Source organism: Malaclemys terrapin, chromosome 23 (assembly GCF_027887155.1).
Source record: "Malaclemys terrapin pileata isolate rMalTer1 chromosome 23, rMalTer1.hap1, whole genome shotgun sequence".
NCBI lineage: Eukaryota > Metazoa > Chordata > Testudines > Emydidae > Malaclemys > Malaclemys terrapin.
This window is the reverse complement of record NC_071527.1, coordinates 14,889,062-14,940,585: the sequence shown is the minus strand read 5'-3', so window position 1 is coordinate 14,940,585 and position 51,524 is coordinate 14,889,062. Positions and strand designations below refer to the sequence as shown.

At 61.1% G+C, this 51,524-nt stretch overlaps 2 protein-coding genes across 4 annotated transcripts; one reads left to right on the top strand and one right to left on the bottom strand.

Moving 5' to 3' along the window:
• Positions 1 to 8,187: 8,187 nt before the first annotated feature.
• On the top strand, positions 8,188 to 27,607 carry PTGER1 (prostaglandin E receptor 1). Of its 3 annotated transcripts, none has more exons than XM_054012488.1 (3): positions 8,188 to 8,214; positions 23,842 to 24,727; positions 26,190 to 27,607. In XM_054012488.1, exons 2-3 carry the CDS (start codon positions 23,855 to 23,857, stop codon positions 26,439 to 26,441), a joined length of 1,125 nt encoding a protein of 374 aa, XP_053868463.1. In that variant the 5' UTR covers positions 8,188 to 8,214; positions 23,842 to 23,854; the 3' UTR covers positions 26,442 to 27,607. The 3 variants fall into 3 exon arrangements, with proteins under 3 accessions (XP_053868463.1, XP_053868462.1, XP_053868461.1); XM_054012487.1 differs by lacking the exon at positions 8,188 to 8,214 and adding an exon at positions 18,103 to 18,527; XM_054012486.1 differs by lacking the exon at positions 8,188 to 8,214 and adding an exon at positions 22,801 to 23,077.
• Positions 27,608 to 28,712: 1,105 nt separating this feature from the next.
• On the bottom strand, positions 28,713 to 51,274 carry LOC128828102 (transitional endoplasmic reticulum ATPase-like). Its single transcript, XM_054012471.1, has 18 exons — positions 51,184 to 51,274; positions 49,878 to 49,989; positions 47,828 to 48,000; positions 44,953 to 45,095; positions 44,578 to 44,708; positions 44,093 to 44,224; positions 43,393 to 43,495; positions 42,689 to 42,822; positions 39,798 to 39,933; positions 39,263 to 39,375; positions 38,653 to 38,817; positions 38,446 to 38,568; positions 37,990 to 38,202; positions 37,278 to 37,456; positions 36,228 to 36,357; positions 30,972 to 31,130; positions 30,534 to 30,685; positions 28,713 to 29,745 (listed from the first exon to the last, which is right to left on the bottom strand). Exons 1-18 carry the CDS (start codon positions 51,201 to 51,203, stop codon positions 29,625 to 29,627), a joined length of 2,439 nt encoding a protein of 812 aa, XP_053868446.1. The 5' UTR covers positions 51,204 to 51,274; the 3' UTR covers positions 28,713 to 29,624.
• Between the last annotated feature and the right edge of the window lie 250 nt (positions 51,275 to 51,524).

Sequence of the window (51,524 nt, the reverse complement as noted above, 5' to 3'; positions counted from 1 at the left end):
CCAGTGAGTCAGGCGCGAAATAATCTAGCCTGGCCCCGAAATAACGGCGATGTCAGAGGCGGGAAGGAATCCAGGGGCCGAAGCCCCACCCAGCCTGTGCCTATTTGGGACACTGGCTCTTTGTCCCTCCCCCGGCACCTCTGGTGGCCTCCCTCCATCCATCGCCCTGCAGTGGGGAGGACGGGGGTGGGGGTGGGGGGCTGTCAAAACAACCCAGTGCAGCTACATAGCTGGGTCGTGGAGGAGCCACCCCCGGTCGCCGAGCTGTTCTAGTCGATTTCATTCCTAGGCGTGGGTGGGGAGTATGTCCGCTCCCCGGGAAACTCCTGCTGCTTCTGGGCAAAGACGGGACCAAGAGGGGAGGGATCTCCACTCTACCCCCTCCATTCACGCCTCTCCCAGGACACGGGGCCTAAAGGGACGTCCTGGGTCTCTGAGTCCAGCCGCTGCTGCCCCGGCCTGTCTCCCCGTTCAGAAATGTACCACGCTCCAGCTTCGAGCCAGGCAGGTCCCTCACAGCCTGCCCCAGGCCCACCCTCTGATGGCTGGAAACCTGCTTGGAATCTCCAGCCCCTGTTTATTCCAGGCCAGTTTATCCCCATCTGGGCTCGTGCCAACGTTGTTCTTCAGCTTCAATCGCTCTGATCCCACCCTGGTGTTTAGGCCCCCCCCCGCAATGTGTTCACAGCGCTCAGCTCAGCGTGCATTTTCTGCTAACCGAGCCCAGCCGTGTGCGTCTCCTCCTTTTGGATCCGCCCGCCGGTCCCCGGAGCACCTGGCCCTTCTCTGCCTTCCTGCCCTGTTGGTCGGGGTTTGTCCAGCACCTGGCACGACTGCTGGCACTCCCAGGCACCAGTCCTATGCCTGATACATCCCACTAACGGGCTGTGAGTCCATCAGTCCCCATACACCTAGACACTCAGCCAGCCACCTCTGCCCCTTGGCCACCTATCAGCATACGTGCCCCTCTGCTTCCCGGCCTGTCTCTATATGTAGCGCTCTCTCCTGCAGCCTGATCTACTTCTCCAACTTGATATCCTTCAGTCCACCCAATTGTAGCTCAGAACCCTCCAGTCCCACCGAACCGGTTCTTTCTGGGCCCCCTGGGTGCCCCGCGCCCTGCCCAGCCTTGTGCAGCGAATCCTGATTCACTCGGATTCTAAGTCTAAAACGCCCACCGGGGCTCCAGGCTCCAGCACCCAGGGGTGGTCCCCTTTAACCCTGATGGGGCAGCCCCGGAAGGGCTGAGCCCCACACATGCAGTGAAGGTCGGGGCAGGTTGGAAAATGGGGGGTGCAGCCCAGCCACCCTGGATTGTGACTTTGCAAAGAAAAAAACCAACCACTGCGGCTTTGTTTGTGTCTAAAGCCCCGGCCACTGATCCAACCCCTCGCCCACTGAGCCTTCATCCAAACTGTTCTGACCGGTGTTTCCTGAGTTGGTCCAGCCCAGCTGAGCGTGGAAACCCGTCCCCCGCCATCTACACCTCTGTGTTTGTGCAGCGCCTGGCACAAAGGGCCTGATCCTGGCTGGCCCCTTGGCACTACTGAAATAAACGTGATTCGTAATCAGCCTGATGCAGTGACCGGACTCTGTTCCTGCTGGAACGCCCGGCAAGGTTTGACCCGGTTGCTTCCGAGCGCATCTAATGCCCACAGATCTAATGTGGCCCCACTCAGAGCCAACCCCAAGATCAAGGGATTATTACTGTTTATATGATATTAGCATGAAGACAATGAGTGACAGAGCCCCATTGGGCCCGGCTGCACAGACACAGAGAGAGACAGTTCCTGTCCCAGCTGAGATCAAGGCCCCGTTGTGCCGGGTGCTGCACAGACACACAGCAAGAGACAGTCCCTGCCCCAGCTGAGATCAGGGCCCCCGGGGCCAGGCGTTGCACAGACACACAGTGAGAGACAGTCCCTGCCCCAGCTGAGATCAGGGACCCCGGGGCCGGGCGCTGCACAGACACAGCGAGAGACGGTCCCTGTCCCAGCTGAGATCAGGGCCCATTGTGCCGGGTGCTGCACAAACACACAGCGAGAGACAGTCCCTGCCCCAGCTGAGATCAGGGACCCCGGGGCCAAGCACTGCACAGACACAGCGAGAGACAGTCCCAATTTTCCGGTTCAAAGTCACTTTTCTCTTTGAAATTGAAGCTAATTAGCTTAAGACAATTTCTTTAAATCAAACACCATGAAACGTTTGACCTGACCCAGTCTTTGTTCCCAGATTTTCGTTGCCCCCAAATGTTCAAAAGTTCAACTTTCTGTCCTGATCCTGGATGGGAAAACGTTGCAAGATCTCGAAAAATGTGGGATGGGAAACCCGTTTCTCCCAGCCCTGCTCCGTATGGGCGTCAGCAATAAACCTGCCCTTCTCCAGTCTAACCACCCTGCACTCCAACCCCGACCCGATGGGGCCCACAGCAACCCACTGCAATGACCGTGACATAGCGCAGCTAAGACGGCGAATCAGTTCCAAGATTTGACCCGCCAGATCCTCTGAAAAGGTGTTACAGCAGCGTGGCCTTGTGGGTTGGGGGCTGACCTAGATCTAGCCCCAGCTCGGCCATTGGGTGACTGCAGGCACATCACTGCCCTGCTTTATGCCTCAGTTTCCCCTGTTGACCTTTGCCTGTTTAGGCTGTGATTCAGTGGCCCGGGGGTTGTGTGTCTGTTCAGAGACCAGGCTGTGCTGTCATGTTAAGGAGTGGCGATCTGACCAGAATCACACAGGCAGGTGAGAACCTGGTTTGTCCCTCTCCCTGGCTGTTAGTCTGCCTTTATAAACCCGTACGGCTTCGGCAACAGCGCTGGCGTGACTGGAGACGCGGCTAGTGCAGCCTCACCCAGCCGAGACCGGAGCTGGGAGCCCCAGAGAGCTGGCCAGGGACTTTTTGCCGAAAAACGCTGATTTGTCAACTGATTTCCCGACGTGCTGGGTTTGAAAGGCCTTTTAGTTTCCAGGTTTAACTTCGGGCCCACCCAACGCCAGGCTGAAAGTAGGACAAAGCGGTTGGACTTGGGGTGGAACCTGTCCCCTTCGCGTTACGATCGCCCCCGGCGGAACCGCTTTTTGCAGATTTTTGCCTGGAAATTTCCACCCTTTGGATTTTTCGTGCCGACTCCAGACAGAAACCTCTGGACTTCTCACGGGATGGCAGACCGGGGACAGACCGGGGGTTATTCCAGGCCAAGCTGTCACAGGAGGGCGCCCAAGCCGAGTCGCCCCATGTGTTTCGGGCACTGGACTGGGGGGCATGGCCTGGAGAACTGGGTCTGCTACTGCCTGACCATGAGGAGTTTTCCTTCCCTTCCTGCCCGCCCCCAGTTTCTGTGCCTCAGTTTTCCTTGTCTGTGATGGGGCGCGACCCTGACCCGCCTTCAGCAGGGCTTGGAAGGTGAAAGGGATAGAGGGGACACGCAGGATACCCCCCCACAAGGGCTGTGCCCCCCCCCAGAATCCCCTCTCCTGTGCTCCCCCCCACGCAATCCCCCAACCCCGTCAATCTCTTGCATTCCCCGCCCCCCCCAATCTCCTGTGTTCCCCCCAGCCCCTGTCCCAAGACCATTTTTCCTTAGCAACTCAAACAAGCTGCTCCAAGAAGATAGTTGGGCTCAGGGGAGTGGAGTCCCAGCAGCTCCTTCCCCCGGGGACGTCTGGGCTGCTCAGAGGAGGTCTGGGCTGACACACTCATCCAGAGAACATGCAACATCCCAGGAGAAAACAAGCCATAAAATATGGTTATTGGATGGCCAGCATCAGCCAGGGCAGGGATCCGCTCAGGGAGGGTCCCAGCAGCAGGAACTGCCGGCGAGCGAGCGAGGTCTCCCCTGTCCATGTGGGTACGTGTACGCAGAGCTGGGCATGCAGGTTTTCACTGGGGCCTGTGCATGTTCGCATGTGTGCGCCCGAGTGGTCGCGTGTGTCCATGCATGTTTGCATGCGTGCATGTAGAGCATTGTGCCTGCCTGCAGATGCATGCATGTGTGCGTTTGCGTGTGTTCGACGCCGATGTGTGCGCCTAAGAGCACACGTGCGCATTTGCTTGTGTACCTGTTTGCGCACGTTCACGTTTGTGTGTGCACAGGCACGTTTTTGTGTGTGCCGCTGTGTGTGCATCACATTTCTGTGTGCTCGTGTCTATGCATATTTGCGTGCATGCATGTCTGGGGGGGGGGAGTGCACAGGTGGGTCCATGCGCAGTTGCGTGCGTGGCGGTCTCTGGGCAGGTGCACGTGCTTCTGTGTCCCTTAAGGGTCCTGTGGAAACTGGTGACCAAGGTGCTGCAGCGTCACTGCCCAACCTGGCACTCTCGGGGCACTGGTCTGCCCCGTGTGGGCACGAGAGAGGCCCTGACAGGCGGCAAATTCAAAGCTGATCTAAGGAAATTCTGCTTCACACAGCGCGCGAGTAGCCTGTGGAACTCCCTGCCACGGGAAACTGCTGAGGCCCAGAATTTGGCACGATGCAAAGCAGGACTGGACATTTATAGGGATGGGAGATAAAACTGCCTGCTTCAGGGCTCGAGACCTTGGGGCAGGGGAGATTAGCCCCCATCAGCTACCACAGGGCTCTGACAAGATCCTGGGCGGAGCCTGGAGCCTGGCTTAGCTGGACATCCGGGCTCAGCCAGCCTGTCAGCTCCCGTGTTCCTAAGAGAAAGACAGAAAATGAATTGGGGCTCTTCCAATAAATGTCGCCGGGTGGGTCCAACCGAGATCAGGCCCCCCTTGTGCCGGGCGCTGCACAGACCCCGACCGAGATCAGGCCCCCGATGTGCCGGGCGCTGCCCAGACCCCGACCGAGCTCAGGCCCCCGATGTGCCGGGCGCTGCACAGACCCCGACCGAGATCAGGCCCCCGATGTGCCGGGCACTGCATAGACCCCGACCGAGATCAGGCCCCCGTTATGCCGGGCTCTGCAAGGACACAGAGTGGGAGCCAGTCCCTGCCCCAAGGAGCTCACAGTCTAACAAGACAAAGGATGGGAGGGGAAACTGAGGTTGCCCAGCAGGTCAGTGGCAGGAAGAGATCCCAGGCATCCAAGGCCCCAGGCCAGCACCCAGCCACTAGGCCACACAGCCTCTCTAAGGCTCTGACTGTACAAACCCTGCCTGCTCTCTGGCTGCACGAGGGGACGTGAGGGTCGCTCTGCCCTGTGACCCCCACTGGCCCCATGCTGGTCACCTGCTTCCCCCTCCCCTCCCCAAATACCCCCCAGCTCCGGAACCGCTCCCCTGGGCTCTCCCAGTGCTGCCAAGGAGATCGTGGGCCAGGCCCCCCAGGTGACGCCCCTTCCCAGACACGAGCCGTGCCGGTGACGTGGCCTCTGTTACATAGAACAGCCTGGCCTGACAGGGCTAATCTCAGCCGGATACAGGCCCGGCACCAGGAATTCCTGCCCACGGGGAGGGGACATGAATCAGCCACGCAGCTCGGCCGACAGACACCCCTCTGTTGTCCAGCCCCAGCCCTCTCGCCCGCTGCTATCCAGCCATCTCTGAGCACGTCATCCCGTCGAGGAGTCCGGACTCCTGGGTTCCATGCCTGGTTTGGAAAGGAGAGCGGGGGCTGGAGGGTTAGAGCGGGGGAGTTCTGGGAGGTCAGTCAGTAGCCGAAACAACAAGGAGTCCGGTGGCACCTTAAAGACTAACCGATTTATTTGGGCCTAAGCTTTCGTGGGTAAAACACCCACTTCTTCAGATGCAGTCAGTAGCAGAGCTAGGAATACAGTCCAAGAGGCCTGGCCCCCAGCTGCCCCACCCCACTCTAACCACTCAACCCCACTTCCCTCCTGGCTCCCAGCCCCTCTGCTCTAACCACTCAACCCCACTTCCCTCCCAGAGCTGGGGATAGAACCCTGGTGTCCTGGCTCCCAGCCCCTCTGCTCTAACCACTCAACCCCACTTCCCTCCGAGAGCTGGGACGGAACCCTGGTGTCCTGGCTCCCAGCCCCTCCGCTCTAACCACTCAACCCCACTCCATATGGACGCTGACTGATGGTCCAGCCAGTCCAGGCATCTCACCTCTGAGGCCAGATACCCCAGGAGGCACTCGCTGCCCCTCCCCCTCATGGAAGGGTTTTTCCCCTCCCCACGCTCCAGGAGCTACCTGGGGGGGAGGGGAGGGGTTCTCCGAGCCTGGGGCCTGGAGTGTGTCTCACACACACACACACACACACACACACACACACACACACGCATCCCCTTGATGAGATCCAGAGGCGTTGGCTGATCCTGCTGGGGAATCTCACACCAGGCGGCTGGCGCCTGGCCAGGTACCAACACATCCGCTGGGCCTGGCACCGTCACCAAGGGGTAGCCCCTGCTCCCACCCCCACAGGCTCAGGACGTGGGGTAACTGCTGGCACAGCAGGGAGGGGGCTGGGACTCCCCTCTGGGCGGGGCGGGGGGGGGAGAGGGGAGCCTTGTTGCCAGAGAGGATGTGGGGAGGCACCCAGACAAATCTGCCTCTCAGAGCTTCCAGCCCCCCTCCTTCCTATCTGCCCCCCCTCGCAGCTTCCCAGCAGGCCCTGCCCTGGCAGGAGTTACCCAAGAGCCTGGGGCAACTTCCTGTCCCGCTCGGGTGGTGAAATGTATGCGGGACATGACCCCGCCCAGCCCAGGGACACCCCCTCCCCCTTTGGCCAGCCTAGCTACCCTCGCCCCCACCCCTCTCCGGTCAGCCCAGGGACTCCCACCCCTGCTCCTCTCTGGTCAGCCCAGGGACCCCTCCCCAGCCTCCACCCCTCTCTGGTCAGCCCAGGGACCTCCACCCCCCGCTCCTCTCCAGTCAGCCCAGGGACTCCCCCCCCAGCCTCCACCCCTCTCCGGTCAGCCCAGGGACCCCCACCCCCCGCTCCTCTCCAGTCAGCCCAGGGACCTCCACTCCCCACCCCTCCCCATCTGGCCCATCTACCTCCATCCCCTGACCCTCTCTGCCCAGCCCAGGTAACCCCACCCTCCCTGGATCTCAGCCCCCTGTCCTACCTCCTCCCCACCTGGCCCAAATCTTCCCCATCCCTGCTGCTGGCACAAGAGCCTCCTCCTATGCAGCCCTGCCCCGCCCCCACATGCTGCTCGGCTCCAGTCCCCCCGCTCTCTCTACCCCCTGTTTGTAACCAAGGCCCCCCCATGTCTGCACCCCCCAGCAAAGATACCTGCAGCTGGGTCAGCCACCTCCCCCCATTCCCTCCCCCCTCCATTACAGGGTGTCAAAGCCTGAGTTCCCCCCCTGCTCTTGGGGGGACCCTCTGGATTGACGCTTCCGTCGCTGAATGCAGGATTCGGCCCCTGGGCATCCTGCCAGCCAGACCACGCGGCAGCTTCCTTTGATCCGTCTGGGTGGGGTCTGATGTAACGGTGATGGGCGCAGCCGGAAGTTAGTTGGGGGCTCCCCAGCCCGCACATCCAAGTCACAGGAGTTGCTGCCCCATGGGCCCATCTAGCCTGGTATCCCGTCTCCTCCCTGACCCCCGAATCACTACCTAGCCTGGTGAACCCCTAGTGATGGGATGATGGGATAACCCACCTCTAGGGGAAGTTGCTGCCTGACCCCAGGCGGTCAGTGGCACGCCCTGAAGCATTGGAGCGCCTTTCCCCAGTACATGGTATCCCGCCCAGGCCCAGACAACACTTCTGCCATCCATCCCCGTGTCTAAGCCCCCGGTGCCCTGGCCTCGCTGACACCCAGTGGCAGGGAGTCCCGCAGGCTAGTTATCTGGGGTGAGGCTTGGTTTGAAATCAGTTCCTGTCCCGGGTTGCTGTTTGTTCCAGGCCTGTGCCTGGCTGCTGGGCTTTGAAGGAAGAGTTTGTTGTCAGAGCATCAGTGTAAATGCAGCGCTAGATCTGCAGCTGGGGACCCCATCGGTGGTACGCTCCAGGACGCAGGACCGGCAAGAGATTTTTAGTGGGTTCGGGGTACCAGAAAGACTTGGGGAGGCTGCCCCCCCCCTTAAAGGAGCAGAACGGGGCTAAGGAGGGCATTCATTCTTTATGTGGGTTTCACAGCACAATACACATGCTAACAAATGTAAACAAAGGCTCGGTTTAAGTTTGTTAACATATGCATTGGGCTGTTAAGTTGGCCAGGAGTCCTCACGAGGGGAGGGGTGGGGGGACCGGAAGGTGGTTTTGATTCCTGCTCCAGTCTCTGGACTATGAACATATACTGATGGGAGCATTCTCACCAAGGGACCGAGGACTTTAAGGTAATTTGGAGCCTTCATATTTCCTTGATCCTTTGCAGATGGACTTAGGAGTTGGATACGGTACAGAGACTGTTCTAGCCTCGTTGATCGCTGATTTCTCCCTTGCACTAGGCCAAGATCAGATGGCTGCTGACTTTCTCCCAGGAGTGAAGACATACCCTTAGAGAAAGGCGAGCTGGCAGAAGCCTAGTTTGGACATAAGGGAAACACTGATAGTGTGTTAAGGGAAAGTGGGGTGATCCCTTCCTATCTTTCTTTCATTTAAGAAGTTTTCAATTTGGGTGCTGCTGGATCCCCAGTGACACCCAAAACATCATTTGACAACTGCATCTGGCGGAGGGGACGGGGAGAGTGTGGGGGCCCCGGGCTGGGGGCAGGGTGGGGAGGAGTCACATGGAGGGTCCTGTGGGGAGGTCACGGGCCGCCCCCTTGTGTCCCTCCCATGAGTGCAGTACTGTTAACGGCAAGAAATGATTTCTACTTGCACCACTGGCTCCAATGGAGTGATGCCCGTTTACACCAGCCGGGGATCCGGCTCCAGTGGTGTGACGCCCGTTTACATTAGCTGGGGATCCGGCTCCAGTGGCGTGACGCCCGTTTACATTAGCTGGGGATCCGGCTCCAGTGGTGTGACGCCCGTTTACATTAGCTGGGGATCCGGCTCCAGTGGCGTGACGCCCGTTTACATTAGCTGGGGATCTGGGTGCATTGCTGCCGGTTGCTTGCTGACACTGCATCTCCCTCTTCGCTGACAGCAGAGAGGTGACACTGTGGGGAGGGGGTTGAGGCCTACAGAGAGGAGAGGGCTGGCCCAAGCTGACACAGTGAGTCTAGCACAGGAGTCCTGACCCGCAACAAACCCCGCTGTAACCACTAGACCCCGCTCCCCTCCCAGAGCTGGGGAGAGCGCCCAGGGGTCCTGGCTCCCAGCCCCCTGCTCTAACCACTAGGCCCCACTGCATTCCAAGCCTGTCCTGGGAATGCTGGGGAAGTGGGATCCCGGTTGGGGCAGAATAACTAGCTAGGCCCTTCCATTAGCCCAGCTATTCGGAGGTTGCTGCTGGGGAGGGAGCTGAGGAAGGGGGGTCCTGGGGGGAAGGGGACTTGGAATTGGTTTCTTGGCATGGTAGCCGGCAAGGAGCAACCAAGTCCCGCCCCCATCCGCTGCCTGTCCCTGCCAGCAGGGCATTAGCACTAAGTCCCTTATGTAAATAGAGCCGGGTGGTCAGTCCTGCATCAGCTCCCGTCTCAGCCACCTCTCCCCCGCCCCCCCCCGCCGTCTAATGAGCCCCTCCCCTCCCCGTCAGGCCAGGGCTCTGCATGCTGCATCACCCCTGGAGGCATTGTCCCCCCCACCCCAAAGGGGCCCCAGTGCCAGGGGCTTCTGCAGGGTTCTGTCCTGCTCCTCCCCAGAGGTGGCTGCATTTCCGTGGCTGGGGCAGGATGGATGAGCTTTGGGACCTACTGGGTCTTTCGCTGTTTACAGCGAGCAATGGGACGGGGCCATGTGGGCACAGGTGGGTCACAAAGCACCAGGCCAGGGCCAGGTACCCACCCCCTGCAGCTTGGGGCAGGCTGGCAGCGTCTCAAACACAGCACACGGGGAACATGGCTACAGGGCTCACAAGCCACTTCAAAGGATACGCCTGTAGTCGGAGACACTACGGGAGCCCAGGGCTGGGATAGCAGGGGGCTGCGGGTCGGGATTGAGGGCACTGGCAGAGCTGGGGGGGAGCCCAGGGCTGGGATAGCAGGGGGCTTTGGGTCGGGATTGGGGGCACTGGCAGAGCTGGGGGGGGAGAACCCAGGGCTGGGATAGCAGGGGGCTGCGGGTCGGGATTGAGGGGCACTGGCAGAGCTGGGGGGAGCCCAGGGCTGGGATAGCAGGGGCTGCGGGTCGGGATTGAGGGGCACTGGCAGAGCTGTGGGGGAGCCCAGGGCTGGGATAGCAGGGGCTGCGGGTCAGGATTGAGGGGCACTGGCAGAGCTGGGGGGGAGAGCCCAGGGCTGGGATAGCAGGGGCTGCGGGTCGGGATTGAGGGGCACTGGCAGAGCTGGGGGCAGAGGTCAGTCCCCTCAGGGATGGGCGGTGCCTGGAAATATTGGGGCTGCGTCACCACGGCCTGCTCTGTTCTCGGTCTCACTGCCCAGGGCCGGCTCCAGGCACCAGCGCAGCAAGGAGGTGCCTGGGGCGGCCAATAAAGAGGGGCGGCACGTTCAGCTCTTCGGTGGCAATTCGGCGGCGGGTCCCTCAGTCCCTCTCAGCGGGAAGGACCTGCTGCCGAATTGCCGCCGAAGAATGAAGCGGCGCCATGGAACTGCCACCGAATCGCGGCTTTTTTTTTTTCCTTCCGCGACTTGGGGTGGCTAAAACCCTGGAGGGGCCCTGTCTCTGCCAGAGGTGGAGTGTAGACCTGGCCTGTGCAGGGGGACAGTCCCACCTGGCCACATCCGGTGCCTGTCCCCGCCATGCTGGGGCGCTCAGGGACCCCCCACCTCGCTGTCATGACACAGGGCGGCGTTGGCCCTTCAAAGCCATCAAGGGCGGTAAATAAACCCTGACTTTATTGGGCGGCTGGGAAATCTCCCAGGCTGGCACCTGCTTGGATGGGATTCAAATACCGCAGAGAGCAATAGCGAGCGCTGGAGAAATTCCCCCTCCCACCTGGGCCGGTGCCCCTTAATCCCGACTCACAGCCCCCTGCTAGCCCAGCCCTGGATACACACCCCTCCACCTACCCATGCATCTACCCCCATCCCTTAGACAGCTGGCCACAGATCGATCAAACTCCATGCACCTGCCAGCACCCCCAGAACTATCCCTCTATCTACCCTGCCCTCTTGCCCCATAAGAATGGCCACACTGGGGCAGGCCAAGGGTCCAGCTAGCCCACTGGCCTGTCTCTGGCAGTGACTGGTGCCAGATGCTTCAGAGGGAATGAACGGACCAGGGCAATTAGCGAGTGATCCATCATCCTCCAGTCCCAGCTTCTAGGGACATCCAGAGCATGGGGCTGCCTCCCTGACCCTCTTGGCTAATAGCCATTGGAGGACCTGTCCTCCAGGAACTTGGCTAGGTGTTTTTTTTAACCCCAGTTATACTTTTGGCCTTCACAGCATCCCCTGGCAACCCCCTTGTTTTGGTTTAAAGCTGCTGCCTACTGATTTCATTGGGTGACCCCTGGTCTTGTGTTATGAGGAGAAAATAACACTTCCTTGGTCACTTTCTCTGCACTGTTCCTGACCGTGTAGCCCTCCATCAGATCCCCCCTTGGTTGTCTCTTTTCCAAGCTGAACAATCCCAGGCCTGGTAATCTCTCCTCCTACGGAAGCTGTTCCATCCCCCGATCATTTTTGTTGCCCTTCTCTGTACTTTCCCCAATTCTAATAAATCTTCGTTGAGACGGGGCGACCAGAGCTGCACCCAGTATGCAAGGTGTGGGTGTACCATGGATTTATATAGCCGCATTGTGATAGTTAGTGTTGTTTTGTCTATCCCTTTCCTAATGGTTCCCAACATTAATAATAATGTAACACATGGAGATATACCTATCTCATGGAACTGAAAGTCATTGAGTCCAGCCCCCTGCCTTCACTAGGAGGACCAGGTACTGATTTTTGCCCCAGACCCCTAAGTAGCCCCCTCAAGGATTGAACTCACAACCCTGGGCTCAGCAGACTAGTGCTCAAACCACTGAGCTATCCCTCCCCTATAACATTTTGTTTGCTTTGCTGACAACCGCTGCACACTGAGTGGATGTTTTCAGAGAACTCTCCACAGTGACTCCAAGATCTCTTTCTTGAGTGCTAACAGCTAATTTAGACCCCATCATTGTACATGTATAGTTGGGATTATGCTTTCCAATGTGCATTACTTTGCATGTATCAACACTGAATTTCATCTGCCATTTTGTTGCCCAGTCACCCAGTTTTGTGAGATCCTTTTGTAGCTCTTCACAGTCTGCCTGGGACTTAACTATCTTGAGTAGTTTTGTATCAGCTGCAAACTTAGGGTTACCATCCGTCCGGGTTTCCCCGGACATGTCTGGGTTTTTCAGCTTTAAATGGCCGTCCGGGGGGGGGGGGGGGGGGATTTCTAATCAAGTAGAAATGTCCGGGATTTCCCCCTTCCCCTCCTGCAGAGTGCGGCGCGGCTGATTGGACGCCTGGCCTGATTGAAAGCCGCTCGCAGCCACTAGGGCCTCTAGCAGCCAGAGTCCCTCCCCTTCCCCCACTCCCTCCTCCCCCACAGAGTAGCGTGGCAGTGTTTGAGTCCACGTGGAGCCTGCAGCTCTCCCTCTGCCTGGTGAGCGGGGGGAGCAGGGCAGGCGGCGGGGGGGGGGTGTAGAGGCTGCAGGGGCGGGGGGGCGCAGAGGCTGCAGGGCGAGGGGGAGCAGGGCAGGCAGGGGGCACAGAGGCTGCAGGGGCAGGGCAGGCAGGGGGCGCAGAGGCTGCAGGGGCGGGGGGTGCAGGGGCTGCAGGGCAAGTGGGGAGCAGGGGGCACAGAGGCTGCAGGGGCGGGGGGGTACAGAGGCTGCAGAGCAAGTGGGGAGCAGGGGGCACAGAGGCTGCAGGGGCGGGGTGTGCAGGGGCTGCAGGGCGAGTGGGGAGCAGGGGGCACAGAGGCTGCAGGGGCGGGGGGGTGCAGAGGCTGCAGGGTGAGGAGGAGCAGGGCAGGCAAGGGCATATGGGCTGTGGGGCGAGTGGGGAGCAGGGAAGCACTTAGCAACCCCCAACCAAGATCAGAGCGGGAGGGAGGAGAGGGAATGCGGGGTGCTCAGAGGAGGGGGCAGAGTTGGGGCAGGGACTTTGGGGAAGGGGTTGGAATGGGGGCGGAGAAGGGGTGGGGTTGGGGTGGGGCCAGGGGCAGGGAAGGGGCAGAGTTGGGGCAGGGCCGGGGCCCCGTGGAGTGTCCTCTTTTTTAAATGTTTGAATATGGTAACCCTATGCAAACTGCCACCTCACTGTTTACTCCCTTTTTCCAGATCATTTATGACTATGTTGAACAGCGCTGGTCCCAGTACAGATCCCTGGGGGCCCTGCTATTTACCTCTCTCCGCTTTGAAAACTGCCCAGTTATTCCTATTCTTTATTTCCTATCTTTCAACCAGTTACTGATCCATGAGAGGACCTGCCCTCTTATCCCATGACAGCTTACTTTGCTTAAACGCCTTTGGTGAGGGACCTTGTCAAAGGCTTTCTGAAAGTCCAAGTACACTATATCCACTCGATTCCCCTTGTCCATGTTTGTTGACCCCCACAAGATTCTAATAGATTGGTGAGGCATGATTTCCCTTTACAAGAGCCATGTTGACTCTGTCATGGAAAAAGCCACCCAGGCAGTAATTTGATCAGAGACTCAAGCCTGAGGCCCGTTTATTGAATGCACACCAACGCGTTGGGGGCAGCGGTATCAAAACCACTCCCCCAAGACAAGGCATCGCTCGAGTATCTAAAGCTTAAAACTGCAAACACATCACACACTTGAGTAATAATTGCCCTTATTTGAAATTGCCACGTGTCAAGGGTTAGGGTCTTCTTGGGTCTTTTTGGTATTTTCCAATGTGGTTGCAACCATACCGTTTATGGCTGTAATATGGGTTAGGGTCTCCACTGGTACTTTCCAGTGTTTAGCAACCATACCTTTTATGGGGTACCATTCCACCATGCTTCTCACGGCGTACAATGATCTCAAGGGATAGCTATACAACTGGTATAGGGGAGGGCATGGGCTACAGATATACATGTTCACGCTTATTGGTTACAGTTATAAATGCTTTATGCTTATTGGTTACAATATTATCTTATTCAAGCAGTTATTATATTTCAACAGCCTTTAGGCCACACACATTGCAAATAGTTCCTGCTTCTGGGGCTTTTTACTGCCCCTCCCCGCCCCCCCGTCATGGGACGCAGCCAGTTTGGTTTAGGATTTGGGCCTGACAGCAACAAGCTAGGCCCAGGCCCACAAACCAAGGTTTAGGCAATTGGGGGGGGGGGGGTGCTCCACAACTCTTTCCAAGATATTGTGTTTGTCTATGTGTGATCATTCTGTTCTTTACTACAGTTTCAGCCAATTTGCCTGGTACTGAAGTTGGCCTTACCCGCCTGTACTTGCCAGGATCATCTCTGGGGCCTTTTAAAAATCAGCACCACATTAGCAATCCACCAGTCATCTGGTCCGGAGGCTGATTTATGTGGCAGGTTACATACCACAATTAGTTGTTCTGCAATTTCTTATTTTAGTTTCTTCAGAACTCCTGGCCCTGGTGACTTATTACTGGTTAATTTATGCCAAATTCGCTGCTACTGACACCTCAGTCTTGGACAGTTCCTCAGATTTGTTCCCTTAGAAGAATGGCTCAGGCACGGGAATCTCCCTCACGTCCTCTGCAGTGAAGACGGATTCAAAGAATCCATTTAACTTCTCTGCAACGGCCTTGTTTTCCTGGAGTGCTCCTTTAGCACCGGGCTCATCCAGTGACCCCACTGCTTGTTTGGCTTCCTGCCGCTCATGTACCTAAAACAATGTTTGCTGTTCGTTTTTGTGACTTTTCCTAGTTGCTCTTCAAATACTTTTTCGCCCTAGTTATACTTTTACACTTGACATGCCGGAGTTTCTGTTCCTTTCTATTTCCCACCGTGGGATTTGACTTTGAATTTTTAAAGGATGCCTTTGGCCTCTAACTGCGTCTTTCACGCTGTTGTTTAGCCACCAGGGCAGTGTGGTTTTTTTTTTTTTTTATCCTCACACTGTTTTCTTTTTTCAATTGGGGCTACACATTTCGTTTGAGCCTCCGGGATGGTGTTTTTAAAAGGTTGCCATGCAGCTTGCAGGCGTTTCGCCCTTGGGACCGTTCCGTTGAATGTCCGTTTAACTCAGGTTTGTGGCATTCCCCTTTTTGATGCTGCGGGGGTGGGGGTGGTGGGAATGTTCTTTGGTATTTGTCCTCCGCCCCTACCCCACAAGGATGTTAAATGTCATAACATTCTGGTTGCTGTTACCGAGAAGTTCAGTTCTGATAGCCAGTCCATTAGGGGCTGCCTGGTCCTTTTCTGGCCCTGGAGGGGGGGCGGGGGGATTAGTTGGGGGATCCCCATGTGGTCTCCCCTTTCTGCCCCCAGCTCATCCCAGTCCTTCCCCCATCTTGGAGCCAGTTGCAGGGCTCGGATTTCCTCAGCATCTCTCTCTGGGGCCCTGATTGGGGGGGAGGGGAAGGGAGGGTTGGGCCTTACACAACCCCCCCTTCCCCGCCCCCTGCACCCTGTCGCAATGCATCAAGCCGGGAGGCCCGAGGGGAAATTGCCCCACAGGGGAGAAAGGCTGCCCAGTCCCCTACCCTGGGGGAGGGAGGGAGGAACAGGTTCAACATGGAATCCACTGCCTGATGCCCCCAGGGGGCGCGCTCCACTGGGATCGGCATGCAGGGTGTGGAGAGGAGACCGTCAATAAAACCCGACCCCTCCACAGTGCCCCCCAGCACCTCCTCCCCAGCCAGGCTACCCCTTATCAGGGCTCTCAGGCCCCCTGCATTTCAGTCCTGTCCTGGGCACACACGCAGTTGTATGTTGGCTCCTACAGGGCCCTCAGGTCACATGGGGTGCACAGCCATTACCCCCATTACAGATGATTGGAAACCAAGGCACCAAGAGGGATCTGCCCCACAGCATCACTCAGCAGGGCAGGGGCAGAGCTGGGAATAGAACCCAGGTGTCCTGAGGCCCGGGCACTGGGCAGGGGATCCCTGTATAAACAACTCCCAGACCCACCCCAGAGGTGGCTGCATCCCAGCGTTAGGTGAGGGATCCCTGGGTAACATCTGTTGAGTTGTCGAGTGCCTCAGAATTATGTGAAATTGTCATCTGCCCCCCCCCACCCCCCAGAACTCCTCCCCCTGTGGAAAACCCTCCACCATCCCCCCACTTACGCCCTGAGATGTTTGTGTTGCAGATATGATCCATCTGGGCCCTTAGCCAAGACCCCCCCCCGCTCCCGTCTGATGCCAGGAGCCAAGTCAATTCGGAGGGGGGGAGGGAGGGGGACTCGCCCCTTGCTGAGAGCGTTGGAGCTTGTCCATAAACAGCCTGTCTGGATCTGCAGGGCAGGGGCTCAGCAGGGGGCACTCGCCCCTCGCTGTCGGTGCTGGCCCCCAGTACAACCCTAGGGGGCGCCGTGCTGCAGGGAGCGGGGGGGTTGTGGGACTCAGTGGAAGGGGAAGACATGCTGCAGGGAGCCTGGGGGGGGGCTCTTTGGGAGGGGGCTCTGCTCTGCTCATGGCAGACCCCCCCCCCCAGCACACACACCTGGGGCTGCATGTGTGTCAGGTGCGTTACCCTGGGGCCAGACATCGCCTCAGTTAATTCTCTTCAGCCTCCCAAATGCCTCCCCCCCGCATCCAGTGCTACTGCGCCGCCACGGGGCTGCCGCAGCCCAGAGCAGGCTGCATCACAGGGGAGTGTCCCATGGCCTGCCCGGCTGCCTGGGAGTTATTCATCAGAGCCTAGAGGCTGCTGGGGCCTTCCCCTAGGCGACGTCTGAGCCACAGAGCCAGCAGCTCAGGGCTGCCAAGGACTCTGACCCTGGCCCCAGCCCATGGCATGCACCCAGGTTATGCCACCAGCCACAGCCCCTCCTCCCCTGCAACCTGCCTCCCCCACCACAGCCCCCTGCAACCTCCCCCCCACCACAGCCCCCCCTGCAACTCCCCTCCCCCCACCACAGCCCCCTGCAACCTGCCCCCTCCACAGCCCCCTGCAACTCCCCTCCCCCCACCACAGCCCCCTGCAACCTGCCCCCTCCACAGCCCCCTGCAACTCCCCTCCCCCCACCACAGCCCCCTGCAACCTGCCCCCTCCACAGCCCCCTGCAACTCCCCTCCCCCCACCACAGCCCCCTGCAACCTGCCCCCTCCACAGCCCCCTGCAACTCCCCTCCCCCCACCACAGCCCCCTGCAACCTGCCCCCTCCACAGCCCCCCCTGCAACTCCCCTCACCCCACCACAGCCCCCTGCAACCTGCCCCCTCCACAGCCCCCTGCAACTCCCCTCCCCCCACCACAGCCCCCTGCAACCTGCCCCCTCCACAGCCCCCCTGCAACTCCCCTCACCCCACCACAGCCCCCTGCAACCTGCCCCCCTCCACAGCCCCCCCACCCTACAACCTGCCTCTTGCCACAGACACCCCTCTCCACACACCCCTCCAATCCGGGCACCAAATCAAAGGAAATGTGTCCCGCTGACAGGGTGACTCATTCACACTTTCCAGCCCCCACTCCAGCGGGAATGGGCCGGGCAGCCTGACAGAGAGAACCCCCCCCCTTACACTCCTCAGCTCTGCCAGTGCCCCTCAATCCCGACCCACAGCCCCCTGCTAGCCCAGCCCTACCCCCTCCCACAGCTCTGCCGGTGCCCCTCAGTCCCGACCCGCAGCCCCCTGCTAGCCCAGCCCTGCCCCCCTCCCCCCAGCTCTGCCAGTGCCCCTCAATCCCGACCCGCAGCCCCCTGCTAGCCCAGCCCTACCCCCTCCCACAGCTCTGCCGGTGCCCCTCAGTCCCGACCCGCAGCCCCCTGCTAGCCCAGCTCTGCCGGTGCCCCTCAATCCCGACCCACAGCCCCCTGCTAGCCCAGCCCTACCCCCTCCCACAGCTCTGCCAGTGCCCCTCAATCCCGACCCGCAGCCCCCTGCTAGCCCAGCCCTACCCCCTCCCACAGCTCTGCCAGTGCCCCTCAGTCCCGACCCGCAGCCCCCCGCTATCCCAGCCCTGCCCCCCACCCAGCTCTGCCAGTGCCCCTCAATCCCGACCCGCAGCCCCCTGCTAGCCCAGCTCTGCCCCCTCCCAGCTCTGCCAGTGCCCCTCAATCCCGACCCGCAGCCCCCTGCTAGCCCAGCCCTGCCCCCCCCAGCTCTGCCAGTGCCCCTCAATCCCGACCCGCAGCCCCCTGCTAGCCCAGCCCTGCCCCCCACAGCTCTGCCAGTGCCCCTCACTCCTGGTCTGTCTCTTCTACTCTCTGACCTTCTGTCCCCTGATTCCGCTGGCCTGACTCAAGTTGGCTCAGAGTGAAACCGCACCCCAGGCAGGACAGGTTGGTACGTTTTCCCTTCCCTAAACATTGCTGAGAAGCAGGAGAACCCAGCTCCCATTTGGCTTGGAACTGCCACGTATCTGGCAGCCTCCCCCACCACCACCAGCAAGTCCTGGCCGCAGGCCCCTCCCTGCACCCCCAGCTGCGCGGGATCCAGGCACCCCGGCTTCAGCACCCGGCAGACGGCCACTGCCCGGAATCGTGAGCTGCGCATCCCAGTCCCAGGCCAGGTAAGCCCCATGCCCCCTCCCTCGCTGCCTTGGCCCATGCATGTCTCCCACCCTTGCCCATGTGGCCCTGCCCCTCCCCACGCCATGCACCACTCCTGCCCTGGCCCATGCGCCCCACCACCCTGCCCCACACGCCCCCCAGCCCAGTCCATGCAACCCCCAGCCTTGCCCTATGCTCCCCTCTCCCTCTCCAGCCCGTGCGCCCCCCTCCCCACCATGTCCCCCCCAAAGGGGAGGAGGCTGCGTCATCTGTTCATGCCAATGGACCGTGTGTGAAAGGACCTGGAGGGGAGGCTGGGTCCCGGCGTGGCTGCAGCCCAGGGCAGATGCCCCAACCAGCAGCTCACCCGGCCCCACATGAGCTCACGGCCGCTGGGAATGCGGCTCCGGAGCCAGCAGCCGCAGCTCCATTATCACTGCATTACCATGGCCTGCAGCCATTAGCGCTAATGGGCGCCGTGTGGGGTGGCTGTGCCGGGAAACGCCGCCAGCTGGAGCCTGGGTGCAGCAGGGCCGGGTGCAACGTCGCCCACGTGTGGCAACAGCTGGGCAGATCCAAGAGGCTCCTGCCCCACACTCCACAGCGCCCCCTGCTGGCCGGGGCTGGGTTGGCGCGAGCCCTCCCTGCAGTGTGGGAGGGGTCAGGGTGCTGGGCTGCAGCTCTGGGCCTGGGCTGGGAACTGGGGACACTGGGGTCTCCCCAGGTCCTGATTCCACCCACCTCCATTACCAGCCACCCCCTCTCCCCTGCCTGCTTTGCCCCCAGCCTGGCCCATCCCACCCAGGCTCACCCTGCAATGCCAGGACCCCCCCCCCCCACACACACACACAGAGACCTGGCTGTGCTCAGACCCCATGGGATTCGATTCCTGGGTGCTCAGTGGTTTTCCACAGACCTGCTGTGGGGGGGAATCTGTTACCTCCCCCCACCTCCCCCATGACCCCCTCCTTACCCCTGCCCTCCCCTCCCTGCCCCGTAGTCCCCTGCCTCCCTCCCTCCCCTGTAACTTCTCCTTCTCCACCTCCTGCTCAGGGCCCCTCCCCCAGCTGACCCTGGCACCCTCCCCCTTCCCATCACCCAACACCAAGGACAGGCGGGAGGCAGGATACCGGGTTAGATGGGCCCATTCCTGGGTCGTTATGTACCCAGCACTCCGGCGGCTGGGCGCTGGTCCCTAGCTTTACGGCGCCATGGCCCCCTGCAGCCATGTGAAGCTGATAACCCGCAAGCGTCTGCGGTTTCCCGGCGACCAGGCATCCCCCTGCCCCGCCTGCCAGGTGCTGGGCTCAGCATTGCTCTCCAGGGTCTGCCCACTGGTTAGTGTAGATGGAACCCACTCCTGACGGCTCTCCATCCCAGAATGCACTGCTCCCCCTTCCAGTGCTTCTCTGCCTCTGATGCATGACGGGAGAGTAGCCTGGATATTCCCACAATGCACATGGCCAAATGTAAGTCGGGGCGGCGGCATAAGGACGGTGTGAGCACCAGGCCTGCCCAGAGCTGGCCCTAACCTCAGCACCTGCTCAGCACAGGGGCATCGGGGACGGACATGGACGCCTGCCCTGCCATGGACCGGGCCCCGCTGGGGCAGGACTCACATGGCTGCCAGCATGGCACTGGCCCCCCCGCTCCAAGTCCCACCTGCGGCCATGCCAGGCACCAGGGGATGGGAGACCCTGCTGGGGCTGGTCAGCAGAGCGACTGGCTGCTGTTCATGGCCCTGCACAATGGGTCAGCCTGGAAACAGAACGCTAGCCCCATTCACAGCTAGCCGGCCCGCTCTGTCCCTGACCCCAGCCAGCCCGCTCTGTCCCCATCCCTGTCCCCAGCCAGACCCATCTGTCCCCGTCCCCATCCCCAGCCACCCCAGTCTGTCCCATCCTCGTCCCCAGCCAAACCCATCTATCCCCGTCCCCAGATAACCCCGTCTATTCCCATCCCCAGCCAATCCCATCTAACCCCGTCCCCAGATAACCCCGTCTATTCCCATCCCCAGCCAATCCCATCTAACCCCGTCCCCAGCCAGCCCCGTCGGTCCTGCTCCCTACCACCCCCATCTAACCCTGTCCCCAGCTAGCCCGGTCTGTCCCCATCCCTGTCCCCAGCCAGACCCATCTGTCCTTGTCCCCAGCCGGCCCCATCTACCCTCATCCCTATCCCCAGCCAGCCCCGTCTATCCCTGTCCCCATCCCCAGCCAGCCCCGTCCGTCCCTGTCCCCAGCCAGCCCCGTCCGTCCCTGTCCCCAGCCAGCCCCGTCCGTCCCCGTCCCCAGCCAGCCCCGTCCGTCCCCATCCCCAGCCAGCCCCGTCCGTCCCTATCCCCAGCCAGCCCCGTCCGTCCCTATCCCCAGCCAGCCCCATCTGTCCCTGTCCCCAGTCAGCCCCGTCTGTCCCCGGCCCCAGCCCCAGCCAGCCTGGTCTATCCCCATCCCCAGCCAAACCCATCTATCCCCGTCCCCAGATAACCCCGTCTATTCCCATCCCCAGCCAATCCCATCTAACCCCGTCCCCAGCCAGCCCCGTCGGTCCTGCTCCCTACCACCCCCATCTAACCCTGTCCCCAGCTAGCCCGGTCTGTCCCCATCCCTGTCCCCAGCCAGCCCCGTCTGTCCCCGTCCCCAGCTAGCCCCATCTCTAGCCAGCCCCGTCCCCAGCCAGCCCCATCTAACCCCATCCCTTGCCAGCCCCGTCTAGCCCCTTACCCCACCCCCCAGCTATTCCTTGATCTGTCACCTTAGACCTTCGTCTGTCTCTCTCCTGTGCTTTGCTAAAATATTCTCAAGAGCTGGTAGTGGTGGGGCTGGGCGTAGGGCCGGAGATACGCCGGGGCGGTGGGGCTGGGCGTAGGGCCGGAGATACGCCGGGGCGGTGGGGCTGGGCGTAGGGCCGGAGATACGCCGGGGCGGTGGGGCTGGGCGTAGGGCCGGAGATACGCCGGGGCGGTGGGGCTGGGCGTAGGGCCGCAGATATGCCGGGGCGGTGGGGCTGGGCGTAGGGCCGCAGATATGCCGGGGTGGTGGGGCTGGGCTGGGCCTGTTGACAGTCACCATGTTGCTCTCGGGGCCGGTTTCCTCACCAGGCCAGTGCAGTGGCACCGCGGGCAGCGGGGAGCTCTCCGGGTCAGTGCCTGGGGGTGCCTGGATCCCTGGGCCAGCACGCTAGGGGAGCCACTGGACTCTTCCCAGGCAGCGACGAGAGCTTGGGGCCGTGGCAGCCCCCAGTGGTTTCAGTTCCCCAGCTCTGAGGCACCAGGACCTGTCAGCCCCCAGGGACCTGTCCCGGCTGGAGCCGCTCAGATCTCACTGGGCTGGGGGTAAACAGTAACTGGCAGGGACTGACGCCACCCACAGAGTCTCCTTTCCTCCCTGGCCTAGAGGTCATTCAGTTGAAAGGTCTCAGGGCTCTTTAAAGAGGGGCTGGGAGCCAGGACTTCTGGGTTTTATCCCCAGCCCCAGGAGAGGAGTGGGGGCTACTGGTTAGAGCAGGGGGGCTGGGACTCAGGACTCCTGGGTTCTATCCCCAGCTCTGGGAGAGGAATGCAGGCCAGGCCGTTGGGTGACTTTCCCCTGGAGCACAGCATCCCTGCAGTGTTTTGTAACCCCCCCCTGGGGTAATGACACAGCAGGGGCTGCTGGGCCACCCTGCAGGCCCCAGGCATTGTCCTTGGCATCTAATGGCGCAATGCCCCACAGAGAACAGGCCTTCAACTCGTGTGGCTCCAGAGTGCCCGAGCTCCGAGCAGCCCTGACACCCAGGGGGTGGGTGAGGCCGGAGGCTCCAGCCAGAGCAGAGCAATGGTCCATCTCAGCCTGGATTGAAGGACAGCGTTGCCTAGGGGATAGAGCACTGGGCCTCGGGACACCTGGGTTCTGTTCCCGACTGCCCTTTCCCCGCGCTGAATCTCAGTGTGCCCACCTAGCCCCCCAGGGCAGGAATGTGTCGCCTCCCTGCGTCTGTGGGCCAGTGAGTTCGGTTCCATCAGCCCCAGTGGGTGGCATGCTGCATACCGTGTGCCTGCTATGACCCTCCATGGACTGGGGCAGGATGGGCACCAGACAGGCTCCAGTGGCATGGGGCAGGCTGGCACAGGACACACTCTGCAGGCAGGAGCAGGGTGCCATAGGGGACATGGCCTGGGCAGGGTGGCACAGGGGGGTGGGTGCGCCCCCTGGCGGCGGCCCGGCGCTCACCCGCCCGCGGACGGAGGGGGCCGGCCGCAGGGGGGCGCTCCGGAGCTCAGCGCTCCGGTCCCAGCGCACGGCCGGCCGGGGAGGCAGAGCGCAGCGCGGCGCGCAGCGGCGGGACCCCGGGGCTGGGACTCGCCCCACTGGGGAAGGCGGCTGCCGAGGCGCGGGGCGGGGCGGGGGCGTCTCCGAGCGGGTCCCGAGCCCAGCGGCCCCCGACGGGGCGTCGATCCCTCGGCCGGAGCGGCTCCGTCTCTGCCCCGCTCGCAGCCGGGACGGGGCGCGGGGGGCCCGAACGCGCGGTCCCTTCGGAGGGAGCGATCCGGTCGCTTGGGAGTGGGGCGCGGGGGGAGCCCCTGAGCACGGTAAGGGCACGCGGGCCCCACGGGGCCTTCTCGGGGCGGGGCGCCCCGGGGGTCCGGGCTGCTGGCCCCAGAATGGGGGGGGGGGGGCGGATGGGGGGCTGAATGAAACAGACCCGCCCCCGCCCCCGTCCCGACCAGGACCGGTGCTGAGCGCCGATCTGCTCTTTGCACGGGGGAGGGGGGGTCTGGGTGCCAGGACCCCTGGGTTCATTCCCCTGCTTTGGGGGGGGGGTCTAGAGGGAGGGAAGGGGGGTTTCTGGGAGTCTGGGTTCTCCTCTCTCTGCTCCCTCAAGAGTCACCCCCGGGCTCTGTCCAGCCCAGCGTCCCAGTGCCAGGGGGTGTCTCCTGTGGGGTCACACGGGGCTCCCCGGGGGTTCGTTCCCGGGCCCAGGGGAGGGCAGGTGGCAGGAGGGGCCAGTCCTCCTCCTTGGTGCCAGTCCGCGGGGGCACCCTGGGCTCCAGCAGCGCTGCCCTGGCTGACCAGGGGCCAGTCGCCCTGACTGCCCTGGGTTCAAATGTCCTGAAAGTTGGGGGACCCCCCCACAGAGCCAGGAAACGTGCCCCGATTCCCCCATTGCCTCCCCCCAGCTCCAAACTGCTGCCCCCACCCCAGCAGGCCGGGGGGGGGGGGGGTAAGTGAGAGCCCACGCCTCCCTCAGTGGGGGTGGGGGGACTGTGTGGCTCAGCCCCCAGCGCGTGGGGGCAGTGCCAGGGTCTAGTGGCAGTGGCTCTCCCCTGATGTCCATCTCTCTCCTCTCCCACAGATGTCCATGGCTGATGCCAGCTGCAGACGCTGCTGAGAAGATGTTCACCTGCCACCCGCCCAACGTCTCCCTGCTGGGAAGGCCCGGCAGCCCCGGGGCCCCCCTCCCCATGCCTGTTGGCAGCTTGCCACTGGGGAACTCCTCGGTGGGCCAAAGGGGGTCCTCGCCGGCCATGCCCATCTTCTCCATGATGCTGGGCGCTGTCTCCAATGTGGTGGCCCTGGCCATCCTGGCGCAATCCTACGCCCGCTTCCGGCGCCGCTCCAAGGCCACCTTCCTGCTCTTTGCCAGCAGCCTGGTCATCACGGACTTCGCCGGGCACGTCATCCCGGGCGCCTTCGTGCTGCAGCTCTACGCCACCCGGCAGAAATGGGACACCATGGACAGCACCGGCGCCATGTGCCAGTTCTTCGGCGCCTGCATGGTCTTCTTCGGCCTGTGCCCACTCTTCCTGGGCTGCGTCATGGCGGTGGAGCGCTGCGTTGGGGTGACACGCCCGCTGCTCCACAGCTCGCTGGTCACCTCTGTCCGGACCAAACTCACCCTGCTGGGGCTCTGGGCCTCCGCCCTGGGCATTGCCCTGTTGCCCATCTTCAGCTTCGGCACCTACACCATCCAGTACCCGGGCACCTGGTGCTTCATCAAGGTGCAGCCGGTGGAGGACTGGTGCGAGGTGACCTTCGCCTTGCTCTTCTCCCTGCTGGGCCTGGCCTCCCTGCTGGTCGCCCTGGTCTGCAACACCCTGAGCGGACTCAGCCTGGTGCGGGCGCGGCTGCGGGCCGAGCGCAAATGCGGGCAGCGGCGCGCCAAGGCCCACGACATCGAGATGGTGGTGCAGCTGGTGGGCATCATGGTCGTCTCCTGCATCTGCTGGAGCCCTATTTTGGTGAGTGAGGGGGTAGGGTGGGGGTCCCCCCCAAGGCCACGGGATATAGTGGGAGGGGGTGAGGGGATCCCCCTAGTGCCACAGATGCAGGGGGAGGGTCACCCCAGGAGTGCAGGGTTGAAGGGATTTCCCTGGGGGTCAGGGTCCAGGGGGGGTTCCCCATGGGTGTAGGGTGCAGGGTGGGCTCCTTGGGGTCAGGGTGAAGGGGGGGTTCCCGTGAGTGCAGGGTTGGGGGTTCTCTCTGTGGGGACAGGGTGCAGTATGGGGATGTTCTCCATGGGTGCAGGGCTTGGGGGTTCCCTGGGGGGGGTCAGGGTGCAGGGAGGGCTCAAAATGGATGTAGGGTTGGGGGTTCTCTCTGCAGGGACAAGGTGCAGTGAGGGGGTTCCCTAGGTATCAGGGTGGGGGGGTTCCCTGCAGGGACTAGGTACACTAGTGGGTTCCCCATGGGTGCCGGGTTTTGGGGTTCCCTGGGGGGCAGGGGTTCTCCACAGGTGCAGGGTTTGGGGGTTCCCTGGGAGGAAAGGGGGGTTCCCCATGGGTGCAAGGTTGGGATGTTCCTGGGGGGAGCAGGGGGGTTCCCTGTGGGTGCAGAGTTTGGAGGTTCCTGGGGGAGGACTGGGGGGTTCCCCATGGGTGCAGGGTTTGGGGGGTTCTCTGTGGGTGCAGGATTTGGGGGTGTTGGGGGGTTCCTCATGGGTTCAGGATTTGGGAGGGTCTCTGGGGAGGACAGGGGGTTCCCCATGGTTGCCGGGTTTACCCCATTTCAGCCCCTCCCTCGGTGGGGGCTGCCCTGGAAAAGGCTGGTGCTGGCCGGGTAGTGGTGGGGAGCCCAGGCGTTACAGGAGCTCCAGTCGGCACCATCCTGATCCCCCCGGGGGAGGATCGCCCCCTGCAGCCCAGCCCCTGGGCCCTGCCCTCGGGGGAGGTTGGAGGCAGGGGCACGTGTATCTGCGCAGCTGATTCAGACTGCGGGAGGGGGGAGGGGGCGGGCCTAGGCTGATGCAGCAGCGCCCTCGTGTGGCTGCTGGCGGGTAACTGCGCAGTCATGCTTGGCTCCAGCTGTGTGCGCTGCAGGGTCCCCCCAAACTGGCTGGGGTGGGTAGATCAGATTGGGGGGAGGGGGATCGGGCTGTTGGGGGCTCAGGTTGGGAGGGGGTTTGTTGGGGGGGTTCAGGCTGAGGGGAGGGGGATGGGGTTGGTGGGGGGTTCAGGTTGGGAGGGGGTTTGTTGGGGGGGTTCAGGTTGGGAGAGGGGGATCGGGCTGTTGGGGGCTCAGGTTGGGAGGGGGTTTGTTGGGGGGGTTCAGGCTGAGGGGAAGGGGATGAGGCTGTTGGGGGGCTCAGATTGAGGGGTCAGTCCCAGAGATTTAGGGTCAGGGAAGGGGTGAGGGGCTGGAGTCAAGCCCCCCCCAAGCTCCTGGTGACTCCCTCTCACCACCATGCCCCTCCCTCCCCTGCAGATCTTCGTGGTGCTGGCGGTGGGCGACAAGGCCGGCTCCCTGCACTACCAGCACTTGCTGTTCCTGGGCGTGCGCCTGGCCTCCTGGAACCAGATCCTGGACCCCTGGGTGTACATCCTGCTGCGCCGGGCCGTGCTGCGCAAGCTGTATGGGGTGCTGTGCCGCCAGCCCCCGGGCAAGGGCAGCCGCTTCGAGCGCTGGGAGGTCAGCTCCTTCCAGAGCTCCGAGCGCAGCATGGTCGGCCGCTCGTAGGGGCCCGGCCGGACGAGACGGGGCGGCTGCCCCCGGCCCTCATGCCCCTGGCAGGGCCTGGGCACCAGCGCCTGCTGGAGACGCGCTTGGGGGGACGCTGGATGCCACCAGGTCGGATGATGGTGCCGCACCCGCCTGGGGAGCCTCCCCGCTGCAGATGTTGCAGGAGCTGAGCCAGACGCCAATGGAAATCGGAGGGGGGTGGGGAGGCTGTAGGTGTCTTAGTCTTGCTTCCCTGCCTACAGCAATGGTGCTGCCCGGGCCCACCCAGATCCTGGCTCGGAGCAGGAGGCACCTTGGAAATGCGGTGTTTGGGCATGGCGGGGGCACAATACCATGCTGAAATGCAGGAGTGGTGGTGCAGGGTGGCTTGTGCTAAGAGGGCCTGGCCTGCGAGGTAGCAGGGCCTAGTGGTTACGCTGTCAGCCTGCGCATCAGGACACCGGGGTTCTGAGCAAACCGTGGCTTTAGGGGAGCTCAGGGGAAGCAGCATATTGAACCAGGCCTAACATTTGGGGAAACTGAGGCACAATGAAAGGCAGTGATGTCACCAGTCTAGCAGGGCCCACCTGCTCCCCTGGCCAAATCCATTCTTCCTCCCTCAGCCCCCTGGAGGGGATTCGCCTTCACTTCCTGGCCTGGCGTGGGCAGTGCTGGGATGCGGCTGTCAGAAAACTGCCCTGTCCCGCCCCAGAGGTGACTGCATCCCAGTGCTGGGCAAGGGTTTCCTGTATGAAGAGCCCCCGCACCCTCCACCCAGAGGTGGCTGCGTCTCCATGCGGCTGTGTATCGTGCTCTCAACCCAGGGGCCAGGTTGGACGTGGGGGTGGAGGTAAAGGTACTTGGGAGGAGCTCTGCTCCCTTCCCCAGGTGCCATTCCCAGGATGGCTGGGGAGATGCCCCCCACCCCACCCCCATTCTTCCACCAGCCCCCCAGCTCCACTCCCCTAGGCCTTGCCTGGTGCCAGCCAACATCTGCAGAGCTCCAGGACATGGGGGGCGGGGGAGGGCTGGAGGGGATCAGGAGTGAGCCCCCGATGGACACAGGGAAAGCCGGGGTGGGGGGGATGCTGGCCCCCAGCTGGGTGTTCATTTCCCAGCATGCCATGGGGCCGCCTGCAGGGCAGCGCTAGGGGTTCTGTACAATAAAGAGCTTTTACCAATGGCTCGGGTGCCTGGGGTTTGGTTTGTCTGCGAGTCCCTGTCTCCCCTCTTCACAGCTGGCAGCCTGAATCCCCCCCGCCCCCACCCTAGGGGAGAGGGGAGCCCCAACTCCACTGCCACCCCACAGAGCTCGTGGGAACTGGGCTGAGGCCCAGCAAACTCAGCCCACGCTGCAGCCTCCAACCAGCTCAGCAGATGGCTCTAATGCTTGGCCACTACCCCTGAGCTGCCGCCCCCAGCGAGCCAGTCCCCTGCCCTGGGGCTGGATCAGAGCCAGTGCCCCCGGAGGGGAAAGGCCCCATGTCCCACCCCTCTGAGCCAGCCAGTCCCCTGCCCTGGGGCTGGATCAGAGCCGGCGCCCCTGGAGGGGAAAGGCCCCATGTCCCACCCCTCTGAGCCAGCCAGTCCCCTGCCCTGGGGCTGGATCAGAGCCGGTGCCCCCGGAGGGGAAAGGCCCCATGTCCCACCCCTCTGAGCCAGCCAGTCCCCTGCCCTGGGGCTGGATCAGAGCCGGCGCCCCTGGAGGGGAAAGGCCCCATGTCCCACCCCTCTGAGCCAGCCAGTCCCCTGCCCTGGGGCTGGATCAGAGCTGGCGCCCCCTGGAGGGGAAAGGTCCCATGTCCCACCCCACTGAGCCAGCCAGTCCCCTGCCCTGGGGCTGGATCAGAGCCAGTGCCCCCGGAGGGGAAAGGCCCCATGTCCCACCCCTCTGAGCCAGCCAGTCCCCTGCCCTGGGGCTGGATCAGAGCCGGCGCCCCTGGAGGGGAAAGGCCCCATGTCCCACCCCTCTGAGCCAGCCAGTCCCCTGCCCTGGGGCTGGATCAGAGCTGGCGCCCCCTGGAGGGGAAAGGTCCCATGTCCCACCCCACTGAGCCAGCCAGTCCCCTGCCCTGGGGCTGGATCAGAGCCAGTGCCCCCGGAGGGGAAAGGCCCCATGTCCCACCCCTCTGAGCCAGCCAGTCCCCTGCCCTGGGGCTGGATCAGAGCCGGTGCCCCTGGAGGGGAAAGGCCCCAGGTCCTGTTCCTTGCCTCTGCCCTTTTCCTGCGTGTGGGACCAACTCCGTCACGGCGCCTGACTCAGGCAGAGCCCCCAGCTGACACAGCCCCCACAATCCAGATCTTTACTAGTGTCCAGCCTTTACAGACCCCGATGGGCACACGCATGCAGCTGGCTCCTGCAGGGGGGATCTGGGACATCCCACATCCTCTCACCCCAAACTAGGGCCCTTTGGCCCTTGCGTTTGTCGGCCAGCTCTGGGGGAAGGGGGGCAAGGTGCTGGGTGGGGTCTGGCTGCCATCAGAGACAGGATGGTGCCCAGATGCCAGGGCAACCGAGGGTCCAGATTCTCTTGCTCTCCCCCCCCCGGTGTTAGGGTGGGGCTCAGGGGGCGTGATGCTCTTCCCTCCCCCCACTCCTGGGCCACTGAGCCGAAAGGCAGAACAACAAAGCTGGCGCTAAGACAGCACCAACCTGGCTGGGGGGCGTCTCTCCCCGGGGGCTAGCGCACTCAGTGGCATAGCCCGCAGGATCCGTCCAGGCCTGGGGGCGGCTGCCGGGAGGAGGAGCCACTTGGCTGGGCGGAGCTGGAATCCCGAGTGGGAGGCTGTTGTGAGGGACACAGAGGTGGGGGTCTTTCTCCACAGTCAGGGGAGTCCACAGGACGCCGGGGTCCCGTGATCTGGGGGCGGGGGCTGGGACACCTGGGTTTGTTACCACACAAAAGAACACAAGCCAGAGCAAGTGGGGCATGCGGGAAATCGCAGCTGGCCCGGGAGCAGGGCTGCCTGCTTGGGAGGAGCTCTCTGGGGGGCGGAGGGGGACGGGGCTTTCCGGTTGCAAAGGCGGAGCTCTTCGATGCAGGGGGCGGACCTGTCTGGCTGGGAAGGCAGAGCTTTCTGGTGCAAGGGGCAGACCTGAGGCTTCGGTACAAGATGCCCTGGTGCGAGGGGCGGGTCTGTCTGGCACAAGGGGCGGAGCTGATGCTTTGGGGCAGGGGGTGGGGCCAGTGATCCCGCCCATCAGTTGTAGAGGTCGTCGTCCCCCTCCTCCTGGAAGAGGCTGCCCCGGCCGTCGTCGCCCTCCCGGGAGCCACCTGCGCCGTCGGCCCCTCCGTCCCCGCTCTGCTTCCCAGCTGGGAACCTGTGGGGAGAGAGCAGGGCTGGCTCATTGCGATGTGGGGGAAGGGAACCCCGCCCTTGTCACAGGCAGGTGGAAGTGTCATCTGGTGCAGCCAGCCGCCCTGGGGTCCCCTTGTGCTGGCCACGGGCAGGCCGTTCTTCCCAGGGTTGAGCGTGACACCGGGGGGGGGGGGGACCCAGCGGGGCAGGGGGAGACCGGGCAGAGGATCCAGAGACTGAGGGTGACAACTAGGCCAAAGGGCTGAGACTGAAGCTGGGGTGGTCCTGGGGAGGGTGGGAGTCAGGCTGGAGGCGGGGCAGATTCGAGATGAGGGCAGGGCTGGAGGGATCCCAGGGGGGTGAGAGCAGGGCTGGGGGGAGATCCCAGGAGGGTGAGAGGATCCCAGGGGGCCAGGGGCAGGGCTGGGGGGAGATCCCAGGAGGGTGAGGGGATCCCAGGGGTGTAAGGGCAGGCAGGTAGATCATAGGGCTGAGGGCAGGGCTGGGGGGGATCCCAGGGGGCCGGGGGCAGGGCTGGGGGAGATCCCAGGAGGGTGAGGGGATCCCAGGGGGGTGAGGGCAGGGCTGGGGGGGATCCCAGGGGGCCAGGGGCAGGGCTGGGGGAATCCCAGGGGGCCGGGGGGCAGGGCTGGGGGGAGATCCCAGGAGGGTGAGGGGATCCCAGGGGGGTTAGGGCAGGCAGGTAGATCATAGGGCTGAGGGCAGGGCTGGGGGGAGATCCCAGGGGGGTGAGGGAAGGGCTGGGGGGATCCTTGGGCCGAGAAGGACGCCGGGGGATCTGCCCCCTACCTGAAGTTGCCGAAGCCGCGGCTCTGCTGCAGCGTCTGGGCGAACATCTCGTATTTGCGGATGTCGTTGTCGCTGACGGAGCGGCGGGCGAAGCGCATAGCCTCTTCGAAGTGATCCCGCCGGATCTCGGGCACTGGGTCGTAGTCGTCGTCCTGCCCAGGGGGGTGGGGACAACATGGTCATGCCCGGCCTGGCCCTGATCAGCCAACCCAGGGCTGGGCCTCCCACAGCAAACAAAGGCCATGTGATTGGCCTGCTTCCCTCTCACTGGCCTGATGGGGGCGCCCCAGGGGGCAAGAGCCAAGGCTCCGGGGACCCTCCCAGCGAGGGGGTAGCTCAGGCCGTGCAGCTCACTGTCAGGGAGCTGGGGGTTCAAGCTCCCCAGCGCCTTGCCGCAGGGAGGGGTTTGCCCCCTTGCCGCGTGGGGTCCCCCCATACCATGACGGCATCCGGGTGGCTCTGGCGTTCCCGCTCCATCTTGATCTCCATCTCGATGGCCTCGCGGATGGCAAGCTTGCAGGCGCGCTGGCAGATCTCAGTGAGGTCAGCGCCCGAGAACCCGTGGGTGATCTTGGCCAGGTAGTTCAGGTCCACATCCTGGCGGGAGGGAGGAGAGACATACTCAGGGGCTGGGAGGGAGACACAGAGCCCACGGGGGGGGGGGCACATTCCAGGGGGTGGGAGAGACACAGCCAGTCAGGGGCTGGAGGGGGAATAAGGGTGGGCAAGGCAGTCATTCCTGGGATGAGCACGAGGCCGATCAAAACCTTCCGTCTAAACCCTTTTCTGACAATCAGATTTTGGACAAAATCATTTTTCCCATCAAGAGCGTCCATTTTCCACAGAAAATTTGGGTTCTTCATAAAAAAAAAACAAAACAGAAATATTTTGATTCTGAAATGTCACCCCCTTGTCTCATGAGAGTTGTAGTTGGGTTGCATCATGTCCCCATTCTCCTCTATGGACCAGGCAGACATCTCCCATGATGCACCATGCCCATGGCCTCCTATGATGCACCACCACTCTCACCAAGGGTGGAAACCATGGTGCATCATGGGGAATGTAGTTCAGTAGTCTCACGTCCCCATTCTATAGACCAGACTTCCTGGCCAGATGACATCTCCTATTAGGGTGACCAGACAGTAAATGTGAAAAATCGGGATGGGGGTGGGGGTAATTGGAACCTATATAAGAAAAAGACCCCAAAATCGGGACTGTCCCTATAAAATCGGGCCATCTAGTCACCCTATCTCCTATGATACACCACTTCCTCTTGCCAAGAAGGGAGACCATGGTGCATCATAGGAGATGTAGTCTGACCAGGGAGCCCAGCCTAGAGAGGCAAAAGGTTTCATGAGGCTCCTGAACTACAACTCCCATGAAGCACCACGGCAGCCTTCAGAATGCAAATATTTTGTTTTTGACTGAAATCCTTCAGTTTTCGAATGTCTGCTGGAAAAAAAAAATCCCATGGAACCCTTTAGATACAAATGAAAGTTTTTTTTTCATGTTCTTAGAAATTGTCCATGGGGGTGGGGGGGCCTTGCCCCCCAGCAAATGATATCCCTGGCTAGGACTGGAAGGGCCAGACGCTGCTCCCAGTAACATGGGAATCTGGAGCCACCTCACCAGCCCTAACACGTTTAGACTGGACTGACACCAGCCTAACTCTGAGCAGGATTTCGCCTGTAGCCTCTGGGGGGATGTATTTGTGGGTGAGCAGTTCCACTTCTGTGTGCCCAGGGACACACATGGGAGTTGCCTTGGGCCAGACACACACACACACACACACACACACGAGCTGCTTTGGGGTGGGGACGGGTGCGCGCACACACAAAACCTGTCTTGGGGTCAGGTGGGGGGACATCCAGATGGGATCTGCCTTGGGGTGGACACATACATACACCCCCCACATACACATTCTTCCCATGGGCACACACAGAGTGTGCCAATTTCCCCACAGGGTGGGTTTAGGAAGCCGTTCCAGTGTTGCTGACCCCCAAGCGTAGAAACCCCACACATCTGGCCTGGGGAAAAAATCATGAGGAAGGAAAAGGCTCCGGTAGAATCATAGAATCATAGAATATCAGGGTTGGAAGGGACCTCAGGAGGTTCTAGTCCAACCCCCTGCTCCAAGCAGGACCAATCCCCAGCTAAATCATCCCAGTCAGGGCTTTGTCAAGCCGGGTAGAGACCGGGTAGAGACCGTTGAGTCGTGGAAGTCAACGATTGGCTACGCAGGTGGTGTCGGAGAGAAGGCTTTGGATTCTTCGACCATGGGATGGTATTCCAAGAAGGAGGAGTGCTAGGCAGAGACGGGCTCCACCTAAGAGAGGGAAGAGCATCTTCGCCAGCAGGCTGGTTAACCTAGTGAGGAGGGCTTTAAACTAGGTTCACCGGGGGAAGGAGACCAAAGCCCTGAGGGAAGTGGGGAAGTGGGATACCAGGAGGAAGCACTAGCAGGAGAGTGCAAGAGGGCAGGACTTCTGTCTCAGACTGAGAAAGCAGGACAATCAGCGAGTTATCTTAAGTGCCTATACACAAATGCAAGAAGCCTGGGAAACAAGCAGGGAGAACTGGAAGTCCTGGCACAGTCAAGGAACTATGATGCGATTGGAATAACAGAGACTTGGTGGGATAACTCACATGACTGGAGTACTATCATGGACGGATATAAACTGTTCCGGAAGGACAGGCAGGGCAGAAAAGGTGGGGGAGTTGCACTGTATGTAAGAGAGGAGTATGACTGCTCAGAGCTACGGTATGAAACTGCAGAAAAACCTGAGAGTCTCTGGATTAAGTTTAGAAGTGTGAGCAACAAGGGGGATGTCGTGGTGGGAGTCTGCTACAGACCACCAGACCAGGGGGATGAGGTGGACGAGGCTTTCTTCTGGCAACTAGCAGAAGTTACTAGATCACAGGCCCTGGTTCTCACGGGGGACTTCAATCACCCCGATATCTGCTGGGAGAGCAATACAGCGGTGCACAAACAATCCAGGAAGTTTTTGGAAAGTGTAGGGGACAATTTCCTGGTGCAAGTGCTGGAGGAACCAACTAGGGGCAGAGCTCTTCTAGACCTGCTGCTCACAAACAGGGAAGAATTAGTAGGAGAAGCAAAAGTGGATGGGAACCTGGGAGGCAGTGACCATGAGATGGTCGAGTTCAGGATCCTGACACAAGGAAGAAAGGAGAGCAGCAGAATACGGACCCTGGACTTCAGAAAAGCAGACTTTGACCCCCCCAGGGAACTGATGGGCAGGATCCCCTGGGAGAATAACATGAGGGGGAAAGGAGTCCAGGAGAGCTGGCTGTATTTTAAAGAATCCTTATTGAGGTTACAGGAGCAAATCATCCCGACGTGCAGAAAGAATAGTAAATTTGGCAGGTGACCAGCTTGGCTTAACAGTGAAATCCTTGCTGACCTTAAACGCAAAAAAGAAGCTTACAAGAAGTGGCAGATTGGACAAATGACCAGGGAGGAGTATAAAAATATTGCTCAGGCATGCAGGAGTGAAATCAGGAAGGCCAAATCACACTTGGAGTTGCAGCTAGCAAGAGATGTTAAGAGTAACAAGAAGTGTTTCTTCAGGTATGTTAACAACAAGAAGAAGGTCAGGCAAAGTGTGGGCCCCTTACTGAATTGGGGAGGCAACCTAGTGACAGAGGATGTGGAAAATGCTAATGTACTCAATGCTTTTTTTGCCTCTGTCTTCACGAACAAGGTCAGCTCCCAGACTACTGCACTGGGCAGCACAGTATGGGGAGAAGGTGACCAGCCCTCTGTGGAGAAAGAAGTGGTTCAGGACTATTTAGAAAAACTGGACGTGCACAAGTCCATGGGGCCGGATGCGCTGCATCCGAGGGTGCTAAAGGAGCTAGCGGATGAGATTGCAGAGCCATTGGCCATTATCTTTGAAAACTCATGGCGATCGGGGGAGGTCCCAGACGACTGGAAAAAGGCTAATGTAGTGCCCATCTTTTAAAAAGGGAAGAAGGAGGATCTGGGGAACTACAGGCCAGTCAGTCTCACCTCAGTCCCTGGAAAAATCCTGGAGCAGGTCCTCAAGGAATCAATTTTGAAGCACTTAGAGGAAAGTGATCAGGAACAGTCAGCATGGATTCACCAAGGGCAAATCGTGCCTGACTAACCTAATTGCCTTCTATGAGGAGATAACTGGCTCTGTGGATGAGGGGAAAGCAGTGGACGTGTTATTCCTTGACTTTAGCAAAGCTTTTGATATGGTCTCCCACAATATTCTTGTCAGCAAGTTAAAGAAGTATGGGCTGGATGAATGGACTATAAGGTGGATAGAAAGCTGGCTAGATCATCAGCTCAATGGGTAGAAATCAATGTCTCCATGTCTAGTTGGCAGCCAGTTTGAAGCGGAGTGCCCCAAGGGTCGGTCCTGGGGCCGGTTTTGTTCAATATCTTCATTAATGATCTGGAGGATGGCATGGACTGCACTCTCAGCAAGTTTGCAGATGACACTAAACTGGGAGGCGTGGTAGATATGCTGGAGGGTAGGGACAGGATACAGAGGAACCTAGACAAATTAGAGGATTGGGCCAAAAGAAATCTGATGAGGTTCAACAAGGACAAGTGCAGAGTCCTGGACTCAGGACGGAAGAATCCCATACACTGTTACAGACTAGGGACCGAATGGCTAGGCAGCAGTTCTGCAGAAAAGGACCTAGGGGTCACAGTGGACGAGAAGCTGGATATGAGTCAACAGTGTGCCCTTGTTGCCAAGAAGGCTAACGGCATTTTGGGCTGTATAAGTAGGGGCATTGCCAGCAGATGGAGGGACGTGATCATTCCCCTCTCTTCAGCATTGGTGAGGCCTCATCTGGAGTACTGTGTCCAGTTTTGGGCCCCACACTACAAGAAGGATGTGGAAAAATTGGAAAGAATCCAGCGGAGGGCAACAAAAATGATTAGGGGGCTGGAGCACATGACTTATGAGGAGAGGCTGAGGGAACTGGGATCGTTTAGTCTGCAGAAGAGAAGAATGAGGGAGGAATTTGATAGCTGCCTTCAACTACCTGAAAGGGGGTTCCAAAGCGGATGGATCTAGACTGTTCTCAGTGGTAGCAAATGACAAAATAAGGAGAAATGGTCTAAAGTTGCAGTGGGGGAGGTTTAGGTTGGATATTAGGGGAAAAAATTTCACTAGGCAGGTGGTGAAGCACTGGAATGGGTTCCCTAGGGAGGTGGTGGAATCTCCTTCCTTAGAGGTTTTTAAGGTCAGGCTTGACAAAGCCCTGGCTGGGATGATTTAGTTGGGGATTGGTCCTGCTTTGAGCAGGGGGTTGGACTAGAACCTCCTGAGGTCTCTTCCAACCCTGATATTCTATGATTCTATGAGACCAACCTAAAAATCACAAGATTTAAAAACTGGACAATGCAAGCTAGGTTTTCTTCCTTTGCCTCCTGGGCTCACATTTTCCAGCTCCTCTCTGCAGCCACAGGAACTAGAAAACGATTTCTTTGCGAACGTGAAAGCTGAGGTTCCCCTGTACTCCCGTGAGTCCGGGAGCTGGGGATTTAGGGAACAAACGATCACAAGTCTCAGGATCCAATGCTGAGAGTTGGCAAAGCTGCGGCTGTACGAGACCAGAGAGCCGTGCGGTTGCGGGAGGAGGTGCAGCGAGGCCTGGGGTGGGATGGCAGGCGGGGCGGGCGTGCTCACTCACCCGGGCCACGGGCGACTTGCGCAGGTTGGCGCTCAGGATTGCCGCGCGGGAGGTGTCGTCAGGCAGCGGGATGTAGATGAGCTGGTCCAGCCGCCCGGGGCGCAGGATGGCTGGGTCGATGATGTCTGGCCTGGGGATGCGGGGAAGGCGACAAGGAAAGACAGCCTCAGCCCCTGCCCGGCACCCACCCCAGAGGGCATCCTGGGGTGCCTCCAGAGAGGGGGCAGCTCCCACATACACCCACCCCCACCGCTGGCATCCCTCGACCCCAGAGCAGCCCTGGGAGCACGGGGACTAGGGCTGCGCAAAGTTTCTCCAGGGAAACTGGACTGCCAAGAAAAGGAGCCAAACCCCAGGAACCCCGTCCCCCACAACGGACCCTCCTCTACTCCCACGGACTTTGTCCAACCCCCCTGCGCCCACAGAGCCTGCTCACCCTCTGTCCCCAGGGACCCCATCCCCTGCAAGAGACCCTCCCCTGTCCCCAAGGAGCCTGCCCTGCCCTCCCCTGCCCCCAGGGAACCTCCCCCACCCCCACGGAGCCTGCTTACCCCCTGCCCCAAAGGCCCCTGCCCATCTCCTGCCCCCAGAGACCCTCCCCCACCCCATGGAGCCTGCTCACCCTCTGTCCCCAGGAACCCTGTCCCCCACAAGGGACCCTCCCCTGTCCCCACGGAGCTAGTCCTACCCCTCTGCCCCAGGAACCTCCCCCACCCCCGCAGAGCCTGCTCACCCCCTACCCCAAAGGGCCCTGCCCATCTCCTGCCCCCAGGGACCCTGTCCACCCCAAGGAAGCCTCCCCAACCACACGGACCCTGCCCCCTTCCTCTCAGGGACCTTGCCCCACCCCTGCCCCCAGGGTGCATCTCCCAAGCTCATATAGATGGGAGGGGCTCCTCGGCCCCCTCCCCATGGCCAGGTCTCCCACGGTGCAGGAGCACACAGCAGGGCAGTGCAGAGGGGCTTGTCCTGGTCCCAGCAGCCGCTGGCTGAGACACCGCCGCCCTCGGCCCGGGCCTGGGGAGCAGGGTATCCTGGGGAGGGTCTCACCTGTTGGTGGCCCCGATGATGAAGACGGTTTTCTTGTTGGTCATGCCGTCCATCTCAGTGAGGATCTGGTTGATGACGCGGTCGGCCGCCCCCCCGCCGTCCCCCGCACCGCCACCCCGCGCCTTGGCAATGGAGTCCAGCTCGTCGAAGAACAGGATGCAGGGGGCGGCCTGGCGAGCCTGGGGCGCAGGGGGAGAGAGTGGGGTGTGGGGGGGAGCCCCCAAGGGGGAAGAGAGGGCGGGGTGGGCCTGGTGGGGTACACCTGGAGGGGGACAGAATGCACTGGGGAGGGGGGAACCCCGGGGCTGGGTTGGGGGTACTCACTGGCGACAGCAGTGCCATGACAGGGGCTCCCCTGCTGCTGGGACAGGCTAGGGCACCATGCAGCTCCCCTCCCCCAATTAGCAGGAATCTCCCCAAACCTGCACCCCTTTGGCTGTGCAGGCATCACCCCCACAACTGGCGAGCACAGCAGGGTGAGGGGGCGACACAGATCCTGCAGCCAGCGCTCATGGGTAGGAGCAGTAGAGAGGCCCCCCATGCCCCAGCACCCCGAGGCCCGGCCAGGCAGGTGGCGGAGAGACCCCAAGGCCCGGCCAGGCAGGTGGCAGGGAGCCCTGAGGCCTGGCTGAGTGGGGGGGGACCCCAAGGCCCAGGGAGGGGAGGGGGAACCCCAAGGCCCAGCCACGCCGGCGCTCCACGCCCCACGCACCTTGTCAAAGACGTCGCGCACGTTGGCCTCGGACTCCCCGAACCACATGGTGAGCAGCTCGGGGCCCTTGATGGAGACGAAGTTGGCCTGGCACTCGTTGGCGATGGCCTTGGCCAGCAGGGTCTTGCCACAGCCGGGCGGCCCGTAGAACAGCACGCCCCGGGACGGCGTCATGCCGAACTTCAGGAACTTGTCCGGGTACTCCACCGGGAACTGGAGGGGAGACAGCTGGGGGTCAGGGATGGGGGGGGCCCAGAAAGCCGGCACCGCCCCCTCCCTTCACTGCACCATGGAGGTGCCCCCTGCTGAGCCCCGCCCCCGTCCCCTGCAGCACAGTGCCCCCTAGCACCGCACTGGGGCACTGGGGCTGGCATTGAGTAGGGAGAGTCCCATCCAACCCCCAAACGGGCGGATCCCTGCTTAGCCTGGGCAAGGCGAGTGCAGCCCCCCACTCACCTGCACCAGCTCCTGTAGCTCTCGCTTCACCTCCTGCAGCCCCCCGATGTCTTCCCAGCAGACCTGGGGCACCTCCACCACCGTCTCCCGCAGCGCCGACGGGTTGCTCTGGCTGAGAGCCCACTGTGCGGGGGGGGGAGGGGAAGAGCATGAGGGGTGTGGCCTGGAGAGGAGGGGCGGGGCCCAGGGGAGGGGTCGCCAGGTTACCTGGAAGTCGTCCATGGTGACGGCCATGGCATCGAGGATGTCGGCGTCGATGGTGTCGTCCTCCAGGTCGATGATGTTCATCTTCTTGCGGATGGCCTGGAGCGCCGCCTCGGAGCACAGGGCCGCCAGGTCCGCGCCCACGTGCCCGTGCGTCTCTCTGGCCACCTGCAGCCACAGGGCGCCTGACACGGGGCCACGGGGGGGAGGCAGAGAACGGGGCCGTGGGGTGGGGGATAGCCAGGGACAGGGCCACGGGGGGGGAACAGGGCCACGGGCGGGAAGGGGGCATAGCCAGGGAACAGGGCCAGTCAAGGAGTAGGGCCCGGGGGGCAGTCAGGGAACGGGGTCACAGGGAACAGGGCCACAGGGGGCAGCCAGGGAACGGGGGCACAGAGAGGGGGCAGCCAGGGAATGGGGGCACAGAGCAGTGGGCTGTGGGGATGGGAACTCGTTGGGGATGGAGCTATGGGGAGGGGCCAGCCAGCCACAGGGGAGGGGTCACAGCTCCCCTGCCACACCCTCTACCCAAGCACCCATGACCCTCCCCCCATCTATACAGACTCCTGCCCCCCCACATCTGCCCCCGCCCCATCCAGCCCCACCCCCTCACCCGTTCCAGATCCACGTCCTCGGCCAGCTTCATGTTCTTGGTGTGGATCTGCAGGATCTCCAGCCGCCCGACCGAGTCCGGGATCCCGATGTCGATCTCACGGTCAAAGCGCCCTGGGGAAGGAGGAGGGGTGGGGTCTCAGCCCAGCCCCTCGCAAACATACACGGCGTGTGGAACCACCATGCCCCAGGAGCCGGGGCTGGGGGTGAGCAATCAGAGCAGGGGAGCTGGGAGCCAGGACTCCTGGGTTCTATCCCCAGCTCTGGGAGGGGAGTGGGGTCTAGTGGTCAGAGCAGGAGGGGCTGGGAGCCAGGACTCCTGGGTTCTGTCCCCAGCTCTCGGAGGGGAGTGGGGTCTAGTGTTCAGAGCAGGGGGGCTGGGAGCCAGGACTCCTGGGTTCTATCCCCAGCTAGTGTAGCAGCACGGGGAAGATGGGAAGCCAGGGCATTCAGTCCGGGATTTACTTGCCCCCCAGAGTGAGAGTCCTGGGTGAGGTCCCCATGCCCCCGATGCAGCCCCACACCCGGGCACCTACCAAACCTGCGCAGGGCGGGGTCGACACTGTTGGGCCGGTTGGTGGCGGCCATGACGATGACATGGGAGCGCTGCTTCAGGCCGTCCATGAGCGTCAGCAGCTGGGACACGATCCTGCGCTCTACCTCGCCGTGTGTCTGCAACGGGGGAGGGGCTGAGAACAGGGAGACTCACAGCACCAGTGACTGGGGCCCCTGGGACTTCTGTGCTGCTCAGCCCGCGCTGAGCCATGGACACATGGATTGCCCAGCAGCACAGCGCCCCCTAGTGCCCGGCTGGTGGGGGGACTCCCTGCTCTTCTCACTCCGATTGGGAGCTGCTGGCCTCACATCCTAGATGGAGCAGGAGGATCTGGCGCTGTAAAATCCCATAGGCCCGAACCCCTGCCAGGAGTGGGCTCGCTCCATCCCATCCCAACCCCCCTTGCCCGGCCAAAGCAGGAAATCAGGGCAGCTGGCATCAGAGCAAGACGGCGAGAAACACCAGCCGGCCAGGTGTGTGTGTGCGCGCACGCGTGTGCGTGTGTCCTGGGGCCTCCAACAGCCACGACACGGCCCCTTTTTATTATCAATGATCACAGAATCCTAGAGATGTCGGGCAGGAAGGGGCCTCAAGAGGTCACCAGGTCCAGCCCCCGTAGCCCCAGCCCGTCCCTGACAGGGGTTGGTCCAAACTGTTCTTACAAACCTCCAATAACAGGGATTCCACAACCGCCCTCGGTCGCCTGTTCCAGAGCCAAACTCCCCTTGGAGTTAGAAAGTTTTGCCTAATATCCAACCGAAATCTCCCTGCTGCAGATTAAATTCATTGCCTCTCGTCCTACCCCCCGGGGACACGGAGAACAACTGATCCCTGTTCTCTTTGTAACAGCCCTTCACATGTTTGAAGACTGTTCTCAGGTCCCCCTCAGTCGTCTTTTCTCAGGCTAAACATGGCCAGGTTTGAACCTTTCCTCACAGATCCGGTTTGCTAAACCTTCGATCATGTTTGGTGCTCTCCTCTGGCCTCTCTGCAACGTGTCCACATCTTCCCTAAAGCGCGACACCCAGAACTGGACACGGGACTCCAGCTGAGGCCTCCCCAGTGCTGAGAAGAGTGGGACAGTCACCTCCTGTGTCTTATATACGACACTCCTGTTAATACACCCCAGAATGAGATCAGCCTTTTTCACAGCCGCATCACACTGTTGACTCGTATTCGATTTGTGATCCGCTGTAACCCCAGCTCCTTTCCAGCACTTCGACTGCCTAGCCAGGTATTCCCCGTTTTCTGGTTGTGCATTCGATTTTTCCTTCCTGAGTGAAGTACTTTGCACTTGTCTTTACTGAATTTCATCTTGCTGATTTCCGGCCAATTCTCCAATCTGTCAAGGTCATTTTGAATTCCAATCCTGGCCTCCAGCCCCTCCCAGCCTGGCGTCAGACGCAGATTTGATCAGAACACTCTGCACTCGGTTATCCAAATAATTAAGGAAAATATTGACTAGAACCAGACCCAGGACTGACCCCTGTGGGACCCACTGGACCCACTCTGACAGCGAACCATTGATAAGTAGTCTTTGAGTATCTTTGAACCAGTTGTGCACCCACCTTATAGCGTTTGTATCTAGACCACATTTCCCTACTTTGCGTATGAAAATGTCATGTGGGACTGCGTCAAAAGCCCGACTGAAATATTACGGTGACAGAGTGGGAATTTTTCACAATATTTTGGATGAGTCTTGTGTGTGCCTTAGTTTTTCCCATGAGCTATATGGATAACTAGGTCGGGGAAAAGGTTGCAGAGACCCAGAGATACAGGTGTGACTGACGCCTGGCTGTCTGCGGCTGGCCCCACGCCCACAGATGGTCCCAGAAAACAATGTTCACTCCAATTGCCCAGACATTTGGTACCTAGCGACTAATAACCATGAATGACCAGCCCCTCTGCAGGAAGCCAGCCAGGTTGGACCACTGGAAGAACAACGGGCTAAGGAGGAAGCCAGGTGACAATGTTTGCCCAGGAACAAGGATGAAGGATGGAGGAGGGGCCAGGTGAGGTGGGTAAATGGGGGCTGCTGGAAGCAGAAGTTTCTGGATGGAGACTACAGAGAAGTCAAGAGGGCTCTGGGCTGGGGCCCAACCCAAATGGGCTTTGCAGTAACTTTCCATTTTCATGTTAACTAAAGACTTTCTAAGCTGTGTTCCCTAATAAACCCTGCTGTTACACACCACTGGCTGAGTCACTCCAGAGTCAGGAAATGGGGGATGCATCGCTCCCTCTGGAGATGCAAGTCTCCCCCCGGGGGGCCAATCCAGGTGGACTCGTCGTGGGGAACTCGTGGCGTGACCCCAGGGTGCTGACGGCTTGGAGGTTCAGTCCCAGGAGGTGGGGAAGACGAGGGGCCGACCCCAGTGAGAGCGTGTGACCCTAAGGGGGCTGACGCACTGAAGGAGTCCTCCTAGGGACTGTCCCAGAGCCGTGCGAGAGCACCAGGCCTGTGGAGCCGTGACAATAACATTGACTATTCCTCCATCAACTTTAACCCTGACGGGTTAGATTGTTCACATATGATCCCTCACCCAGTGCTGAGATGCAGCTGCCTCTGGGGTGGGGCGCGAGGGCTGTTTATACTGGGATCCCTCCCTGATGCTGAGATGCAGCTGCCTCTGGGGTGGGGCGCGAGGGCCGTTTATACTGGGATCCCTCCCTGATGCTGAGATGCAGCTGCCTCTGGGGTGGGGCGCGAGGGCTGTTTATACTGGGATCCCTCCCTGATGCTGAGATGCAGCTGCCTCTGGGGTGGGGCGCGAGGGCCGTTTATACTGGGATCCCTCCCTGATGCTGAGATGCAGCTGCCTCTGGGGTGGGGCGCGAGGGCTGTTTATACTGGGATCCCCCGCCCCATCTCACCTTCTCCCTCTTGGGGGCAATGGCGTCCAGCTCGTCGATGAAGATGATGGCCGGCGCGTTCTTCTCAGCCTCCTCAAAGGCTTTGCGCAGGTTGCTCTCTGACTCGCCCGCCAGCTTGCTCATGATCTCCGGACCTGGGAGGGGGCAGGGGCTCTTTATAAAGGGCTCCCTTGCCTGGCACTGAGATGCAGCTGGGGTGGGGCACGGGGCTGTTCATACAGGGAGTGATGCCAGCCTCCAGGGCCATGGCAGGGGCTAGCCACTCGCATGCTTCAGGGCAGAAGGGAATCCCCAGCAAGGGGTCAGGAAGCCATGAAAACCCCAGGGCACAATGGGGCCTCTATGCCAGCTGCCCAACTCTGCACCAGGCAGCATCACCACGCCAGCATGGGAGAGCACCAGGGCGAAGGGAAAAACCGAGGGCACCCAGCCCACTCCTGGCAGAGCACCAGGAGGGCGGGTGGGTGCTGCGGGGTGGGCAGCCCAGAGGGAGGGCAGCTGGAGACCACAGCGAGAGGTGCATGAGAAATGCCAGAGATAAGCAAGAGGGGAGTGCGTGGGGACAGACAGACGGACAGGCACGTGTGGGGACAGACAGATGAACGGACAAGTGGGGACGGACATACACGTGGACGGACGGCCAGACTTGTGTGGACGGACGGACGCCCCCATCCCCATCCCCCCCTCCGCTTGGCGTCTCTCACCATTGATGAGGAAGAAGAAGGCTCCTGTTTCGTTGGCCACAGCTCGGGCCACCAGCGTTTTCCCGGTGCCGGGGGGACCATACAGCAGGATGCCTCGGGGCGGCTGAGGAGGGAACAGACCCGGTTGGCAAGAGGCGCCCAATGGGAAAAGTGCCCAACGCAGTCTCCCCGGGCAGGCGTGTGACGTGCAGGCGGACGCCCCCAGACCCTGTGTCCCATCAGCAGGGGTGTGGGGGGAGGTGACTGCAGTGTTAATCGAGGCTGAAATGGTCCTGTCCTGGGGTGCAGAGGGAGGGGGACCCTCCAGATGGCTCTGGGGACACCCCAGGCCAGACTGAGGCCCGTGTCTGGGGACCCAGCAAATGGGGTCCTGGGCGACATCAGGATTGCAGCTTCTGCTAAGAAGTGTGTTGCCAGCCCTCATGGTTGGGAGGAAAAGGTAGAAAATGTGACAGGATATGACGGGGACAGCGCCGCTGCCTGAGTCTGCAGAGAGCCTGACCCCATTGCTCTGGGGGGGGGGGGCAGCTCCAAGGGTGGAGTGCTGGGGCTGATTATACAGGGATCCCTTGCCCAGCACGGAGATGCAGCTGCCTCTGTGGAGGAGCGGAGGGCTGTTTATGCAGGGATGCCCTAGCAGTGAGATCTGCCCGGCTGTGGGATTGGATGAGGTGGCCCCGCCCTGCTGGGCTCACGGTACCTTGACACCGATGGCTTTGAAGAGCCCTGGGTGGCGCAGGGGCAGCTCCACCATCTCCTTGATCTGCGCCATCTGCTTCCGGCAGCCCCCGATGTCGTCATAGCCCACGTCGTTCAGGCTTTCCTCCTCGTCCTGCACGGGTGATGGTAGGGTCCCGGTGTGCCAAAACCCTGGCAGCCACACTGGGACCAGCACCCACTCCCTCCCACTCTGATCCCCACAGACAGTCACGCTGCCCCCAGCCCGCTGGGACCCAGCCCCGACCCACCCTGTTCCACCTCCCCACAGATCCAGCACCGTGGGCCCTGTTCCACCTCCCCACAGATCCAGCACCGTGGGTCCTGCTCCACCTCCCCACAGATCCAGCACCATGGGCCCTGCCCCGCACCTAGATCCAGCACCATGGGCCCTGCTTCCCCCTCCCCCCAGGATCCAGCAGTCTCTGGGGCACCCGCAGAAGGGCCCAGGGGGGCGGCCGCACCCACCTCTCTCTTGATGGGCTCACCCTCGCAGTGGATGACGGTGTCGGGGGCCACGATGCAGTGGGGGCTCGGATCCACTTCCACCACCTTGAACTCCACGGCCCGCATCCCGCCGCGCACCAGGAAGATGTCACCTGGTGGGGGAGGAGACGTGGTTACTGAGCTGGCTGCAGGGAGGCGGGGAGTCCAACCCACACCTGGCGGGAGCACCCCCTGTTGGGGGACAGCCCCACCCAACCTGCTCCAGGCTGGGCGCCTCCCCTAACAGAGACAAGACAGCTAGCCCCGCGCCAGCCCCCACAGGGAGCTGCCCCCCACACCATCATCCCAGGAAGGGGGGCGGGGTCAGTCTGAGGGCTCCCCTTGACCCCGGCTCACCTTTGTGCACAGGCCGATAGGCCTCCAGAAAGTAGGGCTTCAGGTACACGTCAAAGAGGTTCCCGGTCAGGCCGACGATGGTGTCGTCAATGGGCAGCACGTGGATCCGCTTCCCGTACTTCACATCCGGGCAGGCCTGGATGCTGCAGGACAGACCCCGGCTCAGCCTGGCACCTGCAGCACAGCAGCTCCCGCCCAGCGCAGACCGGCAGGGGAGAGCGCCCCCTACTGAGCCCCCTGCAGCACAGCGCCCCCCACTGAGCCCCCGCCCTCTGCAGCACAGCGCCCCCCACTGAGCCCCCGCTCCCTGCAGCACAGCGCCCCCTACTGAGCCCCCACTGAGCCCTCTGCAGCACAGCGCCCCCCACTGAGCCCCCGCTCCCTGCAGCACAGCGCCCCCTACTGAGCCCCCTGCCCCCTGCAGCACAACGCCCAGCCCCCGCCCCCTGCAGCACAGCAGCTCCCGCCCAGCGCAGACCGCCAGGGGAGACCGCCCCTTACTGAGCCCCCTGCAGCACAACGCCCCCACTGAGCCCCCCGCCCCCTGCAGCACAGCGCCCCCTACTGAGCCCCCACCCCCTGCAGCACAGCGCCCCCTACTGAGCCCCCTGCCCCCTGCAGCACAGCACCCCCTACTGAGCCCCCCGCAGCACAGCGCCCCCCACTGAGCCCCCGCTCCCTGCAGCACAGCACCCCCTACTGAGCCCCCCGCAGCACAACGCCCCCCACTGAGCCCCCTGCAGCACAGCACCCCTCACTGAGCCCCCTGCCCCCTGCAGCACAGCACCCCCTACTGAGCCCCCCGCAGCACAGCGCCCCCCACTGAGCCCCCGCTCCCTGCAGCACAGCGCCCCCCACTGAGCCCCCGCCCCCTGCAGCACAGCACCCCCTACTGAGCCCCCCGCCCCCTGCAGCACAGCAACCCCCACTGAGCCCCCTGCAGCACAGCGCCCCCTACTGAGCCCCCCGCCCCCTGCAGCACAGCAACCCCCACTGAGCCCCCTGCAGCACATGCCCCCTACTGAGCCTCTGCCCCCTGCAGCACAGCGCCCCCTGGTGCTGACTGCTGGGGAGACTACCCCCTACTGAGCCCCCCCCATACAATGATTCATCCAAGCATGGCATGTGAGGGCTCTATTGTGTGTGAATACCCCACTGGCCCTCAGAGACACTGCAAAACATGGGCATGGATAATATTCCGGATTGACGCATCTACACTGGAAATTACAATCTTAAAGCCTTGAAGTTAAAGGCAGCGCCAAGGAGGCAACGTACCCCCGGCAGGCTCTGTTCAGGACAGGGGAAGTGGCCACACCTCTCTCGGGCTGGTCATTGTGTATTAACAACATCAGAAAGGCCAGACTGGATGAGACCAATGGTCCATCTAGCCCAGTGTCCTGTCTTCCGACAGTGGCCAATGCCGGGTGCCCCAGAGGGAATGAACAGAACAGGGCGATAGGCAAGTGATCCGTCCCATCGTCCACTCCCAGCTTCTCGCAATCAGAGGCTTAGGGCCACCCAGAGCATGGGGCTGTGTCCCATAGCATCTTGGCTAATAGCCATGGCTGGACCTATCCTCCAGGAACTTACCTAATTCTTTTTTAACCGAGTTATACTTTAGGCCTTCACAACAGTCCCTGGCAACGAGCGGCACAGGTTGGCTGTGCGTTGTGTGAAGAAGTACTTCCTTTTCTTCCTTTTAACCCAATGGTTCTCAACCGGGAGTACACGTTCCCCTGGGGGCACGCAGGGGTCTTCCAGGGGGTACGTCAACTCATCCAGATATCCGCCTAGTTTTACATCAGACTACATAAAAAGCACTAGCGAAGTCAGTACAAACTAAAATTTTATACAGACAAATTTACTTGTTGATACTGCTCTATGTACTGTACACTGAAATGTAAGTACAGTATTTATAGTCCAATTGATTTATTTTATAATTACATGGTAAAAATGAGAAAGTCGGCCATTTTTCAGTAAGAGTGTGGCTGTGACACTTTTGTATTTTTATGTCTGACTTTGTAAGCAACTAGTTTTTAAGTGACATGAAACTTGGGAATACACAAGACAACTCAGACTCCTTGAAAGGGGTACAGTAGTCTGGAAAGGTTGAGAGCCACTGTTTTAAACCTGATGCCTATTAATTTCATGGGGTGGCCCCTAGTTCTTGTGTTATGTGAAGAGATCATAAATAACACTTCCCTGTTCCCTTTCTCCGCACCACTCCTGATTTTGTACACCTCTAGCACATCCCCTCTTAGTTCTCTCTTTTCTAGGATGAACAGTCCCAGTCTTTTAAAGCTCCTTTCTTATGGAAACTGTTCCATTCCCTTAATTATTTTTGTTGCACTCATCTGTAACTTTCTCTTTTTTTTTTTTTAGACGGGGCAACCAGAGCTGCACCCAGTATTCAAGGTGTGGGCGTACCATGGATTTAGAGAGTGGCATTGTGATATTTCCTCTCTTACTATCCCTTTCATAATGGCTCCTAACATTCTGTTTGCTTTTTTGACTGCCGCTGCACATTGAGCGGATGTTTTCAGAGATTTATCCACGGTGACTCCAAGATCCCTTTCTTGAGTAGTAACAGCTCACCCGCAGAGGGACAGCGGGGCCTGTGTAGGCTGAGAAGGGAGTGACGGTGTTGCCCGGGACTGGGGGAGTTGGGAAGCTGACCCCCAGCCGGCACAGCCATGGTTTCCTCCTGCTAAGGGCAGGTGGTAGCGAGGTGCCACCCATCCCTGAGCAGCGTCACAGAAGGGCGCTCCCTGCAGCACCCCGGGGTTTCCCTATTGCAGTCTGCCATCCGCCCCCTGAGCAGGCCAGCCCCTGCTTAGCTGCAGAGCTGGCGGGGAGGGGGCCCCCCGGCACTCACCTCACCACGTCGCCCAAGCGCACGCGGAGGTTGTTGCGGGTGACGCGGTTCATGCGGATCTTCTCGCTGTGGCAGGAGTCGTCGGTGAGGACGATGCAGACCGTCTCCCGGCGCTTCTTGCCCTTCAGCAGCACCGTGTCACCCCGGAACAAGTGCAGCTCCTCCATCTTGGTCTGCAACGGAGACGGGCAGTGACGGACCACACGGGGCATGGGAGAGGGGGGGCATTTGCAGAGTGTGTGGGGTGCACGGTGTGTCCATATGCAAAGGGTGTGTCGAGGGGTATGTGCATGGTACATGTGCTACTCCTGCGGGAATGCTGCACCAACCAATTAAAAATTCTGCGCACGACATTTTAAAATTCTGCATATTTTATTTGTCAAAATAAACGCAATATAATCAGGCTGGTTTCAACTATGTAGGTAATTTATTTAAACTACAATACAATGGATGGAGAATGGGAATGGGGAGCATTGGAGGAAATCCCCAAATCCTCTTGCCTAATAGTAATGTAGCTAGGTTTGACCCTTTATTTCTAGTTATTAGTCAACAAATAGGTGCGGCCATATGCTCAGTGTTACATCATAGGTAACTGAAGAGCAAGTGAGGGCTGGGGAATCAAACTCACAATTTGGATTGGCTGCTGACCATCTCCAGGAAGGTCAGTAGCAAACAGGTCATGGAGCACATTGTGATAAGAAATGTTTTCAGTCCAAAAATTTAGACCAGTTCTAATCACTAACGCACAATAAGCATTTATAAGGCCAGACTGTCATTTATACCACTCTGGCAATGTAAAGGAACCTTAAAACTTATAACACCTGTTTTATACTCCAGGGGGAATTCACAAAGACAATGGGAACAGTTCACTAAGCAGGCCGGCTGCTACTTCTGCTCTGCCTGAGGGGATCGCCTGCGCCACGCCTACCTCCTCAGACATTCCCTGACGCCCTGTCTCTCCATGCCGAGTGTGCTGCAATAGCGAGGGAGAGGGACAGAGTGTCTCTCTCGCTCTCACGCATGCACGACTGCTCACCCCTTCACACACCCCCAGTGGTGATTTACGTCTCTATTGGCTGCTCCGGGTGCCTGAACCGACCTGCCTGTGCTGCAGGGGAGGGATGCATGACTGCTCTTGTAGCTTCCCTTTGCTCTCCCATCAGAAGTCATTTTTCTGCAGGGAAGTAAAGAAATCTGCGGAGGACATGAATTATGCACACGTGCAGTGACGCAGTATTCCCCCAGGAGTAACAATGTGCACGGTGGATATGTGAGACTGCATGGGGTGTGTGCTTGAAGCATGTAGGTGCATTATGTGTGCACAGTGTATGTTCATTGTGTATGCATATGCATAGGGTGTATTGGGGCTCTGTGTGTGTGGTGTATGTCTGCATGGTACCTATGTGAGATTGCATGGTGTGTGTATGCAATGCATGGGTGGATGGGGTAGTACGCATGCAGGTGTGTGGTGTGTGTATATATGCCTGGGGTATGTGGAGGTGTGTGTGCGTGCATGGTTTATGCATGTGCAGTGTTTGAATAATGAGTGTGTGCATATGATATGTGTGTGCGCGCATTGGGGGGTACATGATGCACATGGGGGTGTATGTAGATGGTGTGTGGGTGGGTGTGCATGTATGTAGATGACATGTGAGTATGTATACACATGCATAGAGGTGTGTAAACACGTGTTACCTTCACACTCTCCTGACGAGAACCCAGCCTGCCTCGCTATGAGTCCTAGCCCCTGTATTGCTAGCAGCAGGGGATTCTCCCAGAGCTCAGAGGGCAGGCGCTTTAGGAGCAGGGGAATCCAGGTTCAATCCCTGCTGGTCAGTGAGTGTCCTGGAATGCAGCAGGGAGCTCCCAGGGGCCTCAGCTCAGCTACAGAGCAAAGCCTGTGCGTGTCCCCCAACCACCCCCAGCCGACCCCTCTGCGCAGTCTCAGCCCGCTAGGCCGCCTGCCTCACAGCGGTGGAAGGGGCTCCGGTTCCTGGCGGGCCAGGCGGAAGGCTGGGGCAGGAGTCCCCATGCGGCACGGGGGCCGTACCTGTGACAGGCTGACAATGCTGTTGTCCTCATTCACGGCATCATCCACAAGGAGCCGGTTGGGCCGACGCTTCTGGCGTAGGATGGCCGTGGAGTAATCCTCCCCTTTGGAGCTGCTGAGGGGAGAGGGGTCAGAGGGTCTCCCTCCCCAAAGGGAACAAAGCCAGCCCCCCACGGGCCCTTCAGACAGGGGAGAGCAGGAGATGCAGAGCCTGGGAGCGGGACTCCTTGGAGGTGGGGGGAGGATGTCAATCTTAGAGGGGCCTTCAGACCCCAACCCTCCCTAGCGTGCCTGGCCTGGGGAATCCCAGAGCTGAGCGGGGTCTGGGGGCCCGACTTTGGGGGGGCCAAGGGGACACAAGGAAAACTAAAGCACTTTGCATTTTGAAGGGGGAGCAGAGAGGCAATCGTAGCTGGACCTGGGGGTTGGGGGGGGGGGGGGTCACAGACAGGCACAGGAGAGTGGGGGGGGGTAGGGTGACCAGATGTCCTAATTTTATAGGGACAGTCCCGATATTTGAGGCTTTTTCTTATATAGAAGCCTCTCACCCCCCACTTTCCCCCCCTCCCGATTTTTCACACTTGTTGTCTGGTGTGTGTGTGTGTGTGGGGGGGGGGGGGGGTTACAGACAGGCCTTAGGGTGTCTGGGGCAGGGACCTGCAGCCAGGCCCCCGGGGCTTGGGAAGGGGGGGGGGGGGTTCTCAGCCAGGCCCCCAGGAGTTGGGAGTCACAGCAGCAGATGAGTGGGGAGGAGTCGGACTCACACAGGGTAAAACACCAGCTCCGGCTGCCAGCTCCGGCCTGGCCTCTCGGCACAGGCGGGCCGCGGGTTCGGGCCCCGGAACGGACCCACCAACTGTGTCCCGCACCGCGGGGGGGGGGGAGGCGCCGCCGAGGAAATTGCAAACTGCCCCCCCCGGGGGGCCCCTGGGGGCGGGGCTGCCCTCTGCCAGGCTGACTCTGGGCCAGTCCCGGGCGCGTGCGTGGGGGAGGGGGATCGTGTTTCACCCCAGCCGGTGCCAAGAGCCGCCCCTATAAATACCCCGCGGCGTGGGATCATCGCCCGTTATAGACCCCAGCCGCCCCCGCCCCCCCAACAACAAACCCGGGGTCCCCCCCCCCGCGCCAGAGCCCCCCCAGCCTCCCCTCTTGGGGGCAGGCACCTCTCCCCCCCCAAGTTCGCATCCAAACTTTTCCCGCCCCTCCCCCCGGCTAAGCCGCCTCCCAGCTGGGGGGGGGGGTTGCAGGAGCCCCCCCCGTTGCCCCCCGCCCCGGGGGGTGGAGCCCCTCGAGCGCCCCCACTTACTCCCCGCCCGGGCCCGGCATCTCGGCTGCGCTACCCCCGCCCGGGCCGTCCCGCAGTGCCCGCTGCTGCCTCCGCCCGCCCGGCCCCGGCCCCGGACCGCCCCGGCTGGAGCTCGGCCCGGCCCCGCCCCGCCCGGCCAGCGCCCCCCACGGACACCCGGGGAGCGGCAGAGACCGGGGAGGGGGGGGGACCAGTGACACTTGTGGGGGGAGGGGAAGGAGGCTGGGGGTGGTGGTGGAGGAGGGGGGGTTGGAGGGGTTTGTGGTCGGGGAGGGTGGGGGGTGTTTGGCCTGGGGAATCCCAGAGCTGAAGGGGGGGGGGTGCTTGGGGAAACGGGGGGT

Coding starts and splice junctions, on each gene's coding strand:
- PTGER1 (XM_054012488.1), top strand. CDS start 23,855: ATGCCAGCTGCAGACGCTGCTGAGAAGATGTTCACCTGCCACCCGCCC. Junction 24,728..26,189: donor TCTGCTGGAGCCCTATTTTG/GTGAGTGAGGGG, acceptor CCTCCCCTGCAG/ATCTTCGTGGTGCTGGCGGT.
- LOC128828102 (XM_054012471.1), bottom strand. CDS start 51,203: ATGCCGGGCCCGGGCGGGGA. Junction 44,225..44,577: donor GTGAGCCCATCAAGAGAGAG/GTGGGTGCGGCC, acceptor TCACCCGTGCAG/GACGAGGAGGAAAGCCTGAA. Junction 37,457..37,989: donor TGCGCGACGTCTTTGACAAG/GTGCGTGGGGCG, acceptor CCTGCGCCCCAG/GCTCGCCAGGCCGCCCCCTG.